Source organism: Lactuca saligna, chromosome 5, assembly GCF_052625555.1.
Source record: "Lactuca saligna cultivar CGN05327 chromosome 5, ASM5262555v1, whole genome shotgun sequence".
In the NCBI taxonomy this organism is placed as follows: Eukaryota; Viridiplantae; Streptophyta; class Magnoliopsida; order Asterales; family Asteraceae; genus Lactuca; species Lactuca saligna.
The window spans coordinates 270,603,100-270,675,188 of NC_136421.1; the positions used below are offsets into that span (position 1 = coordinate 270,603,100).

Sequence of the window (72,089 nt, forward strand, 5' to 3'; positions counted from 1 at the left end):
GGATCCAATGCATATGGTGGGATGTTTCCAACATAATATGTATCAACTGGTGGTATAGGAGCAATAGCAAACTGTGCAGGACGAGGAGTCCATGGAGGAGTACCAGAGGAACGTGGCTGAAACTTATGTTGACCAGACCTATTTTGTTGTCCTGACTAAGGTTGACCAGATTTACCCTTGTTGACTAACAATGGACACTGAGCTTTCCAATGATTTTTTTTAGTTTGCAGAATGCACACTCATCATATGAAACCCTTGAAGGTTGTCGATAATGATTAGAGGAAACGGCAAGCACAGTAGGAGTGGAAGTAGGAATGGAGGTTGCTTTAAACTCTTTATCTTCATGAGACTTGATACGAGTCTCTTCTGCATTTAACTCATGGACAACAGAATTAAATGAGGGAAGGGGAGAGAGATGAAGAATTGTTCCATGTAGACCTTCAAAAATCAGAACGCAAGGCCATCAAGAACTGGACCAAGCGTTGTTCTTCCCTCCTAGCAATGTAAGGCTAAAGTCATTTAACTCTTTAGATTCAGTAAGAGCCAATTGATCCCACTGATCATACATAGCAGGATAGAAATCTTGAATGCTCTGGTCATTTTGTTGAAGACCACGAATATCATATTCCAACTGGTATTGTATAGGAAAGTTAGACTAAGTATACAACCTTTCTAAGTGATTCTATACTTCATTTGTTATGTCATATTTAGCTAACTGCATAAAAATAGATTGACTGACAGAGTTATTAATCCAAGTAATTACCTTAGAGTTATCAGTCTCCCAAGCATCAAGTAACAAATCAAAATTCTCAGTTTGAGGTATTGTGATATAGCCCCACATATTCTTTCCACGAAAGAAGTTCTTCATAACGTAGCACACTATATAAAGAGCTACATGTAGGTGTAACCCTACATGTAGCACACTATATAAAGAGCTCCATAGTTAGCAAAATCGGTCACTATTGCAAGACAAGGAGGGCTAGCCGATTTTTGAGTGAAAGCGTTCTCTTATCAAGTTATTCCAAGATTGTGGTATTGTGTGAAACATTTGAGCCATCACACTTGTGGTGCTAGGCTCACAAGGTCTTAAGGAATCCACTCTACAAGAAAGGTATGTCATTCTACTAGTTTTATGTTACAAGTCCCCAATGCCATGCTAGTTAGGATGTAAACCTTTGAAAATTCAAGTTTGCATGAATATTAGAGAAAACATAGATCCAAGGTTTCTAGGGTTGCATGTACACCATAAGAGTGTTAGAATGCTCAAAACCCATCAGAAACAACCTAGGATGTAAGAATTACTTACAAAAGAAGTGTTAGAAGCAAAGATGGAAGACTGCAAGGTGTTCACGGCCAGTCTGGGGGGTTTTTGGCCCAAGAAGAACTTGGTGTTCTTAAGTTTACGACCCATGGATCTTGATGAATGAAGAATACCTGGAGATCCTAAGCAAGATCCTAAGAAGATTAAAGGAAGAAATATGATATTTGAGAGGGAATGAGCGTTTTTGGTTGAATATCTAGAGAGAAAAGGCTTGAGTTTTCGGCCAGAGGTGTAGAAGTGAGGATAAAATCAGTCAAACACACACACACACACACACACACACATATATATATATATATATATATATATAAATATAGGGTAGGATCCACAGTCTGAAGGGAGTTCACGGCCGAGGCGAGCTCACGACTCGAAGTGGTTTGCAGCTGCAAATCTCGTTTGTTGCTGCGAGGGTTTGCGGTTATGAACCTCGTTTGCGGTTCGTGCAAGGTTCTTGGTTCCGAAGGTTTCCCTCCTTAAACACACTACACCTTTTGAACACATGGTCCATAGACCTATAACTCATTACTCTAGCTATATTAAGATAATTAAAGAAATAAATTTAACCATTAATTGATATGTTTGACTTTAATTTACAAATTTTGACTTTTATAAGAATAGATTTTTCGGGTTGTCACATACCAAATGGTACCCTGCGCGTACGTAGTCAATGCCTCGATTTCTTAGTCAAGCTGAGTACGCCCAACATACTCAACTGAATTGACTCAACTGGTTTGTTGACTTTTAACCTTGACTAGGGTTTGACCAATTTTGACCAAATGGTATTTCGGGTATTTTGATATTAAGTTAAGTTAGGCCATGATTTAATTAATAGGTGATGAGTAGAGCAGGTATTCGGAGCAGAGATTTATTCAGCTATCGTTTGGATTGAGAGGTGAGTTTTCCTCACTGTACTTGTGGGTCGAAGGCACCAATGCCGACCCACTATGTTATGTATCCTGGTTTATAGGATGGTGTTAAGCTAATTATATGATTGCTTAGAGATTTGTATGATTATCTGTATTTTTTGGATATGTGTTTATGTTTCTTTGTATCACACCCCCAAATCGGAGTGGTGGAAACGTTCGGGGGTGGAGGACATCATGTATTGTATCACAACAATTGCATCATAGTAATCAAAGTAAACACAACCGTTACATTAAGATATGAATATTTACATCTGTTTGATACATAGTTTGTATACATCAAAAGTATAGCAAAATATAAAAGATGTGTCTTTATCCATTCCGTCTTCTCAAAATACTGCAGGAGTACCTATCTACTGATTTCCTGAGAATACAAGCGATTTTAAAAGAGTATCAGCAGAAAGTTGGTGAGTTCATAAGAATATTTTTGTAGTGAAAACTAGTCATTGAATTCGGTAAAATGTATGCATGTTTCCCCAAGAAAATCCAATATTTTCTAACATCTATGTTCGTTACTGAATTTTGTTCAAAAACCATGATTACCAACTGTATGTATAGTATGTTCTGTTTGAAACCTTGGCTGCCACCAGTATGTATAGTATGTTGTGACATCCCCAAAATCACGGCCAGAAAAGACCGATTTTGTTTATGCTTTATAAAAATCAGAGTACTTCATTTTATAAAAAGGTTGCGGAATTTGTTCCCAGAAAAACATGGTAAATACGTTATTAAAACATTTTCGAAGAAACATATTTATTTCATTTTAAAACATTTGGGATGTCATCGTTAATACAGGAACATAAGCATAAACAGAACTTACAATTATTCGCACTAGTGGTCTACATCTCTTTAAATCTCTCAGTGTAATGTCACTTCATATCAACACCTGTGGTATAAATAAACTGAGTGGGTCAGGTTGGGAAACCTGGTGAGCACATAGGAATTTCAATCCCACAATGTTATACCATATATATAGTTTAAAATTCACAAAATATACAATTTCACCATACATATATATAAACAACTCTTATCCCACCCCGTCGATCCTCGCAACGAGGCTATCCATACTCTCGGACCTAAGATTAGTCGTTTTACCTACTCCATACTCTCGGATCAGAAATGAACGAATTTACCAAATCCATACTCTCGGACTAGGGACGAATGACTAATCCATACTCTCGGATTAAAGATGAATGATTATGCCTAATCCATACTCTCGGACTAGGGACAATAGCTAATCCATACTCTCGGATTAACGACGAATGATTATGCCTAATCCATATTCTCGGACTAGGGACAATGACTATGTCTAATCCATACTCCCGGATAAGTGACATATACTAACTTCTATTCTCTGAGTTTAACTCACTTGTACTCGTAAGAATATACTACCCAATATTCCTCATATTTAATTTAGGTCTACTCTTTATCCTAAATTATCAAATATAATCAGGTATGTTCTTTAACACGAATTTCAAACAACATCAATTAACTCGCACATAAACATATAATTAATACTTCAATCAATACTTGTATTAAAATCATGTTCATGAAAGGGACTATGCACTCACCTGAGAAGGTGGTGACTCGGTACTCGGACAGCGCTTCGTTTACTTTAAAATAATTTCCTTCGACGAAACCTAGTATTATCACCAATAGATTTTAGTTTATTATTCGCCGAGACTAATTAATAGTCTAGCTATTATTACTATTATATAAGCGTTAAAAAAATACTTATATAACCCATAATAATAGCCCAAGTATTTATTATATGTTCTTAATAACGTTCATATAATTAAATAAAAACTATATTAAAAATAGCGTAGACGTAGCTCACTTACAGCGGGTTTTATAGAAAACCAGGCTTTGCTTGGAGCAGCGTTTCCGAGCCGAAAAGCTCTTCTTCTCGGAGCCGTCGGGCACTCCGGGGCTTCCGCCTCGTGCTAGGGAGGTTCCCTAGGCTTTTCGGGGGATTTCGGGGCTAGAGAGAGGTTCTAGAGAGAGAGTAAAGAGAAGAAAGAATGGGAAAGGTGTGAAGAAAATGAGGGTGGGAGAGGTGGTATTTATAGGGTGAAAATGGCTGAACTTGGTGCCACATGTCACCATCTAGTGGCAAGACTTGGGGAGAAAGCAATGACCAAGATTGTGCCACATCACCCATTTTCGCACAACACACTTCCGACTTCTAAAATCCGTAACTTTCACATACGACCTCCGTTTTTGACGTTCTTTATATCCACGGGTAGGTAAAAATAATATCTACAACTTTCATTTTGACTCCGTCGGCTAATTCTCGACCGATCTTAAATTTAACAGTACGAGGCGTTTAGACTGTTAAATGACCGCAAAACGGACTCCGTTTTCGTCTGTCTTTTTACCGTTGAGTTCCTATTAATGAGATCTTCAACTCTCATTTATTTCACGTAAGCCAAAAACCGCTCGAACTAAAATTCGAGTTTCGGGCTGTACACTGCTAAGCCGAATCTTAGAAAAATCATAACTTCCTCATACGAAGTCAGATTTGGGCGTTCTTTTTATCGACGCTCTTAGTTTAACATATTCTACGACTTTTGTTTAGATTGCTAAGGCTAAAAAGTCTTCTATCGTAAATTCACTATTTACGTCTTCCGGTGTTGTGCCGGTTTTGCCGTAAAACTTCGGCGGGCCATAAATTCTTCGTTATAACTCGGATTTCGGCGTTCTTTATATGTACGGAAACCTTGTGACATATTCTAAAACTTGGTTAAGACTATTCATTCTAAATAATCTTTTGTCGAAAAGTCATTTTTGACCCCTATTGCCTCTAAATTGACTAGCCCGGATCTGCGGGCGTTACATATGTTCTGCTTGAAAACCCTGGCTACCACCAGTATGTATAGTATGTTCTGTTTGAAAACCATTGCTACTACTAGTATGTATAGTAGTTTTATTAATTAAAATAAAACTAATGAAGAATGGAATCCCATAAACAAAGGTTAGTTTATACTATTGTGAGTTCGTATAACCATGCTTGTTATGAATGATGACCTTAGCAACGTTCTTCAGGCGTCGAATGGTATGATATTTTTCACCCCAAGCATGTCTGCCAAACTGTAGCTAGCAGTTTAGGTGTGGGATTGTAATGTGACAACCCGAAATTTATTCCGTCATTTTTAACCCCTTCTTCCGTTAATAAGCCTCGTTTTATTTAACTGTCCGTTAACTTTTGGACTGGTTAATTAATTTGGGACTTTTATAAATGACTTAGTAAGGGTTGAAATAAATTAGAAACATCCCAAAATTTTCCTTTGAAAAATTTTAGTTTCAACCAAGTCAAAATACGACCACTAAATCGGGTGCGACCAAAAGCCCCGTTTAACAGTAGTATCGGGTAGTTTTCCACTGAGCCTCAAGTCAAGCCCCTATATAAGGGAGAGTAAACTTCATTTCCACCCTTTTTACTCTCTCTCTACACTCTCTCTCTACAACTTAACTTCGAGCCAAAAATCGTCCGTTTCGAGCCCTAAACGAGTAAGCAATGTACCCTAACTTGTTGTATAGCTTGGTTAACATGAAAATTCGTGTTTAAGGCATCAAATAGGGGCAAAATGATGTGTTTACGGCCCAAGAACACTATTGGACCGTGAACACCATTAAATGGGGTTTTTAAGCCCCAAAACCCCTCTAAACTACCCCTAAGGCTTAGATATGGCTAAATGACTTATGGAAACGAACTTAGAACACATTGAACTTACATTTTGGGGAGTAAACTTGAGTTTACTACCCAAGAACTTGCTTGGGCCATAAACTCCTCTTCATGGGGAGTAAACTCAAGTTTAAGTGTTAGAAATGCCCCTAAATACCTCCTATGGCCTTGGAAAAATGTCTAGAAGCAATTCCACGAATGTAAATGCTTTAAACATTAAAGAAACCAAGGAAATAGGAGTTTACGATAGTAAACCCCCCTAGGAAAGGTCCATGGGCCATAAACTCCTAAAAGGTGCCCAAATGATGCCCTAAACCCCCCATTTGACTTGGAAAAATGCATAGAACTTTGTTCTCTACCATTTAAGACCTCAAAACACAAAAGGAAAGGGTGAGTAAGAGTTTACAGCTGTAAACTCCATATTTATTGCCTTAAACTCCCTAAAATGGTGCATTTGAGGCCTTAAACCCTTTATAAATCCTAGATTTGAGCCTAGCATAATTCTGCAAGTGATATAACACCTTTTAGCATCCTAGAACACCCCCACCATGAGTTTACGGCCGTAAACTCATGGGGAGTTTGTCCCAGGGCCGTGAACTCTATAAAGAGTTTACTCTTGAAGAGTAAACTCCCTATCTAAGCCATACACACCCTTAAATGTTACCCGGGATACTCCAAGCATTTAACCAAAGTGTTTTCCGCACTTAAGGATGCGTATACATGTTTAATTAGTATTATATTGGCTAATTGTATGTAAACATATGTTATCATATGTTCAATAGGTCACTACGTGTGTTCAAGTCTTTACTTGATACCGAGCACCCAACCGGAACCTTCATCGGATCCACTTACACCAGGTGAGTTCATACCCCTGAATTAACCTTTTAAATGTTTTTACATGCTTTTATGGGGGGGGGGGGAATACAAGTTAAACATGCCAGTTATCATATCAATCACATGTGATTGATAACCAGCATGCATAAGGATTCATTACACTGTCAACTGTTTTACCAAGTATGATATTGTAAATGGTTTTCTAAAACGTCTTTATGTGTTCAAAGCTTTTCTTAAATTGCCTCTCGTGCTGTATGTTTTATTTCAAACTCTGTTACAACAGCATTTTAAATAAAGGTTTTCTCTACTTTATCAAGGTTTTAATCAAAACTTGTTTATGAATGATTTTCTAAAAGTATAAAGGTTCTCCAAAGATTTCATCAAAGTTTTCTTCCATGTTTTATACTCCTATTTTGTTAGATACTACTGCTTCATTATACTTCCTAGTAGTTAATGCTACTACTTTGTTAACGCTTTTACTTCACGATATGCTTATACTTCACGGTCTGCTTTTACTTCACGATACGCTTATACTTCACGATACGCTTATACTTCACGATACGCTTATACTTCACGATACGCTTATACTTCACGATCCGCTTTTACTTCACGATACGCTTATACTTCACGATACACTTATACTTCATGATACGCTTATACTTCATGATACACTTATACTTCACGATACGCTTATACTTCACGACACACTTATACTTCACGACACACTTATACTCTTATACTTCACGATACGCTTATACTTCACGATACGCTTCTACTTGTTAGCACTTATACTTTGTGAAACACTTCTACTTCGTTAAACACTTAAACTTTGTTAAATGCTTCTACTTAGTTAAATGTATGCTTGTGCTTGTATAAGTTATATAAATAATGTTTAAAGGACTTAGGAAGGCTAGTTCGCCCTATTTCCTTTTCTTCGTTTAGATGTGGTCTGGTGGGATCGGATGTTCGTCCGAAGGTCGTTTGATCATTAGTTATATATTATGTACACAAGCATAGATATATAGGTTTACTTTAGTCAGTTCAGTTGTGAGTCTCTATCATTAGTCCAGTATTTCACATCAGATCTCACTACACGAGATACATCTTCAGTACACGACCTTCTCCGTTGTCAGGATAGTAACCAGAGTCTCTTGTAGGGAGAGCGGGCAATATGTGTATAGATCTATAGGGGATTGACACCCCCGCACCCTGACTGCTAGCTACAGTCCCCCGCCTATCAAGCCCAAAGGGTGACATATGTCACATTATTACCGACGGTTGCAGGGCATCAATTTCTCTAGTGTCTATCAGTATGGTTGCGAGTATCTCGGGGTTACCTTATAATTCATGGCCTTAAGGTAATGGAAATTAACACTGTATTCACTGTATTTAGACCTTGCTAGATGTATCATTCATTTGATACTGTCTGGGGTCTGTGTTCACTGTATTTAGACCTTGCTAGACGTATCATTCATTTGATTCTATCTGGGGTCTGTGTTCACTATTTTTAGACCTTGCTAGACGTATCTTTCATTTGATACTGTCTGGGGTTTGTGTCTTCCTTTTTTTAGATTGAGCCAAGCGTACTGTTCATTCGATACTCCCCTGGAGTCTATGATTTCTTTTGCCTTAGTCAGCAGTCTTCACTGTTGAGGCGTATGTTATTTTCCCTGATATTCTCCTACTTTCGTTCAAAATCAATACCACATTTTAATAATGATAGTGTTAAGGAAAATTTACTTTTTTACCACATAACTCTGTCCAGTCTTGGTAGAAGACTGCTTTTAATTAGAAAATATAGGATTTTCTGGAAAGGACTCTAATTCACTATACACTTTAAAACTACTACTTACATAAGGTTATTTGGATAAAATGACACTAAATACTTATGAACTCACCAGCATTTGTAAAAATGTTGATACTCGCTTTTCAAATAACTTGTATTCTCAGGTCAGCAATAGACAGGTACATCCCCGGAGCTTTTGATGAAGACAGTTTAGTACCAAGCTGCACCTATATTATTACTTGTATTACTTTGATGATGTATTGTAATGTAAACCATGTAAAACTATTACTATTAATGCGATGGTTGTTGTACTTTGATTACTATACTGCATATGTTGTGATGCTTGACATGACGTCATCCACCCCAGAACGTTTCCGCCGTTCCGGTTTTAAGGTGTGACAGATTGTAAGTCCCGAATAAATCTATTCACAAATGTCACGCTCTCCCTCTAGGAGACTCTGGTTACACTAAATATTGAGGAATTTACCAGTACTCCCAAGAGTACAATTGAAGAGTTGTCTCACAATCCTGTATTAACTAGTTTACATGTAGTTCTGTATTGTTTTCTCGTAACTGGAAACCATTTGTGTACTTGATAGAGTATTAATAATTATACTTGAATAATTACTTGGTGTTATACTCTTGTTATCCGAATGTAGTAATGAATATCATAAACTAAAGTTGTCATAGTTTATATGTTTGCCCATGTATATAATCTGGATCGGTAAAAACTGTATGATAAACTCCCCAAACTATACCTACTATAGTTTGCTTGAAATGTTATGTACTTGGTTTGTGTATTGTTCTGAAAACTATGCAATTATGTTTTCAAATTGAAAGTGTCGCTTATGCTCCGCATATTACAAGAGGGATAAATATCTAAATATTTAATGTGAAAATCGTTTTAACTGTATAAATTGCATAATTTTAAACTCGTTGAAAACCTTTTGTTTTAGTTCACAAAATCATTTGTGTTTGGCTTGTATTCCCCCTGAAAATGTTTAAAAACCATAAAATCGTACGGGTATGAACTCACTGTTAATTGTGTGCAAGCATCGAATCAATGAACTGGAAATGAAGACCCTCGAGTTGTTGCATGTGGCACTTAACGAAATCCTAATAACAATTAAATACATATATGTATCTAAATTAGCGATTTCGTTAGATAATGTGTTAGAAAAACACTTGCTTTCTGTCAACGAATGTTATCGAGACTTGATTGAATCGGGGAAAACGGGTTTTTAGTCTAATGCACCACTTAGGGAAGGTTTACGGCCGTGAAGGGGGGTTTACATCCGTGAACTGCCTCTTAAAGGGTTTATGACCTTTGAAGGTTTGAAGTGTATACGACCGTAAACTCAAGAACAAGTATGCTGAATTCGATGAAGAATGTGTTTTAGATGCTCCAAAACAACCTCCAAAGGCGATTTCTTGATGATTTTTGGAAGAAATGAGGGTGTTTTGGGGTTTACGGTAGAGAGGTAGAGAGAGAATATGAGAGAGTTTTCGGCCAAGAAGGTTCAAATGAAGGTGGGGGTCCCGTATCTATAGGCTGGGGGTATGGTCGGTGGTGGGGGCCACCTGGCACCGGCCATAAACGGGTGTACGGCCATAAACTCACTCAAGCTGAAAACTTTTGGTTTTTCAAGAATTTCGGGTTTTTTGCGCGATTTTGGTTCCGACTCGTATGTAAAGTTTAATTATTTAACACTAGATGATTTTCCAAACCAAGGAATTTGACGGAAACTCAATAAAATTCAAATTTTATTAATAGAAATCGGTTAAAGGTAACAGAAAAAGGTTCGAGTTGTCACGGTTTGTTACATATGTGGACATATTGTGGTTAGGTTGAGGCGGTTCTATTTTGTGTTGAAGGCCAATATACCCAGGGTGGTCTGGATAGGCTGTAGGCCCTGCGAGGTGGTCTAGTCATGCTGAATGCCCAAAGAGCGGTTTAGATAGGTTGTAGTCCTTACGAGGCGGTGCAATCAGGCTGAAGGCTCATATTTTCAAGCTATTGTTTGTTATGTTGTGTGATGGTATTTTAGGGGAACTTAGTAAGCTTTGGCTTATGTTTTCCTTTTATTGTTTTAGGTACTCCAAAGGATTATGGGAAAGCGAAGACGTGATCATGCACATCTTTTTTTTTTTTTTTTTTTTTTTTTTAATGATATTGGATCTTGAGATACTTTGATTATGATTATACTTTTGAAACAATAGTTTTTGTAAACATTTGATGGTTAGTGGGTTGTTTTGAAAATTTTAAATTTCTATGATTTTGGAGATGTTATATTTGAGCTTAATGAATGTATGATTTTTAATTCTTATTAGTGTGATCACCTTGCTAGGATTTTATCATTCTAGTTAATAAGTTAATACAATCTGTAATTGTTCTTGTCAACTGGTAATAAGTAAAAAATATCAGATTGGTTTCGTATTTGGGATTTAACTCTGATATTAACTGTAAAAATTGTATCTTTATGCTCCCGAGCTTGTGAGAAGTATCGGGTGTTGCTGAAAATTTCACACGGATCATAAAATTGCTTTTCTAATTTAATTAAAAGTTTATTTGATTGAACAGTAAAAAGTTATGGTTAATTCAAAAAGGTTGTTTTGGTTAACTAATTAGGTAAAAGAGATAGTATCAGTTTAGATAGAACACATTTTGAATAACCCGACCTGAACTGATTGTATGATTATGAAAGTCACAGCAGAGCTGAAATTGTTTTTATTATTGATTTTCTTTTAGTTTATTTTCACTGTAATTTTTAGTTTTTAGTTTAATTAAAAAAAAACTCCATTTTTATATTTTATGTTTTTTGACTAGAATGTGGCTGATGCAAAAAGACATTGAACGTTAGGCTGTCTCCATGATGATTAGATCCTGCTTCACTATGCTATGTTATTGGTGCAACCAACGGTGAAATTTTATTTGTTCAATACACTCGCGACAACGTGTTAACAAGGGTATCAATTTTTAGGGACATTTCTAGGACCAAATACGGAACCACTATAGGGTATGGTACCAGTTCGATTTGGGAAAGTAAGTATAGTTTGAACTTAGGGATGACATCTCTTCCAAATCGATACCAAAAAGAAGAGTACGGTTTTTGAGGAGCACTTATAGAAACAAATCCTGAACCAATGTATATAATATGATATCAATTCGATTCAAGAAATTAGGTGAAGATGCTCAACCCTAGCAAAAAGAATATTGGGAATATGACTTATCAAGGTAATTAACTTTTCGGTATGTTCACATCTGGGTAACTATTTTTTTTTTGTACATATGTAGGTAACAAACTTTTTGGGAGTGTTCACATATGACCATTATGACCTGCTATAGCAGGTTAAATCCTAAATGTGAACGCTTTCAACAAGTTTGTTACCTAGATGTGTACAAAAAAAATAGTTACCCAAATATGAACAAAACCAAAAGTAAAAATTAAATTACATGAATGGTCCCTATAGTTTGGGGGAATTTGTGGTTTTGGTCTCTAAGTTATTTTTTTAAACTTAAGTGGTTCTTATTGTTTATTTTTGTTGCACGTTTGGTCCCCATCTTATCTAAAAATACTATTGTGCCCTTATTAATTAATTATTTTTTAATTAATTTTCTTATCTATGTTTATTTTTTACATATTTATAAAAATTAATATACCACACATATTTGTATCTCCTCGGATGATCCCTACTATTTATTTTTTAATTAATTTAATTTTTTAACTCGAATGGTCCATACTATTTAATTTTATTACGAACTTGGTCTCTGTCTTACCTAAAAAGACTATTGTGCCCTTATTAATTTTTTTAATTAATTTTCTTGTTTATGTACTTATGCTTTATATGTTTAAGAAAAATTAGTAGACCTCACATATCTATATCTCATCACCATCCCATCTTTCATCATTCTCAACTTCTATTTATTTTTCATCTTTAGTGATATCGACGTCTTCATCATTACTTCTTTTTTCGGTCCTTCAACTCCGTCGGAACAACACCACAACCCAGTAAATATAAAGAGACAGTAGGTTATGGTGTTGGTTCTCCAGAGTTGAAGTACCGAAAAAAGAAGGACGGTGAAGACGTTGATGTTACTAAAGATGGAAAAGAAATAGAAGATGGGGAGGATCAGAGATGAGATGGTTAATGGTAAGACTCAAATTAAATTTCTCAAATGTGATTTCAGGTTTTATAAAAAATAAATACATAAATAAGAAAATTAATTTAAAAAATTAATAAGGGAAAAATAGTATTTTTAGATAAGACAGAGACCAAACGCGTAACAAAAATAAACAGTAAGAATCATCCAAGTTAAAAAAAAAATTAATTAAAAATAAACAGTAGAGATCATCCAAGGAGATACAAATATGTGTGATCTATTAATTTTTTTTAAATATGTATAAAATAAATACATAGATAAGAAAATTAATTAAAAAAATAAATTTATAAAGGCACAATAGTATTTTTAGGTAAGACGGGAACCAAACGCGCAACAAAAATAAATAGTATGGACCATTTAAGTTAAAAAAAATAAATTAGAGATCAAAACCACAAATTCCCCCAAACCACAGGGACCATTCATGTAATTTAATTTTTAATTTTCATTTTGTTCATATTTGGGTAACTATTTTTTTTTTGTACACATCTAGGTAACAAACTTGTTGAAAGAGTTCACATCTAGGATTTAACCTGCCATAGCAGGTCATAATGGTTATATGTGAACACTTCCAAAAAGTTTGGGTAATTATTTTTTTTTGTACACATCTAGGTAACAAACTTGTTGAAAGAGTTCACATCTAGGATTTAACCTGCTATAGCAGGTCATAATGGTTATATGTGAACACTTCCAAAAAGTTTGTTATCTACATATGTACAAAAAAAAGATAGTTACCCAGATGTGAATATACCGAAAAGTTAATTACCTTGATAAGTCATATTCCCAAGAATATTCAATCAAGATGTCAAATACTATTTTGTGGGGTTTTCCTTTGGGCTTATAACCAAAACCAGTGTTTTTTAAAAGTAACCAAGATTTTTGTTTGTTTGACATCGATATATATATATATATATATATATATATATATATATATATATATATATATATATATATATATATATATATATATATATATATATATATATATATATATATATATATATATATATACTTTAAAAGTAACCAAGATTTTTGTTTGTTTGACATCGATATATATATATATATATATATATATATATATATATATATATATATATATATATATATATATATATATATATATATATATATATATATATATATATATATATATAAAACAAAAGATTATAAATTTTGATATATCAATTTTTTCGATAAAAATAAGTTCAAAAAACATAAAAGCATATGGGCATAATAATTTTTTTTTTAAATATAAGTGATTTTTAGAATAAAGATGGGATATTATCTGCAATTTAGATGGTTAAACTGATAAAATAAAAACATATAATGTTTTCTTAAAAAAAAAAAAAAAATCTTACTGACCTTTTAAAATCGAAAAGAAGTGACGTATTATTATTTTCCTTATGTTTTTTTGTTCTAATATAAAAAAGAAAAAACGAAAAAAAAACAATATCTATATAAAATCTTTTTACTCGGGAAAGGAAAAGGAAAGGGGGGTGTAGATGTAATTTGACGATGATAACGAAGGAAAGAGGTGGAAGCGAGTGAGTTTGGAGTCAGAGAGGCGACTGAGACTGACCGACAGCGTGTTGCATTTCGGGAATCACACCGGCAAATTAACATCTGCTGAAACCCAAGCACAAGGACGGAGGTTGGGCGGCGGCGGTGGCGGCGAGGAGGAGGAGGAGGAGGAGGGGGAGGTCCGGGCGAAGAATGAGATACTGCACGATACGATCAGCCATACATTCATCCACGTCTACTGCTGTTGCTACATTCGCACAATATGGGTAATTGCGGTACTCGCGAAGAAGCTGCTGTCGTTTCAGATGCTCATCATCAAGGTTTCTTTTACTTTTTGATGACTTGTGTTACTTTTCAGTATTACTTCCAGATCTAGGTCGCCTTTTCATTGTTGGCGTAAAATTGAAATTATTGTGCATTTTGTTGCTTCGTTTTCAAGTCAATGTGCATTTTTCTATAATTACAACTAACATATGTTGGAATTAAAAATGAAACAGTTAAGCAGCTACAGGTGATATCTGGTAAACATCAGGGTTTGGATAAGAAGCATAGTCGGTCAATTTCGGATCTGAGCGATCCTTCCACACCTCGTAACAATCTGAACGTTATTGAGGATTTAAGAAATAACTCGCTCTTATATACTCATGTCATTGCATTCACGCTGTTTGAGCTTGAAACCATCACCAAGAGCTTTAGGTCCGATTACATTCTTGGCGAGGGAGGTTTTGGGACTGTTTACAAGGGCTATATTGATGAGAATGTTAGGGTTGGTCTCAAATCTCTGCCTGTTGCTGTTAAGGTTCTCAACAAGGAGGGTCTTCAAGGCCACAGAGAATGGCTTGTAAGCTCCTCTAGTTCTTTGTTTTGTTTTATCTTCCTTATGCCATTCTAATCTATATCTGTAATGGCGTTTTGTGTTGCAGACTGAAGTTAATTTCCTTGGTCAGCTCAGACATCCCAATTTGGTGAAATTGATTGGATATTGCTGTGAAGATGACCACAGATTGCTTGTTTATGAGTTCATGTTTCGAGGAAGCCTCGAAAATCACCTCTTTCGAAGTATGTAACTTCCTTATATATCCTTTTTTTTTTTTTTTATGTCAAAACCCCCTTTTTCTTTACTTCAATACTGCATAACAAATATATGGCATCTGCAACCATGATCATAAGTTCATAACATCCCTTCATTATGTTTTAGCATCTAGGGCAAAATTGTTGATTATATCTGATTTGTTCTGTCTTTCTCGCCCTTTTAACAGTTTACTTGTCCTTTATCATTATGTCATGTTTGTACTCTGATCACAAACATGTAAAGCTAATACTGAAATACTGATCTATCTAGTTGCATTATTGTTCTTGATAGCTTAGTGAGTTATAAATGACTATTTTACCCTTCCCGATTAAAATCCTCAGAAACAAGTGCGCCATTATCATGGCCAACAAGAATGATGATTGCTCTTGGAGCAGCAAAAGGTTTAGCCTTCCTTCACAATGCTGAACGACCTGTAATCTATCGAGACTTCAAGACTTCCAACATTTTATTAGACTCAGTAACTCCTCTTCTCTTCTCTTCTCTTTTATAAATATTTTAAACATTTTATCATATGTGTAAATTAATAATTACAAAACGTGCAGGATTACACAGCTAAACTATCTGATTTTGGGCTTGCAAAAGCGGGACCACAAGGAGACGAAACCCATGTATCAACCAGAGTCATGGGTACCTATGGCTACGCTGCTCCTGAATATGTCATGACTGGTATTTCATTATTTTTAAATAAAAGTAAAAGAAAAAAAATATTATTTTGTTTCCTTACATGTTAAAAATTTGTGATGATAGGACATTTGACAGCTCGGAGTGATGTGTACAGCTTTGGAGTTGTGCTTCTAGAACTTTTAACAGGAAAAAAGTCGGTTGACAAAACAAGACCAAGTAAAGAACAAAGCTTGGTTGACTGGGCAAGACCAAAGCTAAACGACAAAAGAAAACTCCTCCAAATCATTGACCCGAGGCTGGAAAGTCAATATTCCGTTAGAGGAGCACAAAAAGCATGCAGTTTAGCCTACTACTGTTTAAGCCAAAACCCAAAAGCAAGACCTTTAATGAGCGATGTGGTGGAAACCCTAGAGCCTTTACAAACCAATACTAGTAGCAGCTGTTCAAATGAAGTGGTCTCTTCTTCCATATCTCCTATCATTGGGCGTCATCATCTTGTTACTGGAAACTACCAGATGCATCATAAGTTTGTGCAAACTGTTGGAGCGGGTGCCGGGTGTCGATCCGCTAACCCGAATTGCTCCCCGGGTCAACCCCCTGCTTGTCGGGTCAGATGAATATGAAAGACGTATTATTATATTATTATTATTATAAATATGTGTTGTGTTGTGTTGTGTTGTTACTGGAAGAGTAGTTTGTAAATTTTATTTGATGTGGTGTTGTTTGTTTTCAAGTCGTTGGTACTTGAGATGATGATGATGATGATGGTTGTACATGGTGTCATGGTGATGGTATGATGTAGGTTTTGTTTTGAGATTTTTGTTATGTTTGTGTGTGTGAAAATGACTGTGTGAAAAATGGTGAAATCGTGTACTTGCGGTTTTATTTATTTTTAATTTTCTTTTTTGTTAAGCCATGTTGTTATGTGTTTGGTTTACAGCAAAAGAGTCTCTGGAAAGTATTGATGTTTGATATGTCGATGAGGATGAATCCAAAATGAATAGAGATGAAAGTTGGAGTAATGGTGAATAGGAATTGGTGTCGAGTGCTTTTGGGTAATTGTTTCTAGGGACTTGGTAGTTAATACTAGTGCACTACAGTGCGGGGTTATTTATCCGGTTTTTAACTTCTAACGAAGAGGGTAGTTCATTTTGTCAATTGTATACTAAACAGTTTTATTTTGGGTATTATGTTTTGTACAATTAAAACATTTGTTAAGTAATATTTCATTTGTTCATCTAACTATATTTAACTTTTTATATTGGGGATGCTTACAAAGTGACTAATATTATTATTATGGAAGAGATCGGGAAATGACCATCAAATCCGAAACGGAGATTTTGGATTTGGCCGGATGATATCCATTTTTCTCATTTGCATGAAACAATGTTAAATTTTTTTTTTTTACCTTGGAACCTAAAATAGTTTTCACAAAATGACATTGCGTATGCATTTGTATGGTAAGATACATTGTTTTAGTTGTTTCTTTAACTTTTGGTTAAATTTTTGAAATAAAGGAAGCATTTTCTTAAAAGTTTGGACATGGTCTTGAAATTTCTGAATAAGCTTTTTTTTACTCTTTTGAAATTCCCAAAATGCATTGTCTGAAATCTAAAACATGAATATGAAAAATACAGTTTTTTTTCCCAAAATGCGTAGTCAAAAATCTAAAACATGAATGTGAAAAATACAGTTTTTTTTTTTTTTTTTTTTTTTTTTGTTATAAAGAATATTTTTAATGTAACATAAAGTTAGTTCAAAATGGAATTTCCTATAGGATGGCCATTTTTTCAAATGACTCTATAGTTGGTTATAAAAAAGTAAATTCACAAGTTTAACAGTCATTTTTGTATCAACATTAATACTTTTGCCCTTTTTATATTTTTATAATTATATACAATATTTTCTAAACTTTTGAAAATTCGACATAGTTATCAACTAACATTTCTATTATATACATAATAATTATATACACACAACATTTTTTTTTCATTAAATTTTATTATCAACTAACATTTCTATTTATAATTATTTCAGGCGTTTAAAAATGAAAAATTAAATGAGAAAATTTTATAATTAAAACATTTCACACTGATGAAAGACATTAAAAAATAAAAAGGTAAATGGGAGTTTTATAAAATATTTCAAAAAGATGAAAAGTTTGAAAATAAAAAATGAAATGAGAAAATTCTATATAATATTTCTCAAAAATGAAGATGAAGTAGTTAGTTAAAAAACTTTTGAAAATGATGATTGATTGTTGATGGTTTATAACAATAGGTTTAATTATTTAAAGTTGGTGAAAATTTGATGGGGTGAAACAATAAAACTTTAGAAGAGGCCAATAACTATGGGCAATCTAATAAAATATTTCAAATAGACAAATATAAATGTTTAATAATTATTAAAACAAAAAAACAAATAAAAAGGTTTTTACCAGTAGAGTAGAGTTATGTAAACTAATTTTTGTTGCAAAAAAGTTTTCGGAAAATGTGAAAGTAAAATAAAAAAAAGGTTATGCATTATACATGAATCATGATGCTCTAATTAACATGCATGATGCGATACAAAACAAACATTGCATCATCTAGGCCAGGCAAACTACATCTTGGGTTACAGTGAGACTGCTATTGCCATCAAGATTCCCTCATCACCCTCTTTCCTCGACCTTTCTAAACCACATATAATTTTTTATTTTTTATTTTTAAAGCTCATTCATACTCTATTTCTCTCTTTCTCACTCTCTCTAAGTTTCAAGTGTGAATTAATGGAAATCGGAGCCATGGCCAGATACATCATCCTCGTCTTCTTGCTGCTTCTTCTGATCATCTGCAAAACCCATGGCCATTCATCGGAGATTGAGCACCATGTCGTAGTGCCAGTGCCGGTGGATGAGTACAGTTACAGGGTGTTGGAGGGTGGCCGGAGGATGCTTGGGCCGTTTCAGGTATGCTTGATGTGCCGGTGTTGTGTGATGGCTTCCGATCCAACCACCTGCGCAAACATGCCGTGCTGTTTTGGCATAGACTGTCAGCTTCCTAACAAGCCCTTCGGTGTGTGTGCTTTCGTTCCCAAAACCTGCAACTGCACCACTTGCGCTTCTCCCTGACATTCAGATTCAAAACTTGTACATGTGACACAGAACATTTGCTCATGTTTTCTAGATTTATTCTCATATATTTATTCAAAGTATAAGTATAGATAATAATGAGACTGTACTTGTTTTTGCAGAGAATGAGCATTTTTTATTGGGAAACTCCCTATCTAGCTTATATTTTATTGTTATTTTTGCAACTGTGTTACAACTTCTTAAATACTTACTTCAATGGTATTGATTTGTGTTCTGGAATCGAGTATTAAGTTCATCATTATTAGATATATGTTTGATGTTTGGTAAGTATGTTATCGTTAAATCATGCCACATTCACTTGAACTCAGTCGATTTTTTTAAACAATGAGAGAATTTATAAAACTAACTGAAAACTATAGTTTTTATTTATATAATGAATATTTATAAAAATAATTGGAAACTTTTCAAATATAACCGTGAAACATAATAAACAAAAAAAATTGGTTGTCTAAACTATAATTTTCAAAAGTCATATTGCAAAGTAAAAATTATTGATAAAATCTTCGATATCGAGTATTCCATATTAAAGTAACAATATTTTTGATGACACGTTTCATATTATTAGATCATCTGTAAAAGTCTTCATTATTTGTGTCATTATTGCGAACATCATTGGGTTCATCATGTGGTATGCAATCCAGATATAGTTCAATGAAATAAATAAGTGTTGCTTGCTGAGAGTTACGATGATTGTCGTTATGCAGGACACATATAGCTATAATAACGACAATTTGAGTTTGCACACTAAATTTGGGCATTCGATGGAGTATTCTCCATTGACTTTCAGGATTCCAAATGACCTTTCAATATAACTTCGAAGTAATGAATAAGAACAATTGAAAGTTTCTTGCATATTATTTGGAGGATCAATTTTAAATTAATGTTGATGGTAGCCTTGAAATATGGAACAATATATCAATTTCTATATGGATAACCTTTATCTACCAAATAATATTTACTTGTTAAATTGGTGAAAAAAAAAATTAAAAGTTATTTATATCATATTAGGCAAATAATAAAGATAATAATGACAATTTACCTGCAAGTGGTTTTGGGAAATTTATTGATGATGTGTTAATCGCATGAAGGAAAACACGTATGTTATGTGTACCCATCTAACAGATCGATGCAAAGGTAAAACACATATCAAAATCACAAGTTGCAATTACATTAAATGTTGGTATCCCTTTTCTACCGATATACCGTGACTATTGAGGTTCAGGGATGCATACGGCTATGTGTGTACCATCGATACATCAATTGCAATCCTAAAATTCAATTTAAAAAATATAATAATAACAAATAATAAGAATGACATATGGTATTAAACAAATTAAAAGAAACATACAAATATAATACCTTAAAATATGGCATGTATATCATTTTTGATTTGCAATGGTATAAATTAAAAGGTTGAATCTTTTAGTCCCATAATGTCACGTGCTATATCGTTGAAACTTTGCCTCGAGAAGTTATTGCCTCTAAAACATCGTTGAAATTGCTCCCCAATATCTCTGTTAGACAAACCTATTGCAAGTGTGTATACGAATATCCCTAACTTTTCAACAATTAACATGTTATCACTTGAGTTTAATCCATTTTAATTCAAGTTCTTGAGTGAGCTTCATGAACACACTTGGATGCATTCTAAATGCATCAACACTTCCAACTGGATTTTCATTTAAAATTTCCTTCATCCGAACCTCTCCCATTTAAGTTGATTTCTTACAAGGTACCTTGTATATTTACTTTAAGCAATGCCAATTGTAGAGCATGAATTCGATATTAACCGTAAACAATAAAGTTTTCTTTTCCTCTTCTTTCTTTCACTATCCATTTAAGTGTTTGTACCTATTAGAGTTGATTGTTATAAGCATAACATATGTAGGGATATTATTAAATTTACAATTCATTAAAACACAAGGCCGGCATAATAAATCGTAGCATTAAAAATTGAAATAAATCCACTAAACAAGTATCCAAATGAAAATAAACAAACAAAACTAATTTAATCTGATCGTAATGAAATGTTAAACAAGTAAATTTATTTGCCAACGTCTTTCTTATACTTCAGCCATGCCAATCTGCCATCATCATCTGGAAGACTTATAAATAATTCCCTCTTCACTGCATCTTCAAATAAACACATTGCAAAGCACCACAATAATTAAAGCTTTCTTTGGAACTCTTTTCTGCTTGATTAAGACCCACTGGTATTGTTCGGTGACGTCAGGTACATTGATGTTGGCTGATAATAATTAAACAAATGAATAATAATAAGAGACAAACTAATACAAATTGAATAATAGTTATTCATAAGAATCATATATTACAACTCCTAAACTAAAGTGCGCTTATATATCAAACCTACAGTGGGACAAAAGAAACTCCAAGGGCAAAATGGTCATTATATGGCCTGTGTTTATCAATTTATATTGAGATGAGGAGAGCCCGGTTGATCAAGAGGCTAACTTAACTAAGCTCCAACAGTTATGTAGAAACCCAAGGGTAAAATGGTCCAGACCGGAATGCTTAATGGATAATTAAATAAAGCAATGCTTAATGGGTCATCGTATGGATGATCACAATAGAGGACAAGAACCAAATTCACATAACAACCCAAAATCACACATACTGAGTCAAGAGCAAAATCACACATACGATTCATGGATGTATGAAAAATTGTCGAAGAAAAAACATAATTACCGGTGGAGAGTCTGAAAATTGAATATAAAAGCCCAATAGCGTTTTCTAAACGCTTTATCACTTATCATTTATGACATAGGTTTTGAATTTGAATGTTTTTGTTTTAATATTGTATATCCAATTGGATTCAATTATATGTTTGGTTTTAAGGACGATCCAGTAAAAGATCTAATCAAATTGATTTTGAAAATTTGAAAACGATCAAATCCCATTGTAATTAAATATTCAATCCAATTGATCGGTTCGAATTGAATCGATTAAGGTACCTTTCACTATGATATGTGTAAATATTAATTGTTGGATATACTTTTTTTTTTTTTTAACTTATTTTAAAATTGTGCTCAATTTAATCTACTAATCATGTTACTTTTAAGATTGTTTAATGTGAGTTTTTACAATTTTAATTTAGAGCAATTACTAAATAAATGGTCGTTTGTTATTTTTCAATTTTAAATAGGAAGATAAAATATTCATTTGAACAAATTTAGACAATGTATTCGGTCCAAAAAATTATTCCATTAAAACTTTATCTACACTGCTTCCTTCACATATATTATTATACATACATACATTATCAATTCAAGATTTAGTAGGGAAAAATAAGAAACACGACTTTACTTGATGGAATACCAGGTTGAAGAAGATGTCAATGAACACTCGCATTTCTCTAAGGATACACAGATTTAAATAGAATTATTAGCAAATCAAATTTATAGTGATTGTGTTGGTGTTCTATTGCTATTGTGAGAAGTGAATGAAACCACACATAATGAATATTACTGTGTATTGAAGAGTGACCAATTAGATTCTTATGTAACCAAAAGGACTGTAGCCTTGTATCATGTGTTTGTGGAAAGGTGTCAATCAGCCAGAGATTAAAGTTCTAGTCTTGTTGGAGACGAAATAAGTAGTTTAGAAATAATATAAAAAATGTGTTGTGTTTGTCGGTTTATAATAGAAAAAAAAAATGTAAGCAACCATGTTATCACATGTAATAATCCATTATTCCATTACATGTAAATATTACATAAATATAGGACTAGTTATATCCTAATTACAACATAAGGATATTAGTTATACGTATACATCTACCAAAAACATTAAATAAATGGTCCAAAGACACATGATTTCTATAAATTTTCAAAATCCACCTACATAATTGGTCTAAAGATCATTTATATAAGTTTGATTAATAATTTGGCCAAGTAAAGTTATCGTATTTCATAATAATATCAAAGCAGAAAGGTAGTCTAACGAGTTCCTTTTGAATTGGGACCATCAATCATATTTTTTTATAGAATTGTAAATAAACTGAATTTACAATTAATAAGAGTTTTATAATGACTAACGCATTTTGTATAATAATAATAATAATAATAATAATAATAATAATAATAATATATCAAGTAGTAAAAAGATTTATACTATAAAATTAATATAAACTTTACATTTATCAAACAAAATACTTACAAAATATATTAATATATTAAATTAACAAACTTGAGCATTCATCTAAATATATGCAAAGAAAAATTATAAACCAAAGTTGGGACATATTTGTGAAGAAGATAGTACATGAGCTTTTTCAAAATTAGGTATTATTTTTATGAGAGCTTGTTAATTAATAAGTTCTTAATATGATTTTTTTTTCATTGATTTAATGGGTCTCATAGGTTCACAAATTATAGATATAACTTATTCGACGCCCATATAAAAATGAATTGGAAAAACTTTACTATAACAAGTTTTTCTGTTACATTGATTTAAATAAAAAACTTCAACACAACCCTACTAGGCGATGCTTCAAATCACATACCTTACAAATTTTCTTATTTTAAAAAAATACACAAGTAATTATTATCCAGTTTATATATATATATATATATATATATATATATATATATATATATATATATATATATATATATATATATATATATATATATATATATAGGTTAAGGTTCATTTGAGACCATTCTAATTTTGTGAGACCGTGAGACCAAATCTAAAAATAATTTTAAAATGCAAAATAAATGGAAAAATCCAAAAATTCTTTTTTTAAATATTATTTTCGGAACTTGAATTAACTAAAAAAAATATAAAAAAAATAAAAAAAATTCCGTTTTTTTTTGAAAAATACGTGAAATATTCTAAATAGAATATTATACTGACATATTCTAAAAAATAATTTTAAAATGCAAAATAAATGGAAAAATCTAAAAATTCTTTTTTTAAATATTATTTTCGGAACTTGAATTAACTAAAAAAAATTAAAAAAAATTCTATTTTTTTTTTAATAATACGTGAAATATTCTAAATAGAATATTACATTGTACATATTCTAAAAATAATTTTAAAATGCAAAATAAATGGATAAATCAAAAAATTCTTTTTTTAAATATTATTTTCGGAACATGAATTAACTAAAAAAAATAAAAATAAATAAAAAAATGCGTCTCACGGTCTCACAAAATATAAGTGGTCTCAAATTAACTTAACCCTATATATATATATATATATATATATATATATATATATATATATATATATATATATATATATATATATATATTCAAATGCCATGTAATAATCCCAACAATATTAAATTTATCATAAGATGATTTCATTTTATCATGAGGATAGTGTTTTAAAAAAAAATAAAAAAACAAATAGTTGCTTTCGTACGCTAACAGTTTTTCTCTACATACAACGAGAGTTGTATTATAAAAATTAAATTAGTGTGTATAGAAAAAAAATATTACTAGAAATATGATTGATCGTCATTAAACAATAAATTTTGAAGGAACATTATTTTGTATGTTGGATGTTTAGTTTGTAGTTTGTAGTTTGTAATAATAATATTAATAAAACGAAAAAGTGAAAAATTGAAAATAAATGCTGATGGAGTTAACCAACTTCGAAAGAAACATAAATGAATGGAACACCGAATCGTAACGGTAAAGTTGGTGGTTCCTTTTCTTCCTTCGTCACCCACCGCCACCAAGCAAGGATCTTCTTCTAAACTCAGGATATTCTCTTTTCTCTATCCTCAAATTTCATTACTTTATAGTCCCCAACAAATAATTATACCTTTCTGGATGAAGAACAAGATCGATGAATTTTGCATACTACAAAGTGAATCAATGCAGCAGCACTAGTTAGTTATACAGAGCAGAGCCTGATCTGAGCGATCAATCAATTATCAATTAGAATGCCTTCCAAAGGTGGTATGCTTCCCATAACCAGAGCTTTTCTTTCTTCTTACTATGATAAACACCAATTTCCTCCCATTTCCGACGACGTTTCCCGCCTTTCCCAACAGCTTCACACCTGTTCCGACCATCTGCGGAAGACTTCCCTTCCGCTTCCAGAAGGTTCGATTATTTATTTACCCCGCTTATTTTCGTTTTCTGTCGTGTAATTTCACAATTCCTTACTCGTAATACTGTAAAATAGCTTTCGATAGAAGATCAACAAGGGTATTTCTCTTGTTGGAAGATCAATTAGGATTTTCTTTTTCTTGAGATGCTATAAGTACTATTTAGTCTTTGTGCCCCTTTTGGTTGTGCATAAAACCCTAATGTCCATTGACTTCAGGAGAAAGATTGTTGATAAAAGAAGTGGAGATGCAGCCACCACATAAAATTGATGAGAACATGTGGAAAAATCGAGAGCAGATTGAAGAAATCATTTTCTTGCTAGAACGTTCTCATTGGCCAAAATCGGTGAGAATCAAAGTTTTTTGAATTCTTGTTTGACACATCTTAAAAATCCATTTAGCAAAAGGGTTATACAGAAGTTTTCCTGTTTGTTTAAAAATCAGCTTCAAGATCAGTCCACACCCGAAGATGTTGAACTTGGTCATCTTCTTAAAAAGCTAAAAGATAAATGTGAAGGTATATTGAAGGTTTTGGAATCCTTCCAATCCAAGAGTTCTGAAAATGTGTTCAACACAGGTTAGTATTCTCAGAGCCTTTTTTATTTTCCAATTATGTAATGATATTCAAGTCTTGATGCGTCTTTTTTTTTTATATATAAAAATAAATGGCAACAGTTATGACATATATGCCCCAAGACTTTCGAGGTGCACTAATTAGACAACAAAGAGAGCGCTCTGAGAGGAATAAAAAAGCTCAAGTGGATGCAATTGTAACCTCTGGTGCATCCATACGCGATAAATATGCTCTCCTATGGCATCAACAAATGGAAAGGTAATTATTATTATTATTATTATTATTGTTGTTGTTATTATTATTATTATATTATTTAATAAAAGTATTTGTGTCCAGGAGAAGACAGTTAGCTCAACTGGGTTCAGCTGCAGGTGTGTATAAGACGGTTGTGAAATACTTAGTAGGTGTGCCACAGGTTCTACTGGATTTTGTAAAGCAGATAAATGATGATCAAGGGTATATATGTATTTCTTAATCTTTTCTATAAAAATATTTAAAAAAATAAAAAATTGGTCTTGAGTTGCTAAAATGTTACATATTTAGGCCAATGGAGGAACAGAGGTATCGCTATGGTCCCCCTATGTATGCCCTTACAAATTTGGTGCTAAATATTCACCTTTTCATTTCTTTGTCATGGTGGCGCTTTCAAGATATCAAATTGTGAGCTTCAGCCATCTTTTTATTTATTAGTTTTTAAGTTGTGCAACAAGTGATTTGATTTTCATTTATAAATTATAATAATAACCAGGGAGAAGAATCAAATATGTATGTTACAAGAAGCGATTAATGTCTATGCGTCTGAGTTGGAACGATTCTTGAGTTTCATTGGGTAATGAATAAGTGCTTACTTATTTGTTTGTGTTGATTGAAGGACACATGGCATATTGGTATTGGTTTGTAAATGATGAAAAGTGTCTTGTATATGTTTTTATAGGGAAGTTTTTGCAAATTCTCCTTTCTTTGTTACGGCTGAGGAAGCTGGTGCAATAGAAGCAACGTAAGTATTAAAACTTAAATCGTCCTTTATCTATTATGAATTATTGAAATGATTTATTATCTTTATATTATGATTTTTTTTTTGTAGTAAAAATGATGACTATAGAGAAACAAGTGTCCTCGCAGGGACAACTTTTGAGGTACTTCTTTACCCAATATCAAATTTTTCCTTTTTCCTTTTTTTTTTTTCTACTTGACATTATATTATCACTGTATTTAAAACTTTATCGCTTAAATTACATTCTTTTTCCGTTTAGGTTTCATTGGATGTGGAATCAGTAAATTCATACATTGCTTGGGATTTCTCCATAGCACAAGGGAGAATTAGCATGGTACATATCTACTATATATTTTCAGCTTTATTTTTAGTTGAAAATAACTAAATAATTTTTATAAGTCCTTTTTCCATTGTAAGTAAGCAATGAAATTATTCAGATGTTGATATGTGAAATGTTGCACAGAATATTGGATTCAGCATAGAGTACACAAATTCTTCGGGACAAAAAACAGTAAGTTAAGCCATGCCGATATTACAGTTATAATTTTTTTTTATTATCATGTTCTCTCTTGTATTTTTTTTTTTTTTTTGTTAATTGGTTTTTTAATGTGTTTCATGTTATATAGCTTATCTTGCCTTATAGGCGGTATGAGTCTGACCAAGTAAGTAACTTTTTTTTTTTTTTTTTTTTTTTGAAAAAATAAATAAAACTTAAGTCATCCCTGCAATGCATTTTCAGAATTATGAATTTAACATTATTTTAATGATTTGATGAATTGTGTTGCAGGGTAACTTTTGTACAATCATGGGTGGCAAGTATACGCTGATTTGGGATAATTCTTTTTCAACGTTCTTCAAAAAGGTTGGTGTTTCATAATTTAAGCAGTAAACCTGAAACGATTGATTGAAATTTAACGATAGAATTTTACTTGAATAAATATTTAAGAATAAAATAGGTGACTTTAATTCTTTAAACATGTTGATTAACAGGCCCTTCGATACAAGGTGGACTGTATAGCTCCAGTTGTGGAATCAACAGATGAAGAAATGTGCAATTAATGCAAGGTGTTTGTCTGTTTCACATGATGATCTATATATGTAACTATGTATCTTGCAATTTAACAAGTTGTATCTATAAAAACTATAAAGGGATTGTGCACATGTTTTAAACAACTTATTTGGTACTAATTCACCTTAATACTTCTTAAAGTACTTTTAACTAATTTTATTTTCATAAATACATCCAAATAGACGTGAATATGGTTAGATAAGAAGGTCTTATATAACATTTTAGACAAGTTAAAAAGAATTAGTTTGTTTAAAAAAATTATATTAAAAAGTTTAACCGTGGGAAAAAGTTTTGATAACTGGACACAAATATATTGATATACATAAATAGACCTTAATAATTTTTAAATAAATATAAGTAGGCCTATAATAAATCTAAGTACAACTAAAATGACTTAAATATATTTAACTACACTTAGTAGGACCTAAGTAGATCTTTGTAGGTCCTAACTTGTCTTAATTGAGTCCTAAATTGTGTCAAATTGGTCCGCTGTATATCTTAGTAGGCCATGTGTAGACTTTTAAGACTTTAATTGATTCTGTCCCCTAAATATTTTTAAATAATTTTATATAAAACTTAATTTCCCAAATTGACCTTAGTATGTTCTGAAATAACATAAAATACTTAAAACAAATCTTAACAGAACTAAAAACACTTTCGGTTTCAATAGAGTACCTAAATAGATATTTAGGTAGATGTCAAAAAAATATCTTATAGATTGACCTAAAGTTATTTTAGTTGGTCCTAAATCCTCCTTAATAAATGAAGATTTTTTTGTCACTTGTCAATCTCTCATGAGTTTTGATACTTGTCATTTTGTGGTAATTTTAAAATAAATATTATCCACTTGTCAATTTTTTGTTTGTTTTAATTTTTAATTAAAGTCATATACTTATATATGTAAAATATTAAATATCATATATATGATATTAAATTGTAATAAATAAGTTTCTTTCTTTCTTATTTTAAAGTTGTACATTAAAAATTATTTTATTTTTATACTTTAAGTTTAATCATTTTTTAAATCAACCCGTACCAAAGCAAGATATAAGTAAGTAAGTGGTCCTAAATAGATATAAGTGGCATCAAAAGGTAATAGATATTAGATAGACCTAAAAATTGCCTTGATTGGTGGAAAATGTAAGACTTTTTGACCTGTATGTGTTTTAAATAAGCATATATAAAAACTTTACAGGTCTTGAACTGAATAGACATCAAAAAGTCCAAAACAAATTCTAATCTACCCTAATTTAAACCAAACCCATTAATGGAATATACATTTTGCAATAATTAAACAACATACATAAACCTTTTTTTATCTTATCCCCCTAAAATGTGAACCCAAACACCAACTCGTCAAACAAAGTTGTATTTACGTGCAGCTGACTCAAGGGTATTGCAAAGCAACATGGCAACAGTCATGGGGCCCACTCCACCTGGCACAGGAGTAATTGACGAAGCTACCCTTGATGCTTCCTCAAAGCACACATCCCCTATCAACCGATAACCTCCTTCCTCACAACCCCCCTCCTCCTACACACCCAATTTAACCGTTACTATTCTTTTCAAACTAAGTTTTTTTTTAAAAATGTTTTCAATTGATATTTATATAATTAAGGAATTATAATACCTCAACAGGATGAGTTCCAACATCAACAACAACAGCACCAGGTTTGATCCAGTCTCCACGCACCAAATTAGGTATTCCAACCGCACTCACCACAATGTCAGCTTCTCGTGTTATTTCTTCAGGGTTTGATGTTGATTCATTAACAACACTAACAGTTGCATTATGCCTCTGACCCCACAATTAATTAAATTTTCCAAATTAAAAATAATAATAATAATCTGTATATACCATGAGAAAAAGAGAAAGAGAGAGAATCACCTGTAACAGCAAGGACAGGGGTAAACCTACAATGTTGCTTCTACCAATGACAACAGCATTCTTTCCCATTATCTCCACACCTGATCTGATCAATAACTCAACACAACCCTTCGGAGTGCATGGGATGAATAACGGTTCTCTTCCCCTCATCGCCAGGTGTCCCATGTTCATTGGATGAAAACCATCCACATCCTTTTCCAGTCTCAACACACCCAAAATCTTATCTTCGTTTAGATGCTGTTTCAAGTTTCAAGTTTCAAGTCTCAACAAAATCAAATCAAAGTAAATTTGCTATTTCTTTCCAAATTACCTGAGGAAGAGGAAGCTGCACGAGGATACCATGAAAAGATGGATCTGTGTTAAACCTCATTATAGCATCAATAACTTCATCTTCATTACACTTATCTGAAAATTGAGTCAAGTCAAACTTGAATCCAGCCTCCTCACATGCTTTCATCTTGTTACGAACATATGTTAGGGAATCCCTCCTCTCCCCTACCAAAATCACACCCAATCCAGGAACCTCATCGATTCTGTTCTTCATTCTTCTTACCTCAACACCCACTGCTGATATAATTTCCTCTGCAATTTGTTTTCCATCGATCACTCTAGCAATCTCCTTCTCATCGCTACCTGTTTTCAAATACCAGTCACGCTATGCTTGTAAGATGTAACAAACACAAAAAATGTGAATGAAATTTCAATTTGGATTATCAAATAATCTGTTTACCGAGTTTGGGGGTCGATGGAGGATTATAATTGGTAGAACTAGAAGTCCATACATCAGGGAAATCTAGGGAAACAAGAGGAGGAGACTTGAGGATTTGGTTATCATAACCAGTTGCAGAGGTATTTAGAGTCCTTGAGGTGGATAACAATAGGGGATTCTTTCTCCACCAGGAAACTACAATGCTTTGCACTTTATTTTTCAATGCCATTGTTTTGTTTCTGTTTTGATACTACTGTAGATGGCTGGTCATCATCATCTTCTTCTTCTATGAAATCTTGAGTTATCTCCACGAGGCTAATCAAGAGCAGCATAACAATGAATCAAGGGCGCAGAAAACAGTTTATAAGGATCTACATGAATTACAAAATCTCATTTTCGGGTCAAGAATAATAGAATTTGGCAATTTGCATAAGCATGTTTCCAAAGGATGACGCGGTGGTGGCGTTTCCACACAAGATATTCTCGAATTCATACAGCGTACGAAGAGGATACAGTGAGATTCAGAGTCCATTATAGAGTGAATAAACTACTTCCAAGAAGGTCAATCTGGTTCGATATTAATCTTGAAGTTGACAAAAGGTTCAAGGTTTTGATGAAAATCATCGGTAACTAGAAATTCAAAACTCGAGCCTGAAATTAAAACAATAAACGGAACTTACCGAATTTGAAGGAGCCAAAATATATCTTCCAGAACAATCGCTGGATTTTGTTATATCCGGCGGCGGCGGCCGGGCCGAAGGTGGGGGGAAAGGGAAGTGTTTTGCGGTTCAAACGGGAATGGTTGAATTACAAAAAGGTTTATTGGGGGTGTTTGCCAAATACTTGCCTTTAAGTTAAGTCAACTTGTCAAACTACTTATTGGAGCATATTGCAAACTCAAAAATTATCGTTGTTTGTTTGTTTCGTTATATATAGAGTTTAATTTTGAACCCCCTTTATGAACCGTATTCTGTTTTTATTGGTGTAGATTTTTTTATTATTATTTTATTCTTTTCTGCAATATTTATTTTTTAAGTTATTTTTTGCCAATCCTATAAATAGGGTATGAGTCGTTGGCCATTGTTTCTATTTCCCAATGGATTGCTCCACCACACCACCATGTCTATATTTGTTCATGTCACCGGTTGCTTTTCCAAAGTACGCATCATCGTTTTTATGCTCTATCTCTCCCATTGTTACTCACCGACTCTTTAAATTAAAGTTTGAGGCCTCCCATCTGTTACTGATCGAGAAAGAAAAACGGAGGTGGGTTCCTTCGATCTTGACTGGTCAAAAAGAAACACCAAGGAAATAGGGAGTTAACCGTCCCCACGAATGATATAAATACTACTGTTGCTTTGGCTTTACTCACATCAATGGTATATTTCTATGCGGGTCTTAACAAAAAAAGATTAGGATATTTCGGTAAATACATTCAACCAACTCCAATTCTTTTACCTATTAACATCATAGAAGATTTCACAAAGCCCCTATCATTTAGTTTTCGACTTTTCAGAAATATATTAGCTGATGAATTAGTAGTTGTTGTTCTTGTTTCTTTAGTACATTCAGTGGTTCTTATCCCTGTCATGTTCCTTAGATTATTTACAAGTGGTATTCAAGCTCTTATTTTTGCAACTTTAGTTGGGCTTATATAAGTGAATCCATAGAGGGCCACTATTGACTAGTATTCTAAATAGTTTTTTTTTAGTTTAACCTAAGGCAATGTTGTATTGTTAAAAAAAATTGATTTAGGGAATGAAAATATCCAACTACACTATATATGATCTAGATTAATAGAAAAAAAGATTACAATAAAGATTACAATATTGATATTAGAGTAGAGAATTTTAAAAAAAAAAAAAAAAAAAAAGAAAGAGATCTCAAAGATCTTTTTCCTAAAATTCCCGTTTAGTGCATTTATATCATAATCATACTTTCCCCTCAATGAATATTGAGTTTAGATTGGTCATCGAATCCAAATATGAACTATTCGGAGTTGTAATTTGATGAAGAAGTTTTGTACGATGTGTGATTAAATAAAAAAAAGGATGTTCTAGAGAACGATTCCCCCTTTTCAGTTGATTTTATTCAACGGTTGACCAAACAAAAATATTAATAAATAATAAATTATACGAACTTATATCAATCAAATCAATTTCTATGCAACGATTCGGTCCAATCAATTTATCCATTTATTATCTTATCAATTTAGGTTGCGTGATAATGATAAAGAAAGGGAAAGGATAATTTCTAAAAAAGGAGGATTTATAAATGGTTCGTAGAGGCGAGGTCGAACTAGGTATATGGAATTGAATGGCTATAAGTTAACTCTTGTCAAGGGTTAGACACATCCTTATCAAATCAGCTTGAATTAAAGATTACGGAAGAGTTGGTTTACATTGTGGAAGAAAGACATGTATAAGTGATATTAGATATTGACTAGTTATATATGAGCTAAAGATATATCTAATTTGCCCTACTAATCGAATGTGAACGTAGATGGGGATTCTATATAAGTCTTTTTGTCTCATCTGTGACTGTGAGTTCAATGAATAAACGGATTAAGTCAATAAAAAAATCGAAGAATTCAAAGAGCATTTTGGGACAAAGAAACGGAAAAACTAAAGTTGTATGGATTCACAAAGACTTTCTCGATAGAAACTAAAAAAGAGATATCAAAGTCGTTTTGATGATTCAAGAATGTTATTACTTAAATTCAAAGTTCGTAGTTACTTCGACTGTATGAATAATAGCAATGGAATCATTAAGTCATAGTCCATTGGTTGAATGTATCATTAACCTTTTTTTTTGGTACGAGGAACTTAACATGAATCCACTGATTTCTGTCGCTTCTGTTATTGCTGCTGGATTGGCTGTAGAGCTTGCTTCTATTGGACCTGGAGTTGGTCAAGGTACTACTACGGGTCAAGCTGTAGAAGGTATCGCGAGATAGCTTGAGGTGGAGGGAAAAATACGAGTTACTTTATTGCTTAGTCTAGCTTTTATGGAAGCTTTAACCATTTATGGCGTGGTTGTAGCATTAGCACTTTTATTTGCGAATCCTTTTGTTTAATATTCAAAATATGAAAAATCAAAAAATTTCATATTTTATTGTCTTGGACTTGTGCTTTACTTTTTCGAATTAAATAAAGATTTCATTCCTAGAATTACTTATTCGTTGAGAAAATAACCCACGGGAAGGGCTGATTTGCGGATGAGGAATTAGCATACCAACTCGCTCTCATCCTTCCCGTTCGTGTTCGTAGGCCTTTTTTTAGTTTTTAAGAGGGGTTGCAACCAAGGAGGTAATTCATTATTTCTAAATCGAATAAAAAATCTATTCTATTTAGAAAGTAGGAAACTAGCAATATCAATATATATATATATATATATATATATATATATATATATATATATATATATATATATATATATATATAAAGAGGGCAAAGTAATACAAAAAGAAGTATGTTCAATTTTTTAGTCTATCTATACGAGGAGATCATATGAAAAATGTAATCGATTCTTTCGCTTCTTTGGGCCACTGGCCATTCGCTGGGAGTTTTGGGTTTAATACCGATATTTTTGCAACAAATCTAGTAAATCTAAGTGTAGTGCTTGGTGTCTTGATCTTTTTTGGAAAGGGAGTGTGTGCGAGTTGTTTATTTCAAGAATAGGCTGGATCGAACCAGATGTACTTTTTCTGTTATAACTAGGAAAGTTATACCTAATAAAGAAGGGTGCATGATCTCGCGAATTACTTCTGAATAAATTCAGAAATCATATGTAAGAACTATAACATTTCGTAATTTATTGGAAAATCCACTTTGATTCTCTATCAACCAATAATGTGGGACCGTTCACATGGTTAAAGCTAAATTGTTTGAAGTCCAGACGCAACATGGTACTCTTTCGACCACTATGTTAATGTTAATATAGAGATGGTTTCAAAATAAAGATTTTATCAATATAGAACACTCATATCGATAAAATGATTTGAACTACTTAATTGGGGATTTTATCCCCTTTTTTATCCAATGTTGAATGATGACCTATGTATTGTGTATAAAGTAAGAAAAACTTCTTGGATTAAAAAAAAAGTGAACAACTTTGCTGAAAATTACATATTTTTTGTTTGGTCAGAAGAGTCCTCCGAATATTTTGGTCTTGGATTAGTGATTCCTTTTGATATTTTGATTTCATTTTGGAATATGACAAGAGAATAGAGGATATGCTCATTACATTAACAATAAAGATATGAGAATTTACATTGAGCATGAGAGCCAAAATGCCAGATGAATTGAAAGATTCATGTTTGGTTCGCGAAGGGATCATGGAATTTTTGAAATGAATGGAAAGATAATCTACTTTCATTAAGTGATTTATTAGATAATTGAAAACATAGAATCTTGAATACTATTAGAAATTCAGAAGAATTGCGCGAGGGGGCCATCAAACAGCTTGAAAAAGCCCGGGCTCGCTTACGGAAAGTAGAAATAGAAGCATATCAGTTTCGCATGAATGGATACTCTGAGATAGAGCGAGAAAAATTGAATTTGATTGATTCAACTTATAAGACTTTGGAACAACTAGAAAATTACAAAAATGAAACTATAAATTTTGAACAACAAAAAGCGAGTAATCAAGTCCGATAACGGGTTTTCCAACAAGCCTTACAAGGAGCTCTAGGAACTCTGAATAGTTGTTTAAACAACGAGTTACATTTGCGTACTATCAGTGCCAATATTGGCATATTGGGGGCGATGAAAGAAATAACGGATTAGTCCTTCTATTTTAGGCATTATTTTTTATTTATTTATTTCCAAAAAAAGAATTAAGAAATACTCATGGTAACCATTCAAGTCGACGAAATTAGTAATATTATCCATGAACGTATTGAGCAATAAAATAGAGAAGTAAAGATTGTAAATACTGGTACCGTACTTCAAGTAGTTGATGGCATTGCTCGTATTCATGGTCTTGATGAAGTAATGGCGGGTGAATTAGTAGAATTTGAAGAGGATACAATAGGCATTGCTCTTAATTTGGAATCAACTAATGTTGGTGTTTTATTAATGGGTGATGGTTTGATGATACAAGAAGGGAGTTCTATAAAAGCAACAGGAAGAATTGCTTAAATGAGTGAGGCCTATTTGGGTCGTGTTATAAACGCACTGGCTAAACCTATTGATGGTAGAGGTGAAATTTCATCTTTTGAATATAGGTTAGTTGAATCGCCCGCTCCATGGATTATTTCTCGACGTTCTATATATGAGCCTCTTCAAACAGGGCTTATTACTATTGATTCAATGATTCCGATAGGATGTGGTCAGCGAGAATTAATTATTGGGGACAGGCAGACCGGTAAAACAGCAGTAGCAACAGATACAATTCTAAATCAACAAGGTAAAAATGTAATATGCGTTTATGTAGCTATTGGTCAAAAAGCATCTTCTGTGACTCAAGTAGTAACTAATTTCCAGGAAAGGGGCGCGATGGAATATACCATTATGGTAGCCGGAACGGCAGATTCCCCTACTACATTACAATACCTCGCTCCTTATATAGGAGCAGCTCTGGCTGAATATTTTATGTACCGTGAACGACACAATTCAATCATTTATGATGATCCCTCTAAACAAGCCCAAGCTTATCACCAAATGTCTCTTCTATTACAAAGACCACCTGGGCGCGAAGCTTATCCAGGGGATGTTTTTTATTTACATTCACGCCTTTTGGAAAGAGCTGCTAAATTAATTTATCTTTTAGGTGAAGGAAGTATGACCGCTTTACCAATAGTGGAAACCCAATCGAGAGATGTTTCAGCTTATATTCCTACTAATGTCATTTCGATTACTAATGGACAAATATTCTTATCTATTGATCTATTCAATGTTGGAATCTGACCCGCTATTAATGTGGGGTCTCTGTTTCCAGAGTGGGGTCTGCAGCTCAAATTAAAGCTATGAAACAAGTAGCCGGTAAATTAAAATTGGAATTGGCACAATTCGCAGAATTAGAAGCTTTTGCACAATTTGCTTCTGATCTCAATAAAGCTACTCAGAATCAATTGGCAAGAGGTCAACTCTTACGTGAATTGCTTAAACAATCCCAATCTGCCCCTCTTGGGGTAGAAGAACATGTACCGACTATTTATACCGAAACAAATGGTTATCTTGATTCATTAGAAATTGGACAGGTAAGGAAATTTCTTGTTGAGTTACGTACTTACTTAAAAACCAATAAACCGCAGTTTCAAGAAATAATATCTTCTACCAAGACATTCACCGAGGAAGCAGAAACCATTTTGAAAGAAGCTATTAAGGAACAGAGGGAACGTTTTGTTTTATACTTCAGGAACAAGCAGCCTAAACAAATTGATCACCCTTTTCAATAATTTTTTAAATAAAATAAAAAGGGTACTCAAGCGTTTCAGAGTCAAATCATTCAAAATTTATTTTTTGATATCTAAATCTAAAAAACATATCTGGAAAAAATTGCGTCCAATAGGATTTGAACCTATATCAAAGGTTTAGAAGACCTTTGTCCTATCCATTAGACAATGGACACTTTTCATTGCGAATCTAATATACTAATATAGTAGGATTTCTGTAAGAAAATGCTTTGAATTGTATATTCAATGATGAATGATGTATTAATTAGAGTCTATTAGAGTATTTAATAATATATAAAATATAGTAAATAGTAAGATAATAGAATAAATATATAAGTAGAGGCTATAGAGCGGGTAGTGGGAATCGAACCCGCATCGTTAGCTTGGAAGGCTAGGGGTTATAGTCGACGTCGATTCATCATTTTTAACGTCTCTAATTCAAAACCGAACATGAAACTTTGGTTGCATTCGGTTCCTTTATGGAAAATGGATAAATTGCTAGATTTCAGATGTGAACCAACTTACAAAAAAAATGATACCCATAACATCTATGTCAGATTTTTGTTTGAATATATTCAATTCAAAACGACTCGCTTTATATATGATCCCTCTAGAAGAAGGCAATTCTAACAATCTTTTTAGTTACTTCGTTCTTTATTTCTATTTGAGAGGGTCCTAAGGAAAAGGATTTTATTTCCACCGAGCTAAAATAATATGTCGATGTCTCTAGTAAACTAAAGATATTCTTTAATAGCTATTTTGCTTCAATTTATTCGCTACAAATGCAAACAAAAATTAAAGATTTAGTTACGATTAGAAATTAGAAATCTACTTTTCTATCTTCATCCATGGATTCTTTATTCATACTCATTCAATTGGAAGTATTGATCCAATTTTCAATTTTTGTTTCGCAATTTTATAATCTAAGTTTTCATTTTCTAATTGACCTTTGGATAAAAATCCCGAAAATTTATATTTTTCCTTGAATGCGTCATTGAAAGGTAAAGGATGGAATCCTTTTAATGAAATAAAGTTTTTGATCGGAATATGAATCAAACCGAAAGACCCTTTAACTATTAAGGGGGTTAATAGAAAGAATCACACTTTTACCACTAAACTATACCTGCTACAGTGCAAATTATTATATATATAAATGGACCTTTTATCGAGGCGCTTCTGTCTATGTGTAGATGGATTTCTTATACTTATATAATAAGTAGGTATATATCTTGTTATATAGATATATTTTACCTAGATAGTAAAGTGATCCGTTTAAAAATTCCATGAACCAAGCCCTTTTCTTTTAACTCAATGGTAGAGTAATGACATGGTAAGGCGTAAGCCCTCGGTTCAAATCCGATAAGGGGCTTTGTATTTTTTTCAGTCATAGTATTCATATTTGAAAGAAGAATAGCGATATTATTAATAGTAATAAAAAAGTAACCAACTGTATAATATTATCGTTTAATTAGTTATAGTATATTAGTTGTTAGAGTATATTAGTTATAGTTATCACGAATAATGATAAGTCATCTCTTGAATCATCAAATCTTCCTATTTTCAATTAGGCCAATGAAATCCATTGTAAAGATTATAGATCAATCAAAGAAAAATAAGTGAACCTGACCCATTGAATCATTACTATATCCGCTATTCTGATATTCAAATTCAATAGAGATGAAATTGGAACAAGTTGACCTTTTATTTATTTTCATTTCTTTGGACTCCGCAAGAATTTGTCGATATTTCCAATTTAATCGTCTTGTTCCTAGATGTTCTATAGGAATAAATTGTCATTTGGTTCCTTCATGGAGAACCTTTTATTCTAAGTCAAAAGATAAGAAAAATTTTCACTAGCTTTCTTTGATTACAGGATCAAGATTAATTTATATCTATATATAATTTCTATATTTAGATTTATAGCTATGAGATTGCGGCTTGATAAAAATTTCCATTTCGTTGCATCCAAGATTTTTGTTTTGACAATCGTATGAAGAATGGATGCGAGAAAAAGACTCTCATTCCCAATTTCCTATTTATTTTATTGAATATTGTTATTGTATTAAGTATTGAAGTGAAGTAAAAAATTGTAAACTCTCTCTTTTCTAACAAAGAAAAAGAAATAGAAAAAGATTAGTAATTTACTATACATAACATAAAAATTAGAAGAATTTAAAAAGATAGTTCTTTTTCTTAATCTCATGAACAAGATCTAAGAATCCATTTAGTTGGTGGAAGAATCCATTTAGTTGGTGGAAGAAGAGGGCGAGGGGGTTGTTTTTTCCTTGAACAGTTCTTTCAAAAAACGAATCTATCTGATTGATGAGTCATAAGAAGACAATTCATGATTCAGATGTTTAGTAATAAGAAGGAATAATCAAATTGAATTTATTGATTTACCTGGGTGGTCAATTTATGGGTGAATAAAGGATTTTTATCTTCGAAACCCATTGGAAGGGGTAGCGCACGAGAAAAAAATCATGCAGAAATGATTGACTCTTTGGACGCCCCGAAAATACTATGAGGTGTTCGGAAATGGTCGAAGTAGTTGAATAGGAGGATTACGATGACTATAGCCGTTGGTAAAGTTACCAAAGACGAAAATGATTTGTTTGATATTATGGATGACTGGTTACGGAGGGACCATTTCGTTTTTGTAGGTTGGTCCGGCCTATTGCTCTTTCCTTGTGCCTATTTCGCTATAGGGGGTTGGTTCACGGGTACAACCTTTGTAACTTCATGGTATACCCATGGATTGGCCAGTTCCTATTTGGAAGGCTGCAATTTCTTAGTTGCCGTAGTTTCTACTCATGCGAATAGTTTAGCACATTCTTTGTTATTACTATGGGGTCCTGAAGCACAAGGAGATTTTACTCGTTGGTGTCAATTAGGCGGTCTGTGGACTTTGGTTGCTCTCCACGGCGCTTTCGGACTAATAGGTTTCATGTCGCGTCAATTCGAACTTGCGTGATCTGTTCAATTGCGACCTTATAATGCAATCGCATTCTCTGGTCCAATTGCCGTTTTTGTTTCTGTATTCCTGATTTATCCACTAGGTCAATCTGGCTGGTTCCTTGCGCCTAGTTTTGGTGTAGCAGCTATATTTCGATTTATCCTCTTTTTTTCAAGGATTTCATAACTGGACATTGAACCCATTTCATATGATGGGAGTTGCAGGTGTATTGGGCGCTGCTTTGTTATGTGCTATTCATGGTGCTACCGTAGAAAATACTTTATTTGAAGATGGTAATGGGGCAAATACATTCCATGCTTTTAACCCAACTCAAGCTAAAGAAACTTATTTAGTGGTCACTGCTAATCGCTTTTGGTCCCAAATCTTTGGGGTTGCTTTCTCCAATAAACGTTGGTTACATTTCTTTATGTTATTTGTACCAGTAACTGGTTTATGGATGAGTGCTCTTGGAGTAGTCGGTCTGGCCTTGAACCTACGTGCATATGACTTCGTTTCTCAGGAAATTCACGCGGCGGAAGATCCTGAATTTGAAACTTTCTACACCAAAAATATTCTCTTAAATGAAGGTATTCGTACTTGGATGGCGGCTCAAGATCAGCCTCATGAAAACCTTATATTCCCTGAGGAGGTTCTACCCCGTGGAAATGCTATGTAATGGAACTTTAGCTTTAGTTGGTCGTGACCAAGAAACCACCGGTTTCGCTTGGTGAGCCGGGAATGCCCGACTTATCAATTTATCTGGTAAACTACTAGGGGCTCATGTAGCCCATGCCGGATTAATCGTATTCTGGGCCGGAGCAATGAATCTATTTGAAGTGGCTCATTTCGTACCAGAGAAGCTTATGCATGAACAAGGATTAATTTTACTTCCCCACCTAGCTACTCTAGGTTGGGGGTGGGTCCGGGTGGGGAAGTTATAGATACTTTTCCATACTTTGTATCCGGAATACTTCATTTAATTTCCTCTGTAGTATATACGTTTTATATTATAAGAAATAAATATATAATGATTGGTTGTCAACATAAATATATTTGCATAAAACTTAAGATTTGTGTGGTTATAACTTTGTATGATGTTGATTGATTGCTTGGTTGAAATCCCCTATACAAAATCGAACGAAACCAAATTAATTTTATAGAGTTCTGTAATTCAAATACGATGAAATCCCATAATCTTTTTGTTAAATAAAAGAAATTTGTTGTTGATAACTATGGTTAGGAATAATAATAATAATAATAATACGAGATGGCGTATTTGTAAACTTTTTTTTTTTTTTTTATAACAAATTTACTTAGTTTATAAATCAGAAATATGGCAGCTATAATTTCATGTATAGAAGGAAGAAATGGGATCTGATAATTGAAAAATAATAATTGAATGGCTTAAATAAAACAGAAGGTACTATTGAATTAGTATAAAGTATTCGACTGAAATAGTTCAGACTTAATAGCCAAGTCGCCAACTGCCAAGAGCCAAAAGCAGGCCAAATCCCAGTAATAGTACAGCCCACTGCTGGCCGCATCTGCAACATTGTATGATTTGTATCCATCTTCTTGTAAAATCAAAAGAATCATGTGTCTTTATTTACTTGATTTCTGAATTGAATTTACAAGAGTTATCATTTTATATCAAATCCAAATGGATGAAATACAGTCACGTGATCATTGTTATTTTGCTTTATTTTAAGGATACTCCCAACGTACCTTACAAAAAAAGAAGATGCAATTGCAATGTCAAAATTGATACTTTTATTTTTCAAATTTATTTATTTTATTATTATTCTAACAAATTCATTTTATCAAAAATATTTGTCAAATTACTCATATTTGATGAAAATTATTTGCGACATAAACAACAAATGGAATGCAATGGTAATGTGAGCTATTAGTCTATTTACAATATGTATGACGTTTTATGATATTTAAAAAAGAAATCATTTCACTATATCATATTTTCCTTTCATTTATGGCTTTGCAGTAATTTCAATTGATTATCTTAATTTTATTGATTTCTCGTTAGCGGTTTGAACGTTTTTTACGGACTAATTTACTAATGAGTTTCAAGTGATTTGCTTGCATGCAGATCAGGTATTATCATGCAATGCTTTAGTCTATTCAAATGATATTTTGATGTATACAACTGAATCGATCTTATAAATGAATAGGTTGTCAATGTATATAATATGACATACATAGATACAAAATACATATTTTGTGATGTCAATTTTAGTGGGAATGGTTGGTATGCCTATGGCCTTTTTTTGCCTTGGGGAACACTCGTCCATGGCGTCAAGCAAAATGATGTCAAGCTCGGTATATTTGTGTCACGTTTCTCTCCTTTCCCTTTTCAAAATTCAACTGTTAGAGAGCATTCATAATATATAGTTTAATAAAATGATTGAACTATCTGAAATGACAAGTCAATATCCAATGAATTTAATGTTTGATGTGAAAAAAAAACAAACTCTTTTAATTTTTTAAGTTTATATACCAATCTATTAAACTTTGTGGAATTTAATGCAATGTAGATACGTGACAGGTTTTATTAGCCATAAGCAAGCGTTTTGTCATACATGGAGAATTGATTAATCTTTTTATTCAATTGAGTACTAGGTGTAACACTAATATATTATATTAGTTCACTTTAAAGAAAAAAAATATGAAATTCTAAACATTTAAGAAGTTTAAATTTATAAAAAAAAAAATTGAAAAATATTAATTATTAAAATTAAATTGTTTGTTTTTCTTTTAAATTAAACAAATAATTTAGATAAATAAAGAAGGGAAACTAATGAAACTTTAATTTAGAAAATTTAAAATTAAAAAAAAATTAATGAAATTGATAAGCATTTATTATTATATTTATTGCATTTATTACATTTAAGTATTATGTGGAAATTAATAAAATGAAAAAAACCACAAAATAGCATGTGGAAAAAAAATTAATTGAACATAATCACAAAATAATACATGATCAAATCAATGAAAGTATGACATGTAACAAAAAGTTTTTTATTTATTAGAAAGAATTTCAGTTCCATTAGCATTGAGTTTGATAAAAAGGAACATATATAGTCCAATATATGTTTATTGTAATATTTTAAGATGTTAGGCATCCATATACATAAAACCATTATCTACACCCTAAGATTATTAAACTTCAATTTTAAAATATACAACCCTATAAATTATTTAGGAGTAGCAATTAGCTAATTATGACAAACAAAAGGAAAATAAATTAAAAGGTAATTATTTATTTATTTTGTTTATATTTAGACAACTTTTTTTATACATAATAAATCTATAAATTTGTTAATAGTTTTCAAATATTATTATTGTGACCGGCTCTTTTAAATTCAACTTATCTCTTGAATATGTGGCAAATTAAAATGAAAAAGTGACTTACGAGTGTAGTTATATGTTTGTTTTGTTCAAATTTAAGCAATTTTTTTATACACGTTTGATCATCGAACTTGTTAGAAATGTTCAATGCTATTTATGACGAACCGTAGGGTTATTTATTTATTTTTTTTATTATTTTTTTTGATAAACCAATTTTAACTGATTATGAATTATATAATAATAGTAAAAAAAACAAACAAAAACATTTATCCATTTGTTTATTTTGATACTTATTTTTCTTTCATTCTAAATACTTATGTCGATGAATACATTCAATAAATACAATGTGATCTGTAGCGATGTATATCATCTATTATTTTTCACAATATGTATTCGTGTATTTTACAAATATAGCAATTTTGAGATAAAAAGAGGTTTGAAGACATATATAGTGTTGCATAAAACAAGATCATCTTGTATTCGTTCCTTCATACTCGTATGTATGCAATTTTTTTCTCCATAAAGACGTATGAGTATAAATGTTTTCCTCTAGATGGTTTATGACGGAAAATGGTTATATTTAATATATATTTTTGATGCTCTTTTATACATGATTTTATGATGTCTAAATCTTGTATGACTTATTAAGCTTTCCATATGGACGTTTTATTTTGACATATACCATATGGGAAACATGCATAATGCAGCAGATTGAGAAGAAAAGATAGTCACACAAAGTAACAAACACATGGAGTATGTCATTAATTAAGCTTGAAATAGCTTAGAGACTTGTTGGATGAATAAGTGTCGTGATATCGATCATGATTATCCATCATATAACTTTTAAGCAATGTTTTATTTTACTTGAGGTTTTTGATAGCTTTCGGACATCCACTTTTAATTAAAAATATTTTTAATCTTTATAGGATTTATTAAATGTTATTTTCTGGTTATCTTTCTAATAGCAAACTCAATAACAAATTTAGTAGCCATTTTTCCATAGCAAATTATGTTAACATATTTCTATTATAAATTCCATAGCTATAGTTTTGTAGCAAATCACATAACTATTTTTTCGTAACAAATTTTGTAGCTATTTGTTTCATGATATATAGTGATTTCTTTTAAAAGAAGATTAAAAGAAATAAAATTTATTCGTAACCATACATAAAAAAAATATAGTAAAAATAGATTTAGAAGTAACATCAAATTTTAGAAGATATATTACAAAGTTACTTAATCATCAAAAATAAACATTAGTTACAAATGATAACATCTGAACACTTCTAAAAAGTTTGATTTTCAACCGTGGAAAAATATGACTAAATGTGAACAAAACAAACAGATAGTTACCATTTTAATAACAATTCCCATTGAAGTTACTGCACTTTTTGCAAAATCATCTAATCAAAGTGTAACACCCTAAACCAGGTTTGACTTGAAACCCTCAAAGAAGTTACATTTTTTATATATAGTCCCTTGAGTACGTTGGGCATACTTGTGCGTACGCTTAGCGTACTCTGCATGGTTGGTCGCGGAGGAGTTGGACGTACGTTTGGCATACGTGCCGAGGATGCAAACCCTAAATTTTAGACTTGTGACCTATTTAAACCTCCTTAACCCACTTGAGCCTCACCCTCATCAGTTATCTTCACCTTCAAACATTCCTGGAAGCCCTAATAGCCTTTGTGAGTGCTTTTTGAACCTTAAGAGTGCATTGTGGTCCTTTTTAGTGTTCATCCCAAGAAGAAGAAGTGCTCAAGCAAGCTTGGGATGAGTTGGTGCTTCAAGAATCTACATCTTGGTCATCTTGCAAACCTTCTGGAGGTAAAAAGCTTGCACCTTTCCACTTAAATCTCTAGATGTAGTTAGGGTTTTCAAGTTTTGTCCCTTTGGTTGATTTTGGACCTCCATTTGTGAATTAAGCAACTCCAGAAGATGGGAATGGCAGATTTGAGGTTCATTGGTCCTTTAGTATCATAAAAATGGAGTCTTGGTGGGAGTTTTGGCCTCATGCATGGGTTAAAGACCTTTGAAAGGTCTTAATGGAGGTGTTGGGTGTATATGAGGCATGCAAAGGCATAAAGTTGGCAACTTTATGCCTTAGGACGTCTTAACAAACTTAGATTTGGCTTTTGGATATAAAGGAACCGAGTATTAAGAACTTAATGGAGAAGGTGCTCATTCTGGTAGTACGTTGGGCGTAATCCAGTGTACGTTGCGCATAGTCCCAAGACCCCAATACGTTGCGCGTACCAGGACAATACGCCAAGCATACGTATCTCAATTGGGCCCGAATTTGTTTTGGGCCTTTGAGCCTTTGGGCCTCATTTGGTTATTGGGCATGGTTGTATTCTAGGAATTATGAGTAATATCATTTGTTATGGACCATGCACATATTGATTGGGACTTATTGGGCCAAGAGGCCCATTAATGATCTTGGACTTGGACTTTGGGCCCATTAAATAGGAAATGATGGTTGGGCCTCATGGAAGGGTTTGGAGTTTGGGTTTCTTTTGATTAAGTAAGGTCCTGAAATTGATTAATAGTATTAATCAGCGCGGGAGGCTATAGACTGTTAGGAGAGCAGTTTTTGTATTCAGCAGATCGAGGTGAGTCTTCTCACCATACCCATGGGTCTAAGGCACCAAGGCCGTCCCATTACGTGATTATGATATATGTGTTAGTCATTATGTGAATTGATATGATATGTGATTGTGTGTTTTGCATGGAAGACCCCGAGGGGAGCCCGTGGCATTGGATGTAAGACCATGTGGGGTAGCCCATGGCAGTCCTAGGTAAAGATCAGGTGGGGTAGCCCATGTCATTGGATGTAAGACCATGTAGGGTAGCTCATGACATTCCTATGTAAAGACCATGTAGGGTAGCCCATTGCAGTCCTAGGTAAAGACCAAGTGGGGTAGCCCATGACATTCTTATATGTTTTATGTATACATGACTTATGTGATATGTGTGTAGCTTTAATAGCTAACATGATATGTGTATGTGGATTGTGTGTGGTATGCTCTGGGGAACTCACTAAGCATTTCGCTTACATGTTGTTGATTTGTTTCAGGTACATATGAGCCCAAGGGCAAGGTCAATGCTTGGAGGTGCAATGTGCACTCTATCTCTCATTCACTGATATGGTTTGGGGACACTCTGATGTTTTAAAAATAAAATTGTAATGAATGTGGATTTGACAACAATTGTGTTGGGATTTCATGATTTATGCAAATGTGTTAGATTAATTAAAATGAAAATTTTCTTTAAAAAATTTGGGTCGTTACACAAAGCACAAACAAGAAGGCAATTTAAAATAAATCTATGTATGATCCAAAAAAAATCAAATAATCATCGTTATTGTGATTTTTGCAAAGTTAATGTATATACTAAGGATGTTTGTTTCAAGATTCATGGATATCTTGATTGGTATAAAGACCTTAAAGAGAAGAAGAAAGTTAATTATTATACACATATGGTGAATCGAGATGGTAATCAAATCCAAACATTTGAATACTCTCAAACTTCACAGAACAACAATTCCACGGATATATTACTTCAGCAATTCAGCCAATTCATGAAAGCAAATCAGAAGATGGAACATTTTGCAAATTTCTCTCACTTCGGAGATTTTGCAAGTATGGACATCTCTTTGTAAAATTCATTAAGAAGTAATCAATTTAATAAAACTTCTTGGATTCTTGACAGTGGGGCAAGAGCACATATGTGTGTTGGGTTATCATACATTGAAAAATCTTGTAAACTGGACAAGTATAACCCTATTTACTTACTTGATGGAACAATCAAACCAGTTACTCACAAAGGATTAATCACATTAAAATCTTGATTAATCTTGAAAGATGTTCTACATGTACCAAAGTTTAAGTGCAAATTATTATCAGTTCAAGCTCTTTCTGATTCTGCACAAATTGTGTTCAAATTTTATCCAAAATACTACATTTTGCAGGACCTGGTAACTAAGAAGGTGGTAGCTGAAGGAAAAGTGATTGGAAAGCTTTATGTATTGGATAATAATAGCATTGTTGATTTTCTTTCATGTAATTCACCTAAGACATGTAAAGATTCTAAGGCAACAACATTTGTTGAGAAATGTAATACGGTCAAGAATAAGAATAAAGATGCAATTTCTGTTTGGCATCAAAGATTAGGACACTCTTTCATGATGTATTAAGTAATTTAGAATTTATTTCAGTCAAAGATGTTTCAAAAATGAACCGTGTGTACCTTGTCATCATGCTAAACAACACAGATTTCCATTTGAAAATAGTGAATCTGTTACTGATGGGATTTTTCAGTTAATCCATGCGGATCTTTGGGGCCCTTACAAAAGTAAAATCATTACAGGTGCATCTTTCTTCTTAACCATAGTCGATGACTGTTCTAGAGCCACCCGGACATTTCTTTTGAATGATAAAACCCAAACCTTTTTAACCCTGTCAAATTTCTTTGCTTATACCTCAAACCAATTCAACACTTCAGTTAAAATTATCAGAACAGATAATGGGACTGAATTCATAAACCATAATTGTTCAAAACTTTTCTCTTCCCTTGGTATTATTCATCATAAAACTGTTTCATATAGCCCACAACAAAATGGAAAAGTTGAAAGAAAGTACCAACATATTCTACAAGTTGTAAGGGAATTAATGTCACAACCACAATTATCCATATTTTTTGGGGACATTCTATTCTTATGGAAACATACATCATCAACATACTTCCAACGAAAGTTCTTAATTGGAAAACTCCATTTGAAAAATTACATAACAAGTGTCCATCTTATTCTAATTTGAAGATATTTGGTTGCTTGACATTTGCAACGAATGTTATTCCACACAAGACGAAGTTTGAATCCAGGGCAATTATGTGTTGCTTTATTGGCTATAATCCAGGCCAAAAAGCATACAAATTATATGATCTAACTAACAAGAAGATTATTATGTCAAGGGATGTGGTATTCTATGAAAATCATTTTCCTTTTAAAGGAAAAAGTAACATACATGATGTTTCTAATGATGTTCTTCCGGTTGATAGTGCTGAAGAATTGGATTTTCAAGTTCAACATCAAGATTTCATACCATCAAATGACTACAATTCAGATTTTCTGAATATAGAAGAACTTGATGATGTTTCAGAAATTGAAGAGGAACAACAAAATCAAGAACAAGTCCATATTAATATGAATACTGGCATAACTAGAACACGTACTAGAAAGAGTCCTTCTTGGCACAAAGATTATGTGATGCATTGTAACACATGTGATGATGGAGAAAGTTTAAAAGTATATACTTCACCACATATTTCTCCTACATTTGCTTATATACAATCACCGATACTCACCCAATGTCATAAAAGTCTTCTTAGTTCAGTTTCTTCTCTGAATGAACCTTCTTCTTATGAACAAGCTTGTAAAGACATAGAATGGGTGAAAGCAATGGATAAAGAACTTACAGTTTTGGAAGAAAATAATACTTGGACCATAATACCCCTACCACCAAATAAGAAACCCATTGGTTCAAAATGGGTTTACAAGGTGGAGTTGAAACCCAGTGGAACAGTAGAAAGATATAAAGAATGGTTAGTAGCCAAGGGTTACAATGAGTGATTTGGAATAGATTATCTTGAAAGCTTTTCACCATTTGCGAAAGTCGTTACTGTTCAGATCTTACTTTCTCTGTCAACTTCTAATAATTGGTTTTTACACCAAGTGGATATCAATAATGCATTTATGCATGGTTATTTAGATGAAGAAGTTTATGTAAAACCTCCACAAAGTTATGAAAATGCAAGAAAATAAGAAGTTTGTAAATTGAATGAGTCCCTTTATGGGCTAAAACAAGCAAGCAGACAATGACATATTGAATTATGAAATAAATTGTTAAATTTTGGATTCCTCCAATCATCACATGATCATTGCTTATTCACTAAAGGAGAAAGAGAAAAGTTTGTTTCCTTGGTGGTATATGTAGATGATGTACTAATAACAGATCCTAATGAAGATTGCCTTAAAGAAGTGAAACAAATGTTACATGAAGCTTTCACGATAAAGGATTTAGGACAAGCAAGTTATTTCTTGGGATTGAATTACTCAAAACAGAAGAAGGATTGTATGTGAATCAAAGGAAATATGTTCTTGATATTCTTTCAGAAACTGGTTTGACAGGAGCAAAACCAATTCCTACACCAACAATAAAAAATATTCAATTATCTTCTAAACATGGAAAAGCTCTTAATGATCCAGAAAAAGTATAGAAGATTAGTGGGAATATTGCTTTACTTAAACTTTACAAGACCTGACATTAGCTATGCAGTTCAACAACTAAGTCAGCTTTTACATTGTCCCACATAAGTACATTGGAAAGCTACAATTCATGTATTGAAATACCTAAAAGGTTGTCCATCAAAAGGAATCTTCTTTGAAAAGGGCTCATCACCAATCACAATAATAGCATATAGTGATTCAGATTAGGCAACCTGTAAAGATACTAGAAGATCTCTCACAGGCTACTGCATATTCATAGGTTCATCACTAATTTCATGGAAAACAAAGAAGCAGAAAACAGCGTTAAAATCCTCTTGTGAAGCTGAGTATAGAAGTCATGCAACAAATGTTTGTGATCTCTTATGGATCAGTTACATTCTTAAAGACTTGAAGGTGAGGTTCAAGATACCAATTGCATTATGGTGTGACAATAAATCAATAATTCACATAACAGAGAACCTAATATTTCACGAGAGAACGAAACATTTGGATATAGACTGTCATCTAGTTCGTGATTGGTACAAACTAGGATTTGTTATACCAAAACATATTCCAACAAACAAGCAACTAGCAGACATTTTCACAAAAGGTTTATTCGGGCCACAATTTCAACTTTTAATGTCCAAGATGAATCTGAGTGATATTCACCAAGTTTCATCTTGAGGGGACAATGTTGAGTTACTTAGCACGTGTCTTCATTCTATTAGACAGAGTATAGTTTGTTATTTCATTCAGTTAGAAGATACTTGATAGATTCATTGTATCTCTTTGTATATATTCCGTATTCATCAATAATACAGTTAACACTTTTCCACAATTCTTCTTATCATCTCATTACATGAATTAGAAGGCAGCTTACCAGCAATTAACTGAAGCGTAAGGTAGGTGTATCTAACAACCACCGTTTGATGAATCCAATGCTAGAGAAGCTGCTACTTGACGTAGACAACCCGGTTTTGCAGAAGAGGGTTTCACATATAGGTGAATGATATATATATATATATATATATATATATATATATATATATATATATATATATATATATATATCTGTGTGTGTGTGCGTGCGTTTTTTATATGTTTAAATAATTATAAAAAACAGTTTTTATACATTTCTAGGCTAATGTCATAAAAGCCCTTAAGTTTTTAAAAAATATTCATTTTTAACCTTAAGTTTTCAAGTCAAGTCATATGTCTATGATATGTTGGTAACCGGGTAACTTGCTAAAAGGGTAAAAATGAAAAAAAAAAAAAATTACGCAAACTTCCGACTTTAGTGAACCCAAAAGACACCAAAAGGTAAAACCGAACATTTCTTGAAAATTTAAGAGCTTAATGACATTAGCCCTTAGTTGTATATAAAAAAAATATAAATATAAACAACACAGATAGAGAGTTATTTTCCAAACAAATTGTCTCAACAACCAGCAGCATGCCTAAGTGGTTCCCAGGGGATCCCGGGTCACTACTCCGGTTTCGTTTTGTACTGTAATATTTTTTTTCTATTAGGGTGTGACATCTATATAAAATTAGTGTCATTATTGTTTTTTTTGGTGCCTCTACGTCGAAATCTTTTGTCTCCACCGTTGTACAACGTACAACCGGACGACAAGTGAAATGAAGAGACATAAAAGTCTTGGACAATTTTTGTATTTTTATCTCATCGTCAATGTGTCATAGTGGTAATCATTTGCAATAAGACATTTTAAAATTGAGTTAGACTCGAATTCGAATCTCACTTAAAACTTGGACTTGTTTACCATTAAAAAAAAATATGTTATTTATATTGGAAGTTTATTTTTATTATCATAGATATTATTATAAAATTATTTGGAGTGTTACAATGGCTCTATTAACAATATTAAGATCGAAACGCATGTATGCAATCGTACAATAGTTAGAAAGCCGGTCATCCGATGTACATCAAATATTGGTAACCAAAACATTGGTCTCTACGATACAGCTAAATTTTGGTTTAAAAGAGTTCTTTAGACCATGCATGCTGTATTAATTCCAAAACATTGTTCTCGGCAAAACAACCAAATCTACGACATATCATCTAATATAGTTGTTCATTCCAAGACAAAATACCATCACCAGTATATGAGAAAAGGTCTTCATAGAAGACAAATTAATCACACTTCATTCGCCAAACGAAAACATAATTTCTATACTAATCAAGAGGAACATACATGCAAATATTTAATAGTTTATTATAACGGACGTAAGTAACATACCTTTAGGCAATAATGCAATACGTACATAAAGATATGCAGATAGCTGCATGTAAATGACGTTAATTTCTTTGTGTATATGACCTTTGAAGAAATTCCTAGAAATGACAATCCATAATACATGTCACAGATTCAGACATCGTCTTCCATAATGTTCATATTGATGTTATCGCTTCCGTATTACTCTTTTTCAGACACTAATGGCATTAAACATGAAGAGCATGGAAGAATATAGCAAATAATAAAAATGACGTATTATTGTAGGAACCAAAAATTTATAACAATGGATTATGAACATAACTCGATTAACAACAGTGTTCATAAGGCTGCCATCCTTCAAAAATTGTTGTACTTGCTTGATTCTCTTTTTTAAATTTTCCCTATAATACCCCAAATAGATTGATCAATCTCCTTTTTTCACCCATCACATTGAATCAAATCAAGCATGGTTGGGGTTTCGATCCATTTATAGGTGGCCCTATTAATTAAGGTCTCCAGGCAGAAGCAGTAAGCAAACACAGGTCTTTCCAGCCAAGCTTGAGCGTACCCTTGTCCTCCACCAAAGTGTAACCGTTCGACGGGAACATCCCAAGGAGGAGAGTCGCCTGAGCAGCTGCATTTCCGGCGAGAGATATACCCTTGAACCCACATTGCTCCAGCTTCTCCCTCCAGTTATTGAACTTCTGTTCACCACTCCTTGAAGGACCTCCGATGGCCAAAACATTCCTGATCTCCTTCGATAGCAGCTGTTGTTCCACCACGTGTCTCTCCTCGCTTTCTTCCCCGTAGCTTGATCCCAGTGAGTCAAACAACGCCGAGTAATAATGAATCGCCTCCACGAACCTCCCCAAGAACGACCCAGCATGGCTCAGGTCCTGTTCTACCACTGTCACCACTTTCGGAGCCAATCTGAGACACAAATTAATAATTTAGATTTTATACCCACCAACGTATCAACTTTCTCCTTGAGTTTAGATAGTGAAAATAAGTGGGATCAGAGTATTTTTACCTTTGCAGGAACCATAAAGTGTTGGTGTCGGAGCCGGTTACATCATAAAGAGAATGCTGCAACCAGTGAACGGCGACGGCCTCCCTCTTGCTCACCTTCAACCTTTCTGGGTTTAAATTTCCGACCTTGTCAGCCACCGCCGAGAACTCAAACGGGAGTCCAAGTTTGTCTGCGAAGTCCGACAAACGTTTTCCGGTGGCTTCCAGCGCGTCGAGCGAGTTGCCTAATCCGGTGAGTCGGACGAACGGTGGACCGCCGGGTCTGGATGCCAATATGTGAAAAAGACCAGGCCATTGTAGACCTTGCATGATGTCGAGGTCGATAATGTGAACCCTGTCTTCTCTCTCGAATGCTTCCTGTATGGCCTGGTTGGCTGTGAAATGTGAGAACTTGACGAAAGGGCTGATGCCGTTGAACACTTGGAAGGCGGATGTCATCTTCTTCAGCCCTTGATGAACTGCTATACTGGGCGGAAGGGTGGTGTAGATCCCAAGGCAAGAGCTCATTAGTCTAGCAGACATGGCTTCTGAGAAGTAAGCGGCAACACGCTGAGCGGAAGTCCCGTAGGGTGTTGATAGCTCCGAGATCTCCAATAGCATCTTGTTGGCATCTTCGAATTTGTCGGCTGAAACTGCCTCCGCACATTGCAAGAGTAAGGTAAGCAGGTGTAGACCTTGTTCGTCTCTCTTCTGCTGCCGCATCTCCTCCCTTTTCTTCTCTCTCAACACCATCGCCGCCGCTTGTGCCGACGCAGCTACTGCGTTTTGATCAGCTTGTGGTGATGGTTGTGACGGCGGAGAGTCCTGCTGCTGTTGTTCCTGGTTGCCGGAGGAAGACATAAGTGCAGGACCAGGAGGAGGAGGAGCCCCACCGGCGTTGTAGTCGTCATTGCCGCTGTTGTTTACTCCACCCCAATCCAGATGGGATTGATTATTCAACTGTTGCTGTGAATCTGGAAGAGGAAGTGGGAACATACTTTCAAGTCCCGAGGCCGAAATAGTAGACTGAATCGTACTACGCGGCTGCTGCTGCTGCTGCTGTCTCAAAGTCGACGACGAGGCTTGTGCCTCTTTCCCTCTCATCATCATCACTCTCGCGTTAAAATTATCAGCCGGTTCATGAGTCGATTGCTGATCTACTAGATTCGGAGGAGGATCTGTCAAAGACCGAAGCCTATACTCGAGGAGGGTGGCGAGATTAGGGTTGCAAGGATGGATGATTTCTCTTACGTTGTGAATCAGATGGGGTATGGAGACGTCTGTCGAACTGTGAATAAGGTCTTTTATGATGCTATCAATCCACGCCGTCGCCGATATGCTGTCATCCGCCGGCATGATAGTGTTATTGCTAGCACTACCTCCTCCGCCTGTCAAGAAGGACATCCCGGTGGTGTTGGTATTAGTATTATTACTTGATGGTGGAGGAGCAAGAAAACCCGCCGCTACAACTCCGGTGGGCGTCGGACAAGTAGTACTAGTTATATTTGACAAATGGTAGTAATTTCTGTCGGGGGGAAACAAAGGAAGACCCGAGAAGACGCATAACGGAGGAGGAGGAGGAGGGTTTTTGTTTGCTGACGGAGTACTATCCATGTAATTAGTTGAGCAGGTGGCGGTAGAGCGATTTGTTGGAAGTGACATCACATGAGCCGTATTTGTGGAAGATGATGATGGTAGCGTCATAGTGGAGTAGTTGGGGAGATGACCACCAATGTTGTTTATATTACCGGAACCTGGAGTTACAGGTACGCCCGAAAGAAGATGATGATGAGCAGGTGTATCACTATTACTTTTATTCTCATTGTTAAGATTTTGACTTTCCTGTTGCTGATGGCCAACGGAGGTGGCGGTGGACGACGGCGATAATCCTCCAAAACCGACAACGTCGAGGGGATTTGTTGAGGGTGGTCGACGTAACATCCTGTGGTGGTCATGTCCTCCGGTGGGAGTTTGGAGTTCCATATCGGAAGCCGCCCTCTTTCTCACCATTGTTAGTACGTAGTTCCGGAGAGATGGAAATGATGGTGGTGTGGTTAACGCTTAAAAGCAGGAGGAGGAAGCATGTGGGGAGGAATAGGAATAGGAATAGGAATAATAGGATACAGGTCTCGAAGAAATGAGATGAATTCAATTAACATGAATCCGAGAAAAAGGTCCAAGGAGATAACGGCCATTAGCACTAGAACAGAAGAGGGGGAGAGGGAGCATCGGGATTCTGCGTGACACCCCACCACACAACCCCATCCCACTTGTGTTGTTTGTTTCTTCTTCACTTCGCATTTTTTATCTTTTAGTAATTTATACCAAAAAAGATATGATAAAATTTGACTTGGTTTAAAGGATTAAATAGGGTCGTGGCTGTGGCTGTGGCTGTGGCTGGGCCGGAGCCGGAGAAGGAGGAGGAGGTGGAGGTGGTGGTGGGAGTGGTTGGAGAAGGGCGATGGTAATGTTGGGGAGTTGGGGAGGAAATTGTCGAGTCGTGTGTTGGAGGTATGCGGAGGGTTTTGGTGAGATGCATTTGTTCATTCATCGTCTCGTCTTCCAGTGTTTGACTTTCTTGCACCGTATTCGTATGTTTTAAGCGTTGTTTACTATGAATCCTCGATTCTTACACCTATCAACCCTTTTCCCTACGACTCTTCTCTTCATATACTTTACATTTTTTCTTTTTCCTATTAATTTATATTATTTCCTATTATTAACATTTTTTTTACAATATATATATATATATATATATGTTATTTTGTTTTTACTAACTATATAGTGCTAGAATGCACAAATCTGGACTACCGGATTGAATAAAATCAAAAATTATAATCTTATGGTTTATGATATCACAATAGGGTAATATGTACCATATAATCATATAAATTCCAGTATAAGGGCATTTTAGTCAATTAACCTATATTAAAAAAGAAAATTTTTGGATTTTTGGAAATAATTAATTCCTTTATTTTTTAAAATCTGAATATTTTAAATTAAATCAAATTTAAAAATCTGATTTTGTCACAACTGGCATTTTTGTTAAGAAATTCTATTCTCATAAACACACATTTATTGTAAGGCTTGTACTCTAACTGAATACTACACTTTATGCTCGTTCAAATACATCTTATACGTGCAAATAAGGGTTGGAAACCCTAGAAATCCCGACTCAAGTTTATTATGGACTAGAATTCTTTTATTGGGCCTAATGAACCAATAAACCTTCAACTTGACTATCTTGGGCCTAAAAACCCTAATTGGGCTCTAGTTAGACCCACACTTGTAAAACCATAGCCTTTTGGGCCATTTGGGGCTAGAATGATTCATTTTATCTTTAATAGGCCTTGTTGGGCCATAAATGTTTCCATTAGTCCCAATGGGCCGAAAAAATATCAATTGGGCTTCATAAATTCGAACTAAGCCAAGGAAGCCCAAACCATTTCCTCTTCATTCTCTTTAGCCCATTCTTGGCCCATATAGTTATTTACTCAAAAAAAAAAAAATAGGGATTATCCTCCCTTGACACCTCATTGTTGCATGGTGGATTTCCATGCAACATCACCTCAAATCTCTCTCCTCTTCCCCCCCCCCCCCCCCCCTCTTCTACTCACGGCCAAGGCACCCACCACCCACCTCCATTTTCTCATTTCAAGCTACTTCAAAACACTCTCTAGAACTCCTTCTTCCATCAAAATTTTGAGATCTGTGGGTGTTTTCAAGAGGATTCTTCACCAAAATCATCATCCTTGGTAAGTTTTTTCTTAGATTCATGGTTTATTCTCTTGATTACTTCAAAAATCTCCTCTTAACTCATGCAATATCGTGATCTTTCATCTTAGAACCCATTTAAGCTCAAAAACCTCTCAAGAAGCTTGCTAGGGCCAAGAATCACATCATCTTCTTCCATTTCTTCTTCAAACCAAGAACAACAAAGCAAGGTGAGTTCATACCCCCTTGTTTTCGGTTTTTACATGATTTTTTTGGGGAGAATACAAGTAAAATGTGTAGATCTATGTGTATATGCATGAATATGTGTGTTTTTCATGACTTATTTGTTGATTATGTGTTATATACCTCCTAAATCTAAAAATATGTTATGAATATTAAGTTTTTCACTTGGATCTACAAGAAAACCTTGAGAAAAGTATGTGTTATCACATATAATACATGTAAACTTGTAGATCTGGGATTTATACACTTAAAATATCAAAAATGAGTATTGTGTTCAAAGATCCATAAACTAAACTCATAAATCAGCCCATGACAGAAAAGTTTTGGTCCAATCTCAGACTGTTTTGACCAACTAAATAATAATATTTTTCAAATCTATTTTACATGCAAAAATTTCAGGTCTATACCTTTAAAATGACTACTGTCACATTTTTATACGATTTTTCTACAATTTTTGGCGAATTTTAGAAAACTGCCTATCATTTCCGGAAAAAATTCGGACCAGCCTGTGAAGGTGAGAAATTTCACACTAGTTTGAGGCCATTAAAAATCATGAGAAAAATTGTGAACAAAGTAGACAAAATTTCCAAACTTCCAGAGTTTACAGATCCAAATTTCGACTTACTATGATTTTTCTACAAATTTTCCAACATCCGGGTGAGAAAAGTTAAAAACCAGAAAAATGTATGTTTTCACAAAAATCAAGCCAAAAATGATATTTTTGACAAAAATTGGTTAAAAATATTAGTTTTACCAAAAATAGCCATAAAAGCAAGTTTTTAACATAATGGAGACTAAAGTGTTATTTTTACTAAGAATGAGCCTTAATTGTAAATTTTGGCTTATTGGGCTAATAGTGTCATTTTTACAAAAGGTGGTCCTTCTAACACAATTTGGCAAATACTTGGTATAAAACGAATAGAACAATAAGAAAACGGGTTAAGAATACAAGTTTAGCGGACCTTAGTTATCCCTTTACAAGTATATTAGGTCTTGAAATACTCATTCACTTTTGTATTGGGCCTGAAATACAATACACATGTTTAGTGGGCTTTAGTGTCCTTTTACATGCTTAATGGGCCTTAGTGTCATTTTGCGTGTTTAATGGGCCTTAGTGTCCTTTTACATGTCTATCATTTCCGGAAAAAAATTCGGACCAGCCTGTGAAGGTGAGAAATTTCACACTAGTTTGAGGCCATTAAAAATCATGAGAAAAATTGTGAACAAAGTAGTCAAAATTTCCAAACTTCCAAAGTTTACAGATCCAAATTTCGACTTACTATGATTTTTCTACAAATTTTCCAACATCCGGGTGAGAAAAGTCAAAAACCAGAAAAATGTATGTTTTCACAAAAATCAAGCCAAAAATGATATTTTTGACAAAAATTGGTTAAAAATATTTGTTTTACCAAAAATAGCCATAAAAGCAAGTTTTGAACATAATGGAGACTAAAGTGTTATTTTTACTAAGAATGAGCCTTAATTGTAAATTTTGGCTTATTGGGCTAATAGTGTCATTTTTACAAAAGGTGGTCCTTCTAACACAATTTTGCAAATACTTGGTATAAAACGAATAGAACAATAAGAAAACGGGTTAAGCATACAAGTTTAGCGGACCTTAGTTGGCCCTTTACAAGTATATTAGGTCTTGAAATACTCATTCACTTTTGTATTGGGCCTGAAATACAATACACATGTTTAGTGGGCTTTAGTGTCCTTTTACATGCTTATTGGGCCTTAGTGTCATTTTGCGTGTTTAATGGGCCTTAGTGTCCTTTTACATGTCTTTTGGGCTTGGAATTTACATTAAATGTAATTTAGACCCTTGATGTCTATTTACATGTCAATGATTCCAAAAGTTTATTAATTATGTTTAATAGTATAGTTCCATATTCGCGTAAATTTTGGTAAAGACTCTAGTGAGAAATATCGGTTGACACCTATTGAGTGTCTGATCGTAGCCTCTAGTTATAGCCAGAGTCTCCTGGAGGGAGAACGGGAGTTTGTGTATAGATCTATATGGGGTGACACCCCACACCTGAGCTGTTCGCTACAGTTAGATTAAGCCAGTCTAGGGTGACAAACTTTATCTTATTATTCTTCGGCGTTTATTAAACGTCACGACAGGCGAAATTGTCATTATTATGTATGGTTATAACAACTCACTTAGAGAATAACTCCATTATAAATTTACGAAATACTTCATCAATGTAACACGATCTTTGGCGATTAAGACTAATTCATTCTTTATAATCAGATAATATCGGATTTTCTGGGGAAAACATTTAACTAATCAATATCTTCTACTTATATAAGAAAATATAGGATTTTTTGAAATGTGATTTTTTAAGCTTAACACACATGCATTAATACAAGGTCGAACACAATCTTCACAACTCATTTTTTTTAGAAAATATCGGATTTTTTGGTGTTACAAAACTATACAATACTGTTTACTTAAACATGCTTATGAACTCACCAACATTATATATGTTGAGCTTTTCAAATTAATTAGTATTCTCAGGAAACCGTTAAGCAGGTGGACTTCAAGAATTTGACAACTTTTTGTACTTGTTTCGCTATTATATACATTTTGTGCTGGCATGTAACTTATAACCCACTACTCAATGTAAGAAACGATGGTTGTAATTTTGAATGTATGATGATGGTGTTTGTTACGTTTCATTTATATACACTGTAATGTTATTCCAAGGCACCCAACCTCCGAACGTTTCTGCCGTTTCGGTTCGGGTGTGTGATAGATTTTATTCTGTCAGAATGTCAAACATTAATTAGTAAAGATATTTTTGATTTTATTTTTGTGGAATATATTTCCAATGCATATATTTTTGATAATTAACCTGATTTAATAATTTAACATATATTCTTCATATTCTTTAGAACGTGAATACAAAATTATACATATTCTTACAAATTAATAGTCTTATACAATCTAATATAGTTGTACATATTTTAACAGAATATCATAAAAAATAAATAACAATATTAAGTAATAACATTCTTAAATATACAATTATTAAGCAAATACACATGATCTTCATCAATGGTCCAAATAATGCACTTGATTCAAACTATGATGAAAATGTGATATATCATCTTAAGAATGTAATTCTTCGCAAAATATACTTGTTGTTGAACTCGTTTCCAAATCTTTTTCTTGTATGATTAATATTGAATTCTTTCTTCAAGCCATTCTAAAAGAATAAGATGCATTATTCGTTAGTATTACCAGTGAAGCTAATGTACTTGTTGTTAACAAACATTCTCAAAAAATTCTAACAGAATGCATTTATACTAATAAATTCCGACATAATACAAGCATTACTTATTTAATAGAAACTATATAATAGAGAATGATAGCATATTCTAACAGAATGTATTTTTTTCCTATCTTGCAATTTTTTATTTTTTATTTTTTATTTTTTTTTACTTTTCCTATCTTGACAAATAAGGAGATTGAAATCGAATCCTGTCAGAATAATAGACATTCTAAGAGTTTTGACAGAATACATACCACATGACCAGATTCTAACAGAATGTATTTCATTTTTCCTATCTTGCAATGTTTTTTACTTTTCATGTCATGACAACTATGGAGAGATTGAAATTGAATTCTGTCAAAATAATAGACATGATGGGTTTTGGTCATAAGACATCCTATGTGCTCATACAAACCCTAATGTTTGGATCTAGGTTTCTCTATTGTACATGCAAGTTATCCAAGACTATAAACCCTAATTCTAGCATACAAGTAATCATATTAACATGTAATTAGGATTAAGATCATACCTTGATTGTTATGTAGCAATAACAATCCCAATTCCTCCTTGTATTGACTTTGGAAGGCTTAGAGTCACAAGTGTCACTCCTCTAATGGCTTACAAACACCATAAGCAAGTGGAGAAGGTATAAAGAGAGAGGTGAGAGGTTAGAATTCGTATCTAGGACCTCTTGGGAAGGGATACACGAATTCATGACCCAAGGGGTGTTTATATAGGTGTAGAGATAGGGTTTCAGTCATTATCCTTATCTAGTTGATTATCCATTAAGCAACCAATAAGATAATCCTTGAATCCTTATCATACTCGAATTCTAAGGCTTTCCAACCTTAAATTCGTCCACCATATAAATAAGATAATCCTTACCTTATTTTGTAACTACCACATAATTACAAATCAGCCCCTCTAGTTTAATTAATTACATTTGATCACAAAACTAATTCTTAATTAATTATTGACCAATATTAATTAAACAAATATGATTTCTCCTTTAATATATTATTCTTATAACATATTAATAAATCATATTATCCTCTCTCTCTTTATTCATTTCTCCAATCAAGTTGCTTTGGTGAAGGCAACCCAAAAGGACCATGCACCATCGGGTCAAGTACATACCAAAATAGTTATGGACTTAGACACTAATCCAATAGTCTCCCACTTGGATAAGTCTAACAACTATTCTGCGTATGACTTCAGATCCCGATCTGCAATCGTAGCTTTCCAAAGCCGCTGTCAACTCTGATCATATCAGATACGCGTGTCCTTAGATAAGGGATCATATATTCCTCCATTCTAGATATCGTATGAGATATGATTTCTAATCATTCTCTTTGTATTATATCTCGATTTCCGATTTATGATGACAGACTAATTGAACAAATCAAATTAGCCGTAGCCCGGTTGAGCATTTACGTATGTCATCACTAAACTATCGAGAGGCCCAAAGATATCGCTTTTATCCTAGTTTGGATAAAAGGAACGGATAAACTTTGATACAATGCTCGCTTGCACTCACTCACCGAATTACACACAATAATATGTTTTATAACACCAAGTTACTGGTGCGTTTACATATTATCAATGTGCAACCGATTCGCAAGATACAACTCACACATCTCGGTTTCAAGAATATAAGATGTTATCGTCTAACTAATCACTCGTAATACAATTCATGGAGTGATCCAAGTGAGCGTGGGTTTAATCCAATGCTCAAATCATATTCATAAGCACTCATGAACGTTGCAGCAAACATTTGCTTATGTCTAATACTCTTCTAGACAATCCACACACCAATTCACGACAGTCTTCATTCATATCTACTTCCAACATATGAACGACTGTGGCCCATTTGAATAATTCGATTATTCTTAATAAAATCAATTATTCTGGAAGTCAAAACATGCAAAGTGAAACACAAGAATAATACTAATCCCATATGGCCTCAAACCTTTGAGTATAAACAAAACACGTTTTATTTATCACCATATCGATTACTCATTATTTGTCGTTTCGGGTAATCAACTTCTTACTTGAATTCCAACACTTGTCCCATGCTCCTAGCATGCACACAATGTTTACCTATGGTTCTTACTTTTGTGAAATAGACAAATTGAACACGTTTCCAATCCTTCTCATTTTACAACTCCAAATCCATTTTCTTAAGTGTAAGAATATCAAATTCTTGTTACTTATAGAATATACTAGATTCTAACACTTTATGCAACGATCCTTTTGTAATGTCACCGCACTAAAGTCTCAAAGACTATTACCAATGATATTACAAAGTCCTCTATTGGAGATTGTTACAAGACAATTCCTTAGATAAAAGTTTCTAATCTAGACATAGATTTTCAATATTTACTTCCTAATATGGACACGCTTCCATATTTTCCATATGACAACTCATTTCTTAATAGAATCTTATGTATTCGTAATGATGTTGATATTGTCCATCCAATATGGAAACATTTCCATAATTTCCAATACTATACTTCCAACTACTCACAAGCGACCAATCCTCGTCGAACTTTGGATTGTCCTTTGATAGTTGTTTAATTATTTTAGTCAAAACCAATTCTAGTCCCTTTTCCCTCTAAATGCACTATACATTTGGAAAATTTTAGAATGGTCATACATTAAAGCATTTTCAATCGATCCTATACCCATAGCGTATGGGACACGATGCACAATGTTTTATTTGCTATGTTCTCAAAATTCGAATTGTGAAGAGGAATGCCGTAATCATAATCGAAATTTTAAGAACACACTATGTACCTTTGACTAAATTTATTAACATTCCACAACCTAATCCTTTAGATTTGAAATGAAGCATAATATTCTCTCCCTTAATTATAGCAAAACAACTTTACAACTTTGCAAAGTATGACTCTTGTTTTCTATAATTAATATTGCCAACTATGCAATACGTGCCTTAATAATCATACAATCATAACATTTATGCTCCCACTATCATGATGATTATTATAAAACATAACACTTATGCTCCCACTAGCTTTGACATGTATTTATAAACATCTTAACTTTCAGAAAAACAATACTTACTGAATTTCTTAAGTTCATGTTTCTAATACTTAGTGCTTTGATAATCTTTTATCAAGGCTTCTTGAACTTATACACTTTTGCCTTAGATAGTTCATATGTGTGTCTTAACAATTAAGACTAATTGCCAAACCTCACAATTCAAATTATGGAAAGGGATGTCGTAACCATGATCGAATTCGAGAATGCAATTTTACAATCACTATCTTTTAAAATCTTTCTTAGTGAAAGCATTTTTCTCACAATCATTTTCATGAAGGAGGAAATCTTATGACACTTAGATTTAAATGGTGTATGTGTTCCTATCCATGTGAATTTGTTGAAACCAAAGTTTACGACAAATCCAAACTCATATGGATCGAACTTCCTTAATCTTGATTTCTTGCCTTATGGTAGCACAGCTGCCCACCACGTCTTCCAAGTAGTTAAGCATCTCACCTTTTCCTATCAATGTACTTTCCATTGATCAAGGTCCTTGCCTTTTATGCATTCAAATGAGAACTCATAGGACTCACATGCATAATTAACTCGATTGGATTGGCACAGAAACAAAATAATGTCTTCACGATAGGTTGTAAACCTCAACTCGTGTGGTAGTGATAATCAATAAGGTTTATTTGATTTGTTCTTGAAACCTTTCAAGACCATTAAGACTCCCACTGACTCCTTGACATATAAGATTCTCTTGTCAATAAACATTTGTTGACAACCAAATATTCAAGAGTTAGTGTAGCTTTTATCAAAACACTTCATAAAATGGTCTTAGTTGGTCTTTGTCTTATCCAAGACATCACAACTTTCCACAATTGATGAAGGTTATAAACCTTCTTAATACTATTCACTCAATGTCACAATCTTGACTTTAAGACTTGTTTTGGAACGAAGTATGATTGACTTCTTGATTTGACCATTTCTTCAATCTTTGATTCCTCTTCTTGGACATACAATTGTACCAAGACTCACTTAGAGGATCAATTGAGATATGGTTCTAAATCATTAAGACCTATCATAAAGCATAAAAGCTACTCTCCATTCTTCTTAGAATGGAGAAACTCTTATCTTTCTGCCTACTTGATTCTTCTTATTCGTTTTGCTATTGATCTAAACCCTTTAATCAATTCAAAATTACACTTAATCTTGTAAGTGTAATCATATTTACTAAGCCTTTAGTAAATCATGACGAATATATTTGTTACTCTTATGGTGAACTTGATCAACACACAACTTTGTGTACTCGATCTCCTAATCCTTCACTTGACACTTTGTCAACGAATTAGTCTAATTTCCAAAATATGAAATTTCTCATTCATCGTGCAACCAAGTTGCATGATTCCAAGTTTCGGTCCAATTTGAAACTTTGGGCGATGAGAAACTCTCCCTATTTGGTAAATTCTCGACATTTCCATAACTAAGAATCATATCCATTCATTGTAGAAATATGCAAACATCAATTTTTCAAAACGATTTCATTGCAAGGAAGTAAATAAATAAATAAATAAGTCAAACAAAATTTATTTTATTTATAAAAGCAGCTGAAAAACATTTGTCCTTACAATGCAAAATCTATTGAAAACTATGTAAAAAGAAAATTTCTAACAACTCTATCATAACTATCTAAGCTCAAAATCCAATCTTCAAGTCCATGAGATCGAGATCCATCTCTTGTGATTAGATTCATCTTGCTCTCTTATCAAGCTTCCTTTCTTTTCACCGATCCTTCAAAACATTCAAATGCAATCTTATCACATCAATAGGAACTTAATGGAGTTAGATAGTGGATTCTTACCTAAAGCGTAGTCATACTTTTGACTCTCCCATCTCTTAGATCTCTTAGGTAAATAGGGCAACTTCGTCTCCAATGCCCCTTCTCTTGGCAATAAAAGCAAATTGACTCATTTGGAACAACACATGGAACTACTTCAGACATCGCCTTTCTCTTATGATCAAAATTTTCGATCATTGCATGTCCTTCATTGCCATTGTCTATATCCATAGAGGTCTTGAAGGCAAATTCACCAATCAACTTTGCTTTTCTATTGCGCCAAACCATTGCTGATTTAGCAGCAATAAGCATATACGTGAGATCTATAAGGGTCACGTCGTAGCTCATCATATAGTACTCTCTTACGAACTCACTATACGAGTTAGGAAGTGACTGAAGAACCCAATCAACAGCCATTTCCTCACAGACAACGGATCCCAACAGTGTGACTTCATCCCTAAGACGTGTGCACACACCGACTTTCCTTCTTTATGTTTACTTGCCAAAAGGGCTTGAGTGATATTGAACCTTTCAATTTTACAATCTTGTGGGTTAGGGAGAATAATAGAAGGAGGAGGAGGAAGTGAAGCATGATTTCTTGTTCCTCGATCGAATCGTGGAATACCATCTTCATGTGAAATACTTGTTCCACGGGATTTGAGAAGACCATAGTTGTCGAACTTTGACATCGGGAGAAAAAACGAATTCAAGTTAGTTGATTGATTGAGTCCTTGGTAAATCACCCAAATGAAATTCCAAGGCTAGGACCCAACACAATATCCTACAACTCGAGAGAGGGATGCCGTAACCCAAATTGCAGAACATTTGAAGGTAAGTGAATGACGATTCACTAGTTTCCACCATGAAAAACGAAAAAGAAATTTAAGTTTTAAATCTATGAAAACTCCTAGATCCTTTAAGATTCATTGAACATTTCAATGGCATGTTAAAATCTCGATATGCCCCTCTAGTTTGTGACTGGGATGCCGAGGATCACAAAGCGGGTGTGAATAACCATGCAAACTACATGGTGCCCTCACATGTTACAATCACCTATTCGATGTGCCGGTAAACCACACACACTCCACCGAACTATGACAAACATTGAGTCACCCTTTGCTACCTTTGCTTAGAACCATTTAGTGTGCCGGTAAACCACACACGCTCCACTAACGTCTTCGCAAGGGCACAAAGTGTAATTTCATTGAATTGCATCAATTCACTTTTGCCTAAGTAACTAAGATTGGGAATTTGAAAAACATTTAGTTACTTTGTATTTCATTATACTTATAATGGAAGGTTTCGTCCAATCCTACCCGTTCGGCTAACGATCCTCCACTAGTCAAGAGTGCGGTGGGTAAGAGTGGATACCCATTCAATCGCCATTTTATAGGCAATTTCCTTAAACACCCTTTATAGACCAATTTCGTGAATGAGGCCTACTAACGGTAAGATTGACTTTTACTCATACATATATATAATGTTGTACTTTTAATGTTATGTATAGTATAGGGTGTATTTTATACTTTTAAAATACTATATGGTTAACTTTAACAATTACACTTTTAATTCAATTAAATGGTTAACCTAAACTTGTATGGATTTATTAAACCTCTTTTAATTATACTCCTTAATTAATTAATAAAACCATAAGGGTGTGATTTGAACTTTTCAAAACATTACTAGGGTTTTAGAATTTAACATTTCTAATTAAACCTTTTAATCAACTTTTAAATTCCAAAACTTGAGGGCAAGTTTTGAAACCTTTTTCAAAACATTAGGGTTTTAACTATTTAAATTTCAAAACTCCAAAACTTTTGGGTTCAAATTTAAACTATAAAACCTAAAGGGGAAAATATGAAACGTTTCATAACAACAAGGATCAAATAACAAATAATCTAAACTAACATTTAGTTACATAATTATCCATATTTGATTTTTTTAATGATTTCTTGCAAAACAATTTATCAATTTACTCAAAATAATTAATCAATTATCTTATAAGGAAACAATTAGCTTGTTAATTGATAATTATCTTTAATTATATCAAGAATATAGTCATATATATATATATATATATATATATATATATATATATGTATGTATATATATATCATAAAATCGGATTTATATTGATCTAACATGATAAGGTAATTATCCAAATGCAAAAACAGCAAGAAATCCCGAGATAAGCATTATCTGACGCTCGAACTCGCCGAGTACCACACTGTACTCGCCGAGTTGAGGTCTACTCGCCGAGTACACTGTGGTACTCGCCGAGTTCCTCAGCCATAAAGCCCAAAAAACGATTTTCCAGTTATACAATGCATCAATACAATTGAAACCAAGCTAGGCTCTGATACCACTGATGGGTTTTGGTCATAAGACATCCTATGTGCTCATACAAACCCTAATGCTTGGATCTAGGTTTCTCTATTGTACATGCAAGTTATCCAAGACTATAAACCCTAATTCTAGCATACAAGTAATCATATTAACATGTAATTAGGATTAAGATCATACCTTGATTGTTATGTAGCAATAACAATCCCAATTCCTCCTTGTATTGACTTTGGAAAGCTTAGAGTCACAAGTGTCACTCATCTAATGGCTTACAAACACCATAAGCAAGTGGAGAAGGTATAAAGAGAGAGGTGAGAGGTTAGAATTTGTATCTAGGACCTCTTGGGAAGGGATACACGAATTCATGACCCAAGGGGTGTTTATATAGGTATAGAGATAGGGTTTTAGTCATTATCCTTATCTAGTTGATTATCCATTAAGCAACCAATAAGATAATCCTTGAATCCTTATCATACTCGAATTCTAAGGCTTTCCAACCTTAAATTCGTCCACCATATAAATAAGATAATCCTTAGCTTATTTTGTAACTATCATATAATTACAAATCAGCCCCTCTAGTTTAATTAATTACATTTGATCACAAAACTAATTCTTAATTAATTATTGACCAATATTAATTAAACAAATATGATTTCTCCTTTAATATATTATTCTTATAACATATTAATAAATCATATTATCCTCTCTCTCTTTATTCATTTCTCCAATCAAGTTGCTTTGGTGAAGGCAACCCAAAAGGACCATGCACCATCGGGTCAAGTACATACCAAAATAGTTATGGACTTAGACACTAATCCAACAGTCTCCCACTTGGATAAGTCTAACAACTATTCTGCGTATGACTTCAGATCCCGATCTGCAATCGTAGCTTTCCAAAGCCGCTGTCAACTCTGATCATCTCAGATACGCGTGTCCTTAGATAAGGGATCATATATTCCTCCATTCTAGATATCGTATGAGATATGATTTCTAATCATTCTCTTTGTACTATATCTCGATTTCCGATTTATGATGACAGACTAATTGAACAAATCAAATTAGCCGTAGCCCGACCGAGCATTTACGTATGTCATCACTAAACTATCGAGAGGCCCAAAGATATCGATTTTATCCTAGTTTGGATAAAAGGAACGGATAAACTTTGATACAATGCTCGCTTGCACTCACTCACCGAATTACACACAACAATATGTTTTATAACACCAAGTTACTGGTGCGTTTACATATTATCGATGTGCAACCGATTCGCAAGATACAACTCACACATCTCGGTTTCAAGAATATAAGATGTTATCGTCTAACTAATCACTCGTAATACAATTCATGGAGTGATCCAAGTGAGCGTGGGTTTAATCCAATGCTCAAATCATATTCATAAGCACTCATGAACGTTGCAGCAAACATTTGCTTATGTCTAATACTCTTCTAGACAATCCACACACCAATTCACGACAGTCTTCATTCATATCTATTTCCAACATATGAACGACTGTGGCCCGTTTGAATAATTCGATTATTCTTAATAAACTCAATTATTCTAGAAGTCAAAACATGCAAAGTGAAACACAAGAATAATACTAATCCCATATGGCCTCAAACCTTTGAGTATAAACAAAACATGTTTTATTTATCACCATATCGATTACTCATTATTTTTCGTTTCGGGTAATCAACTTCTTACTTGAATTCCAACACTTGTCCCATGCTCCTAGCATGCACACAATGTTTACCTATGGTTCCTACTTTTGTGAAATAGACAAATTGAACACGTTTCCAATCCTTCTCATTTTACAACTCCAAATCCATTTTCTTAAGTGTAAGAATATCAAATTCTTGTTACTTATAGAATATACTAGATTCTAACACTTTATGCAACGATCGTTTTGTAATGTCACTGCACTAAAGTCTCAAAGACTATTGCCAATGATATTACAAAGTCCTCTATTGGAGATTGTTACAAGACAATTCCTTAGATAAAAGTTTCTAATCTAGACATAGATTTTCAATATTTACTTCCTAATATGGACACGCTTCCATATTTTCCATATGACAACTCATTTCTTAATAGAATCTTATGTATTTGTAATGATGTCGATATTATCCATCCAATATGGAAACATTTCCATAATTTCCAATACTATACTTCCAACTACTCACAAGCGACCAATCCTCGTCGAACTTTGGATTGTCCTTTGATAGTTGTTTAATTATTTTAGTCAAAACCAATTCTAGTCCCTTTTCCCTCTAAATGCACTAGACATTTGGAAAATTTTAGAATGGTCAAACATTAAAGCATTTTCAATCGATCCTATACCCATAGCGTATGGGACACGATGCACAATGTTTTATTTGCTATGTTCTCAAAATTCGAATTGTGAAGAGGAATGCCGTAATCATAATCGAAATTTTAAGAACACACTATGTACCTTTGACTAAATTTATTAACATTCCACAACCTAATCCTTTAGATTTGAAATAAAGCATAATATTCTCTCCCTTAATTTATCAATTTACTCAAAATAATTAATCAATTATCTTATAAGGAAACAATTAGCTTGTTAATTGATAATTATCTTTAATTATATCAAGAATATAGTCATATATATATATATATATATATATATATATATATATATATGTATATATATATATATATATCATAAAATCGGATTTATATTGATCTAACATGATAAGGTAACTATCCAAATGCAAAAACAGCAAGAAATCCCGAGATAAGCATTATCTGACGCTCGAACTCGCCGAGTACCACACTGTACTCGCCGAGTTGAGGTCTACTCGCCGAGTACACTGTGGTACTCGCCGAGTTCCTCAGCCATAAAGCCCAAAAAACGATTTTCCAGTTATACAATGCATCAATACAATTGAAACCAAGCTAGGCTCTGATACCACTGATGGGTTTTGGTCATAAGACATCCTATGTGCTCATACAAACCCTAATGCTTGGATCTAGGTTTCTCTATTGTACATGCAAGTTATCCAAGACTATAAACCCTAATTGTAGCATACAAGTAATCATATTAACATGTAATTAGGATTAAGATCATACCTTGATTGTTATGTAGCAATAACAATCCCAATTCCTCCTTGTATTGACTTTGGAAGGCTTATAGTCACAAGTGTCACTCATCTAATGGCTTACAAACACCATAAGCAAGTGGAGAAGGTATAAAGAGAGAGGTGAGAGGTTAGAATTCGTATCTAGGACCTCTTGGGAAGGGATACACGAATTCATGACCCAAGGGGTGTTTATATAGGTATAGAGATAGGGTTTTAGTCATTATCCTTATCTAGTTGATTATCCATTAAGCAACCAATAAGATAATCCTTGAATCCTTATCATACTCGAATTCTAAGGCTTTCCAACCTTAAATTCGTCCACCATATAAATAAGATAATCCTTAGCTTATTTTGTAACTATCATATAATTACAAATCAGCCCCTCTAGTTTAATTAATTACATTTGATCACAAAACTAATTCTTAATTAATTATTGACCAATATTAATTAAACAAATATGATTTCTCCTTTAATATATTATTCTTATAACATATTAATAAATCATATTATCCTCTCTCTCTTTATTCATTTCTCCAATCAAGTTGCTTTGGTGAAGGCAACCCAAAAGGACCATGCACCATCGGGTCAAGTACATACCAAAATAGTTATGGACTTAGACACTAATCCAACAGTCTCCCACTTGGATAAGTCTAACAACTATTCTGCGTATGACTTCAGATCCCGATCTGCAATCGTAGCTTTCCAAAGCCGCTGTCAACTCTGATCATCTCAGATACGCGTGTCCTTAGATAAGGGATCATATATTCCTCCATTCTAGATATCGTATGAGATATGATTTCTAATCATTCTCTTTGTACTATATCTCGATTTCCGATTTATGATGACAGATTAATTGAACAAATCAAATTAGCCGTAGCCCGACCGAGCATTTACGTATGTCATCACTAAACTATCGAGAGGCCCAAAGATATCGATTTTATCCTAGTTTGGATAAAAGGAACGGATAAACTTTGATACAATGCTCGCTTGCACTCACTCACCGAATTACACACAACAATATGTTTTATAACACCAAGTTACTGGTGCGTTTACATATTATCGATGTGCAACCGATTCGCAAGATACAACTCACACATCTCGGTTTCAAGAATATAAGATGTTATCGTCTAACTAATCACTCGTAATACAATTCATGGAGTGATCCAAGTGAGCGTGGGTTTAATCCAATGCTCAAATCAGATTCATAAGCACTCATGAACGTTGCAGCAAACATTTGCTTATGTCTAATACTCTTCTAGACAATCCACACACCAATTCACGACAATCTTCATTCATATCTATTTCCAACATATGAACGACTGTGGCCCGTTTGAATAATTCGATTATTCTTAATAAACTCAATTATTCTAGAAGTCAAAACATGCAAAGTGAAACACAAGAATAATACTAATCCCATATGGCCTCAAACCTTTGAGTATAAACAAAACATGTTTTATTTATCACCATATCGATTACTCATTATTTTTCGTTTCGGGTAATCAACTTCTTACTTGAATTCCAACACTTGTCCCATGCTCCTAGCATGCACACAATGTTTACCTATGGTTCCTACTTTTGTGAAATAGACAAATTGAACACGTTTCCAATCCTTCTCATTTTACAACTCCAAATCCATTTTCTTAAGTGTAAGAATATCAAATTCTTGTTACTTATAGAATATACTAGATTCTAACACTTTATGCAACGATCGTTTTGTAATGTCACTGCACTAAAGTCTCAAAGACTATTGCCAATGATATTACAAAGTCCTCTATTGGAGATTGTTACAAGACAATTCCTTAGATAAAAGTTTCTAATCTAGACATAGATTTTCAATATTTACTTCCTAATATGGACACGCTTCCATATTTTCCATATGACAACTCATTTCTTAATAGAATCTTATGTATTTGTAATGATGTCGATATTATCCATCCAATATGGAAACATT

General features: G+C 33.5%; 4 protein-coding genes across 4 annotated transcripts; 2 read left to right on the plus strand and 2 right to left on the minus strand.

Annotated features, from left to right (window-relative positions):
• The first annotated feature begins 14,182 nt into the window (after window positions 1-14,182).
• LOC145047803 (Protein kinase superfamily protein) lies at window positions 14,183-16,858 on the plus strand. The gene is made up of 6 exons (XM_078996167.1): window positions 14,183-14,549; window positions 14,727-15,070; window positions 15,153-15,288; window positions 15,643-15,779; window positions 15,865-15,988; window positions 16,070-16,858. Exons 1-6 carry the CDS (start codon window positions 14,492-14,494, stop codon window positions 16,561-16,563), a joined length of 1,293 nt encoding a protein of 430 aa, XP_078852293.1. The 5' UTR covers window positions 14,183-14,491; the 3' UTR covers window positions 16,564-16,858.
• Window positions 16,859-24,728: 7,870 nt separating this feature from the next.
• LOC145047804 (uncharacterized) lies at window positions 24,729-27,927 on the plus strand. The gene is made up of 14 exons (XM_078996168.1): window positions 24,729-25,156; window positions 25,380-25,507; window positions 25,606-25,738; window positions 25,837-25,993; window positions 26,072-26,191; window positions 26,279-26,395; window positions 26,484-26,564; window positions 26,670-26,732; window positions 26,820-26,871; window positions 26,989-27,063; window positions 27,193-27,240; window positions 27,356-27,391; window positions 27,517-27,591; window positions 27,720-27,927. The coding sequence occupies exons 1-14, from the start codon at window positions 24,994-24,996 to the stop codon at window positions 27,786-27,788; spliced, it is 1,317 nt and encodes a 438-aa protein (XP_078852294.1). The 5' UTR covers window positions 24,729-24,993; the 3' UTR covers window positions 27,789-27,927.
• A 999-nt stretch (window positions 27,928-28,926) lies between these two features.
• Window positions 28,927-31,281, minus strand: LOC145047805 (bifunctional protein FolD 1, mitochondrial-like). Its single transcript, XM_078996169.1, has 6 exons — window positions 31,076-31,281; window positions 30,417-30,710; window positions 29,997-30,319; window positions 29,687-29,923; window positions 29,429-29,596; window positions 28,927-29,331 (listed from the first exon to the last, which is right to left on the minus strand). The coding sequence occupies exons 2-6, from the start codon at window positions 30,622-30,624 to the stop codon at window positions 29,155-29,157; spliced, it is 1,113 nt and encodes a 370-aa protein (XP_078852295.1). The 5' UTR covers window positions 30,625-30,710; window positions 31,076-31,281; the 3' UTR covers window positions 28,927-29,154.
• Window positions 31,282-51,867: 20,586 nt separating this feature from the next.
• Window positions 51,868-54,885, minus strand: SCR (GRAS family transcription factor). The gene is made up of 2 exons (XM_078996170.1): window positions 52,638-54,885; window positions 51,868-52,537 (listed from the first exon to the last, which is right to left on the minus strand). The coding sequence occupies exons 1-2, from the start codon at window positions 54,623-54,625 to the stop codon at window positions 52,114-52,116; spliced, it is 2,412 nt and encodes an 803-aa protein (XP_078852296.1). The 5' UTR covers window positions 54,626-54,885; the 3' UTR covers window positions 51,868-52,113.
• Between the last annotated feature and the right edge of the window lie 17,204 nt (window positions 54,886-72,089).

Bases quoted from the DNA above. Each gene is read 5' to 3' on its own strand.
- LOC145047803 (XM_078996167.1), top strand. From the start codon at position 14,492: ATGGGTAATTGCGGTACTCGCGAAGAAGCTGCTGTCGTTTCAGATGCT. The intron at 14,550-14,726 runs GTTTCTTTTACT...AAAATGAAACAG, and splicing joins TTCAGATGCTCATCATCAAG to TTAAGCAGCTACAGGTGATA. The intron at 15,071-15,152 runs GTAAGCTCCTCT...TTTGTGTTGCAG, and splicing joins AAGGCCACAGAGAATGGCTT to ACTGAAGTTAATTTCCTTGG.
- LOC145047805 (XM_078996169.1), bottom strand. From the start codon at position 30,624: ATGGCATTGAAAAATAAAGTGCAAAGCATTGTAGTTTCCTGGTGGAGA. The intron at 29,924-29,996 runs GTAATTTGGAAA...AACTTGAAACAG, and splicing joins TGCAGCTTCCTCTTCCTCAG to CATCTAAACGAAGATAAGAT. The intron at 29,597-29,686 runs GTGATTCTCTCT...TTGTGGGGTCAG, and splicing joins CCCTGTCCTTGCTGTTACAG to AGGCATAATGCAACTGTTAG.
- LOC145047804 (XM_078996168.1), top strand. From the start codon at position 24,994: ATGCCTTCCAAAGGTGGTATGCTTCCCATAACCAGAGCTTTTCTTTCT. The intron at 26,733-26,819 runs GTAAGTATTAAA...TTTTTTTTGTAG, and splicing joins GCTGGTGCAATAGAAGCAAC to TAAAAATGATGACTATAGAG. The intron at 27,592-27,719 runs GTTGGTGTTTCA...GTTGATTAACAG, and splicing joins TTTCAACGTTCTTCAAAAAG to GCCCTTCGATACAAGGTGGA.
- SCR (XM_078996170.1), bottom strand. From the start codon at position 54,625: ATGGTGAGAAAGAGGGCGGCTTCCGATATGGAACTCCAAACTCCCACC. The intron at 52,538-52,637 runs GTAAAAATACTC...TTTGTGTCTCAG, and splicing joins ACTTTATGGTTCCTGCAAAG to ATTGGCTCCGAAAGTGGTGA.